At 40.9% G+C, this 72,089-nt stretch overlaps 1 protein-coding gene across 1 annotated transcript; it reads right to left on the bottom strand.

The window, feature by feature from the left end:
• Positions 1-15,933: 15,933 nt before the first annotated feature.
• On the bottom strand, positions 15,934-45,611 carry LOC141113763 (keratin, type I cytoskeletal 19-like). Its single transcript, XM_073607042.1, has 7 exons — positions 45,428-45,611; positions 44,796-45,355; positions 44,379-44,461; positions 28,183-28,339; positions 27,928-28,089; positions 22,423-22,548; positions 15,934-16,772 (listed from the first exon to the last, which is right to left on the bottom strand). The coding sequence occupies exons 1-7, from the start codon at positions 45,609-45,611 to the stop codon at positions 16,548-16,550; spliced, it is 1,497 nt and encodes a 498-aa protein (XP_073463143.1). The 3' UTR covers positions 15,934-16,547.
• Positions 45,612-72,089: the final 26,478 nt, after the last annotated feature.

Below are 72,089 nucleotides of genomic sequence, written 5' to 3'. Positions count from 1 at the left end.
GTGATTACCCATATTACCGAACACTAGGGCGCTTACAAAGATCAGCTCTTATTTATATGGGTTAAATATTTTGTTTTACTGTTCTTTGTAACTGATTTGAAAATAGTAGATGAAGGTATTTTTTCATTTCTCAGTTTTTCACTAAAAAACATGTTCATTTAAGACTACCCTCTCCACAAGTTGACAAAAATACTGTGCGATTTCACTGCTGAACGAACAATGTTGTCACTGTATTACATGAAGTGGTTTAGTTTATTTTTTACTTTAGTGTTAATTCCAGTTTAAGTTTTTATATTTTGGATAACATTAAAGCCTTATTAAAATACAGCTAAAGGCAGCCTATATATTTTTAGTGTAGCTCATGAAAGTGCCACATTTTAATAAATATCCTCAAGAAAATTATAATTACCTCAGCATACATCTGCATTTGTTTTCTCTACCCCCCCCCCATCTGTGTCTCCGCTCCTGGCTCCTGATAGTGATGGTGGGAGGAGTTTTTCAGAGCTAGAATGTCATTGCTTTCCACTATGCTAGCATCTGCATCTCCCACAAGGAACTACAGGTCCCATGATTCAGTGGGCATTTGGCAGTGGCATAGGTGGGACATGGGTTGGGCAAAGACAGAATGAATGTGAGAAGTGCCCAGAGTCTTGGTGTGTCTTAAATGATGATTGACACCCTAGGGCTTCTAAGGAAAGAAAGCAGTGCCCCCCAGTGAGTTCACGGCGCAGCACTGTAGTCCCTTGTATAACGGCAAAAGGGGACAATGGAACTACTTGGAAAATGAGGAAGCTGCATTGTCTCCACAATAAGGGAAGCTGACAAGCTGGAGGGGGAGCAGGTATATTTTTCTATATATTTGTATTTATTTGACAAAGACATATTTTATATTCTACTTAGTTTTATCACATATTGATTTTTAATTTTTGACCTTAGTTCTACTTTAACCTTTTTTTTTGTTTAATTTAAATGTTCCATTTATCCACAATCGAAGGGTACAAACAAAAGGTAAACCAAAATGTAAACCAATGAGACAGAAAAAGTAGAATTTATTAAAGAAATAGTAATACACAACAAAAAATATAAGAATATTGACATAACCGTTCAGTATCCAATATTATGTCACATAAGTGCCATAGAGCTCCATGTCTGGCAGTATCCCACTGGCCACATAGAAATCACAATGGTCATACTAAAAGGGGTAAACACAAATATTATATAATGCTCAGCATTTTGTGCATGGCAGGATTAGTATTCAGCTGTGCCAAGTCATAAGGACTCTTATCATAGCATTGTGAAGACACGGTGAGGATTGAGCATATAGACAATGAGACTTCCTTAAAAATTTTCCCTAAGGGACCTCTTTATGGCAGATTAGCTAAAGTCATTATTGGTGTCTCAAGTGTCAGTGCTATTGTTCTGGTATTCCAGAATGTTTGCCTCTCAACACACTTAGAATAATCTAAGTACCCCAAAATGGAGTGTTAAACCTTCTTTGGGACTTAGATGTTCTACGTGTACCCCGTAGCCACTTCTAAGTGCTATTTGCGTGAGAGGCTTTAAAAAAGTGATCACTACCTGTCTTTTCGAAGGCACACATACAAGCTCCTATTGAATGCTATCCTACAAACCTTTTGAATACCATTCAAAGCCTTATATAGGGTATTGTACAAAGGCACATTGAATGTGCCATGCCCCATTGCTTTGAGTTTCATTTAATGTCATTAGCACTGCATGCGGGGTCTATTGGACCGAGAGGTCCACACAACCTTTCAGCACCATTTGGACATGTTGTACATAAACTCTTAGACTATCACTAAGCATTTTCATCAGAAGCAAGTTAGCTTCTGTGAAACAATATGTAGACTGTATATTCACCATATACTGTAGGTGGGTTACCTAAAACCCACATAGTGTCCGGCATTGCTGTCATAGTCCTGATCAGCTTTGCTTGAACAGTTTAAAATATATATTAGTGAGGGCTTGAGATAGCGACATAACAACAGTCATAGCAGTTTATGAGGACACTGCAGTGACACCCGAAAATAAGAACTCAGTCGCACCATTCCCCTCACTGGATAAAGTAGCAGCCATGACATTTCCATGCTCAGTGTGCAAATAGGAGTCTCAGGGCATCTAATGCTACAGGTGCACTGATAATGTTCCTAAATTCCCAGCTCACCATCATCGGGCAGCCAGAGTATGGGGCCTCTAGCTATGAAACTCTTTTTCTTCAGCAACATTTAGGACATAGAGCTGCTCCGCAGTTAACGTCCAGGAAGCAAGGAGAAAGAAATGTAATTTGACATTACAGGCAAAATTGCCTCTGCTTTCAATAGAGTAGCTATTAGGCCCTGCACATACATACAGTATATAACCCACAAAACTTTTAAAATCTGATACCTATAGAGACGCTCAAAGTTTTTATCTCAAGGTATTATCAAGATTTATTTAAAAACTGCGTGTTTACTTTGACACTAAACATATGTGTTGCCCTTAGACCAATTGACTGTTTATCACATACAATTTCCATCTTCTGCAATATATATGGATAGGAAAGGGGACAAGGAGATTTTATATATATATATATATATATATATATATATATATATATATATATATATATATATATATATATATATATATATATATACATATATATATATATATATATATATATATATATATATATATATATATATATATATATATATATAATATTTGAAAAGCATCTAAAGAAATAACATCAATACAATAATAGAAACTATTGTTTAACTCTTTAAAACTGGTCACCCTAATTGTGGTGGTCGGAAAAGTGATGCCTGTCACCACTGTGTCCTGTCAATTGATTTCCTCCACTCTGGTGACCAGAGGAGTGGTGTTACTCACTCTGGTGACCAGAGGAGTGATTTCCTGCACTTTCGTGACCAGAAGAGTGATGTCCTCCACTCTGGTGACCAGAGGAGTGATGTCCTCCACTCTGGTGACCAGAGGAGTGATGTCCTCCACTCTGGTGACCAGAGGAGTGATGTCCTCCACTCTGGTGAGTAGAAGAGTGATGCTTTCCACTGTGGTGTGAGGAACAATGTCCTCCACTCTGGTGGGAGAAGTGATGCCCTCCCGTAAAGTGACCAGAAAATTGGTGGTCACCATGATGGTGTCCAAACGAGTGGTGTCCTCCATGTTGGTGGCCTGACATGTGATGGCCCACATGATGGTGTCCTGAGTGATGATGCATCATGCTGTGATGATATCCTGAAAAGTCCAAGGCACAAAGAAATGCTGAAGTTATTATATGACACAAAGATGAGTTGTGTAGAAGGCTTAGTGGCCATATGTCTCATTGATCAAAGATTGTGAAATATGAGCTTTCTGTGTTGATAATTAGAACACAAATGTTGGAGAATTTATATCTGAATTTGTATCTGACTGTTTCTCTCCTCTCCCTAGATGAGTCACTTTTCACGCCGGCATCCCTGTGATCCTGAGCACCAGCAGGGATTCACACCTCAGCTTGGAGCAGTGCCACTAAGCATAAATTGACTAATTGTGACTGTTTCTCTGATTCAAAAAAAATAGCCTTTACTTCCGAGTTTTTTTTTTTAAATAAATGAAGCTTGGGGTTATTTAGTGTAACTAAGGGAAAAAAAAAATTTTTCCTAGTTTTGGATTGACTGGAGAGGTATTAGAACATCTATTAGTTTTTTTTGCTGTCTGTGCCCTCATTAGGAACTGTTTCATTTTGTCCTATTTACCATTGTCTTTGAAAGTAAAAGTAAAAGAAAATCCCTAATTGTAGATTGACACTAGGGATGAGCCCGTGGCACGAGTCGAACGTAAGTTCGATTTGAACATCGGGTGTTCGTTTGCTCTAAAATAAACCGAACATATGGGGCGAATGCTGGAAATTCTAGTGCCGCAGAATGCCCCATAATGCACTGCTACATCGCAGTGCATTGCTGTATGATGATTGGCCAAAGCATGCACCTGACCTGCATGTTTTGGCCAATCATAGCGCACTCTGCTGAGAGAGTCACAATTGGCTGTAGGCAGGGTGCCTTTTGCCAATCATGGCTCAAGGAGTCTAAGTCCATGCCCCACACTATATAAGGCTGATGTGACCCCGCCCTTGGCTATATAACAGCTGTCACCGTGAAAAGGCTGCAGTTGGCGGAGTTCTTCCGTTTTTTTTTCCTCTCTGGCGCCATGATTATAGATGGGTGGATATAAACATATATATATATATATATATGTATATATATATATATATATATATATATATATATATATATATATATATATGTATATATATATATATATATATATATATTTTTTTTTTTTTTTTTTATAAAGGCATTGTCAAAAACTGTCTGCTGTCATTTTTATTTTTTTGACACTTTTTTGGTGAATGGGTAGGGGTACAATGTACCCCATACCCATTCACATAGGGGGGACAAGATCTGAGGGCCCCCTTGTTAAAAGGGGCTTCCAGATTCTGATAAGCCCCTCACCCGCAGACCCCCACAACCACCAGGCAAGGGTTGTGGGGATGAGGCCCCCAAAGCACCCTCCCCATGTTGAGGGCATGTGGCCTGGTACAGTTCAGGAGGGGGGGCATGCTCATGTTCCCCCCCTCCTGCGGCCTTCCAGGTTGCATGCTCAGATAAGGGTCTGGTATAGATTTGGGGGGGACCCCCACGCCATTTAAAAAAAAAAAATTGACGTGAAATTCCCCTAATATCTATACCAGACTGATAATGGACTGGGGGGGGGACCCACACCATTGTTTTCAATTATTTTTATGTATATTGCCGGGATCCGACAATACAGTTGCAAGCAATTTTATTTCTTTTAAATTGTATTTTTCCTTTAGAAATTTAATTTTGCTGCAGTACTGTTATAAACATGGGAAAGAGGCTCTACTTTATAGGCAGCCTAAGGGGACCCCCCAGGCACGATGTTTAAAGAATTATTTCATTTTTATTGTTTCACTTCAAGCATTATTAAAATCACTGCTCCTGAAAAAACTACTATTTTAAAAACTTTTTTTTTTTGCATTGATACATGTCCTCTGGGGCAGTACCCGGGTCCCCAAACACTTTTTATGGCAATAACTTGCATATAAGCCTCTAAAAAGAACACTTTTGATTTTTCACATTCATGTCCCATAGACTTTAAAGGTGCTCACGTGTTTGCACAAATTTTTTGTCTGTTCGCCTGTTCTAGTGCGAAACGAAACGGGGGGTGTTCAGCTCATCCTTAATTGACACCAGAACAATAATAGAGGGTAAGTCTTCCAATGGGGACACTAGTTCAATGGGAATACTAGTTTTAGTGACCCTGGAGACACCCCAGGATTCCCTCACATCTCTCACTTCCTGGTTTGTCAACGGGAAAGGAAGGGAAGTGAAATCTCCCCTTTGGGACATATCTATGGCAAAAAAGACAGGAAATATAAACCTTACCTTACTCTATCCAAAATGAAAAAAAAAGTTTTGCCTTTAGTTCTACTTTAATATAGAAAAGACAACAATTTTCACGGTAATACATTTTGACTAAAATCTCTTGTTACTAAGTAAATCATGAAGCTTAGAAAACAATGAAATAAGAGTCCAGCACTGAGGTGATGCTTTTAGTTTACAATATTTTTATTCTAGTGTTTAATGCAATACAACAATTTAGGTCTTACCATGGACACGAGACTAAATATAACAAAAAACATGTCCTGTCTATAGAGCCTTCAAGAACACATTATTGTTTGTGACTAAAATACTGTAATTACTTACTGTAGTACACTAATGGAACCATGTGCAAAACAATTGCAGATGATGAAAATGTTGATATCTTAGCAAAGCAGGACTAATGCCGCGTACACACGAGCGGAATGTCCAACAGAAAAAGTCAGACGGGAGCTTTTCATCGTATATTCCGATCGTGTGTATGCCCATCGGACTTTTAACGTCGAAAATTCTGACGGACCTAGAAAGAGAACATGTTCTGAATTTTTCCGACTGAACCAATTTCTATCGAGAAAATCGCTCGTCTGTATGCTGTTCCGACGTACCAAAAAAGGCGCATGCTATGAAGCAAGTACGAGACGGAAGCTATTGGCAACTGGCTATTGAACTTCTGTTTTCTAGCCCCGGCGTACGTGTTGTACGTCACAGCGTTCTGGATGGTCGGAATTTGGTGCGACTGTGTGTATGCAAGACCGCTTGAGCGGAATTCCGTCGGAAACTCCGTCGGAAAAACCTTCAGAGTTTATTCCGACGGCAAAACCGGTCGTGTATACAGAGCATAACTGGTGCTAAATAGTTTGCTGAATTTCCAAAGAAGGCCAGAAAATCTCAGAAACACTGGACATTACCAGAGGAGATAGATTGCTAGTCATGTTGATCAGTCATAATTTTAGTTAGTCTGATTCAATTGTATAAAATGTATCACATTACCACAGAACTTACCATGTTGACCTTGGGACATGTGATGTTCAGAAACACTGTAAGGGAAACAAAATAGCTAAATCCAGTCTGTAAAATAAAATCTATCTATCTATCTATCTATCTATCTATCTATCTATCTATCTATCTATCTATCTATCTATCTATCTATCTATCTATCTATCTATCTATCTATCTATCTATCTATCTTATAGTTACATTATATTATTGTTTGGAATTATTTGTCTGTCTGCCTGCCTGCCTGTATGTCTGTCTGCCTATTTATCTATCTATAGCAGTGGTTCTCAACCTGGGGGTCGGGACCCCCTCAGGGGTCGAATGACGATTTGCCAGGGGTCACAGAATCCTGGGCTGTTCCTGAAGCCTGCACCGCTCTCCCAGCCTTCTTGCGGCCACCCAGTAGGGCTGTCAATGGAGCATGTGGCCACCCAGCTGGGCTGTTTCTGGAGACCGCGGCCGCCCACTCAGACTTTTTGCAGCCGCCCATTCAGTTCACAGCATGGCAGGGGGCAGAGACTAAAGGTCAGCGTGGTGAGGAATGTGAAGTGGGAGGGGCTGGAGGAGACCCTATCTCCTGATTCTCCAGCAGAAAGAACAAGAAAGAAGGCTAGAGAGAGGGATGGGAAAAAAAAAAGAAATTAGGATAGAGAGAGATAAAAGGGAAAGAAAGGAGAACAAAGAGAAAGAGTGGTACATCCTAAAATGCACCATAAGGGGTTTAATACTGTACGAGTGGAAGGGACTCAGGGAGCACTAAATGTCCATGGGTTAGGGGTGCAAATTACTTGTCTTGCCTTAGGTGCTGACAACCCACACTACATAAATTATTTTACTGTTAGGGGTCCCCACAACTTGGGAAATTTTATCAAGGGGTCACGGCACTGACAGGTTGAGAACCACTGATCTATAGTATAGTTACATTGTTATTTGAAAAAGTGTAGTAATAACCCTTTCTAAGCACAAGGAACCCCATTATTTAATGCTATAACTAAATAATAAGGATAATTTCAGTGAGATGTATATTAAATTATAAATGGTAGCCACCAAGTGTGTATATTTTATATTTTGAGATGGCATCCCCTGTATTTTTTGGCACTCATATGGTGGTGATAACATACTAAGGGTCCCACAAAACCAAGCCCCTCTGGGTAGGGAGACCCCGGGCATTTTGGCGTATGGGGCTAAAGAAGTATGTAAAAAAATTAAGAAAAATTACAAAATCTGACAGATTGGCTTTCTTGATATCAACTTGGTCTCACTCACTTTCTTTGCAAATTTGTCCACTCAGTAATGAACAATAAGTTTAACTTTGTAAGTCAAATATTCCGCGCTTAGGACCAATGACAACAAAGAACTGCAGCCCCCCAAGCAAAATGGAAACACCAAAGTGAAATCCACAAAACCAAAGTGTTCTAATAGGGGAATGGCGCTGTTCACAGATAATGGAAAAATCAGAAAGACACAACCCCAACCCACCAGAAAATGGGAAAAAGGAAAATTGAAATTTAAATAAAAATTTTTTTTGAATAAAAAATATATGAATAAAAAATAAAAATATGAATATAAAAGTGGTAAGCAATAGGTGTGCGGGGTGCACCAAAGTGTGTGAAAATTCTAACTGAAATGCTATGAGTTGATCCCTTAGGTTAAATGACAGAAGGTGTAAATATGCAAATCACTACCAAAAGTAAAAAACACAAAAAACACAAAACCATACCTAGTACAAAGTGGAAAAAATGACAAAAAAATAACATAAAAAGTGATAACAACATTAAAATTCCCACTCATGTGCCAAATATCATCCACAATACATAAAATATACATATAGGTGATTCAAATGAACATCTGTGATCATCCAAATTAAATAAGAAAAGATAAATGAAAAGTGGAAATGTATGTGGAAAGTGAATGGAAAAAATGAGTATATTAATTAATAAATATGTGCCATCAAACAGATATATAAATGAGTAAATAATACACTCAAAAATGTCCAATATGAATTGTCCAATGAAAGTATATCTGACAGGTGTGTGATCGTCAGCAAATTTCAGTGTTAGTGTATCCGTATCTGGCAGGCCCCCTTTTGTGCCCTCACTCACCAGAAAGCCCTACCCCTGCAGGGGTGAAGGGCATGAATCAATCCTGTGGCTGGAATGCTGGAGTCCAGGGATCCCCCTCTCAGGTCCAACAAGCCCCTTCCCACTGGATCCACGTTGTTCTTACATGAGTATCCACCGGAACAAATTATATGTGGAGAAACAGGGAATCCGCATGGTGTAAGTCCGTTAAAAAGAGTTTATTATCAAAACATATATAGAAAAGTTAAAAACGGGAGCTAACAGTGCTCACTAAACAAAAACAGAAAGCGGATGGTGTCTAGGCAGCGAGGTGCCGGCGTGCGTTCCACCGGCCTAGCTGCTGAAACCGGAAGTGCAGAGTCAAAACGTGAAAGCGACGTGTGTGTACCGTATGGCCATGCCTTACGCGTTTCGTCATCAAGACATCATCCGAGGCGCGGCCATCTTGGTACGCCACACGTCTTAAATAGTACAAGGAGGCGCCACAGTGTCCAATCACAGAAAGCTAGTGGTGACGTCCCATCCACCCAGCGGAGAAGCAATGTATTAGCTAAAGGGGGGGAAGGGAACCAGCCCAATGTAGATGAAGAAAGGCATCCCCTGGTGGGGAACGATAAAATGGCAGGATCGGGCGCCTCCGTATAATAATACAATGTAACATAATATAACATAATGGTAAGCCACAATACAGCAAGGGCATACGGTTGAAGTAGGCCCACTCCATGATGCCCACTATATAGCCAATGGCAATATAGGAATATTTTATACCAATGTAAAATGTAAAAAATGACAATTATAAAAAAGACAATTGGAAAAATTAGTAAAAAATAATTAAATTGTTAAGAAATTTTTAAAAACATGGAAAACCTAATATATGAAAAAATCTTTTTTTATAAATAGCACCAAAAATGTGATATCAAATTTTGAAAATAAAATTTGGTAATGGATAAAAAATATCCATCCCAGTTAAGGTCAGGAAACAAATAGTAGCACCTGGAACTATCAACATGGTTTATATATATATATGTGCCCTCATTACCATCGATGTAAAAATAAATACTGTGTTGGTACCAGAGGATGTTATATATCCCTATCACCAAGGTGAATTTCATCAAGGGTTCAGTGTATAAAAAAGGAGTAAGTGTAGAGGGATTAGTCTCATCACTTTGTAAATATATAGATAAGATAAATGAAATCAAGAAAAATCAATAAAATGAGAATAAAAAATTAAATAAAAATAAAAATAAAAATAAAAATACGAGTGAAGATGAAATGTACCAGAATAAAAAATGAGCTAATGTGATGTTTTAGTACTCAAATATTGTATATACAACAAGGGGTAGAAAAAAATCCCATATAAAATCATATAAAGAAAATAAGCACATGTGTTTCAAGGTACATAACTCAGACGAAGGACATCAACATCCCCCATACCAACCGATGTGGGAGGTGGCACAAACCCCCCCCCCCCCGTCCCATGTGGGGACCGTGATCTTTGCTAGGTACAGGGGTTTGTTCATCCCCGGGGGCAAACCACATCTCAATATGAAGGAGAACCCCATTTTTTTATATATAACCAAACCCGGTACCTATTGTAAAAAGGCATACACTAAAGTTCCAAAAAACAAGTAATTAAAAGTTGGATAGAAAACAATTTAAATCAATATCCACATTAAGACCTCTAGGGACCAGGCTATCCAATAAAAATATCCATCTGGTCTCGTTCTGGGATATCAGTTTTTTCCTACTACCTCCCCTCCAATTTTCCTTAATGGTATCAATGCCATAAAAAACCAGGCCCGATGGATTTCTATGGTGGTGTTCATCAAAATGTCTGGAGAGGTTGTGTTTAGGAAACCCCTTCCTAATGTTATTGATGTGTTCTCTGATGCGTACACACAAAGGTCTCGTAGTCCTGCCCACATATTGTAGTCGGCAAGGACATTCAATGACATAGGTCACATGTGTGGTGTTACAAGTAATTAATCCTCTAATATCATATTCCTTGCCATTTCTTGAGTGGAATGAGAGTCTCTTATTCGGTTGTTTCCTGCTGACCCGACAGGCCAGACATTTGCGGCATCTAAAAAAACCTCTCATATCGGAGAATAATTTGATGTTTTTCGGGGGGTCGATCACATTATGGACTAGATGGTTTCTCAAGGTGGGTGCCCTTCTATAGATAAAACGAGGTTTTTTAGTGAGGATTTTACCCAAGGTCCTATCTGATTTTAAAATGGGCCAATATTTCCTCACTATGTGCTCTATAGTCCGATATTGGTTATTAAAGCCGGTGATAAAAGCAACATCACCTGGAGATTGCTTCTTAGTATCGTGATTCCTGATTGTAAATAAGGAATCTCTATCCTTAGTCTGTATCTCCTTTTTTAACTTCAACAAGGTGTCCACATGATAGCCTTTATCCACAAACTTATTAATTACCATATCCGCTTGACTAACATAGTCGTCGGTCTTACGGCAGTTCCTTCTTATTCTCAACAGTTGTCCTTTCGGGATATTTTCTTTCCACTTAGGGTGGTGGCAGCTGGAGGTGGGTATATATCCGTTGCGGTCTGTGGTTTTAAAGTGCGTTTTCGTGAGTAATTCATCTCCTTCTTTGAAGATCTGTAGATCTAGGTATTCTATCGCCTTAGAGTCTGATCTTCCAGTAAAAGAGATCCCATATACATTGTGGTCAGTTCTTGCAAAAAATCCTGGAATGAATCTAAGTTGCCTTCCCACAGTATAATGATATCATCAATGTATCGGCGGTAAAACCTAATTTGAGGACGTCTGGTGCCATATATATAGCGTCCTTCCATCATGTCCATAAATAAATTCGCCACACTTGGGGCATACTTGGCACCCATGGCTACGCCTTTTTTCTGAACGTAAAATTCTTGTTTATACCAGAAATAGTTACTCTCCATAGCCAGCTCTAGCCCTTCCAAAATAAATTTAATTTGTTCATGTCTCAACTTAGATCTGTCAAATAAGGCCTTCTCAACACCTTTTAATCCATCCTTCTGGGAGATGCTCGTATATAACGAGTTTACATCTATTGTTGCTAGTAAACATTGGTCACCACCTGAGACAGCTCTCAACTCCTTAATCAACTGGGCACTGTCCCTAAGATATGATTTACCCTCCACCACTAAGGGTTTCAGAAATTGGTCAATGTACTCTCCTAACCTGGAAAATAATGAATCCATACCACTTATAATTGGCCTGCCCGGTGGTTTATTCAACCGCTTATGTATTTTAGGGAGGTAGTATATGACCGGGGTTTTGGTGGACTCTGGAATTAAATATTGAGCTTCTTTCTTATTTAAAATCCCTACCTCTACCCCTTTTTTGACATATTTTTTCAGTTTCTTCAAATACTGTGCCTTGGGGTTACGTTTCAATTTTATGTAGGTATTCTTGACTTTCAATAGATTCTCCATCTCTTCTTCGTATTCCACTTTGTTCAGTATAACTAATCCTCCACCCTTATCGGCGGGTCTTATCACCACTTGTTTTTTATTTCCAATTTTCTTTATTGCTTTCCAAACGTTTGCGTTTCTTGACTTCTTCTTTTTGATCTTCCTCAAATCATTTTCCACCATACGTTTAAAAGCTCCTATGCACTGGTCCCCTGGAACTTTGGGATTAAAAATCGAATTGTTTCTAAGAGGAAACAATTGGAAATTGGAAATAAAAAACAAGTGGTGATAAGACCCGCCGATAAGGGTGGAGGATTAGTTATACTGAACAAAGTGGAATACGAAGAAGAGATGGAGAATCTATTGAAAGTCGAGAATACCTACATAAAATTGAAACGTAACCCCAAGGCACAGTATTTGAAGAAACTGAAAAAATATGTCAAAAAAGGGGTAGAGGTAGGGATTTTAAATAAGAAAGAAGCTCAATATTTAATTCCAGAGTCCACCAAAACCCCGGTCATATACTACCTCCCTAAAATACATAAGCGGTTGAATAAACCACCGGGCAGGCCAATTATAAGTGGTATGGATTCATTATTTTCCAGGTTAGGAGAGTACATTGACCAATTTCTGAAACCCTTAGTGGTGGAGGGTAAATCATATCTTAGGGACAGTGCCCAGTTGATTAAGGAGTTGAGAGCTGTCTCAGGTGGTGACCAATGTTTACTAGCAACAATAGATGTAAACTCGTTATATACGAGCATCTCCCAGAAGGATGGATTAAAAGGTGTTGAGAAGGCCTTATTTGACAGATCTAAGTTGAGACATGAACAAATTAAATTTATTTTGGAAGGGCTAGAGCTGGCTATGGAGAGTAACTATTTCTGGTATAAACAAGAATTTTACGTTCAGAAAAAAGGCGTAGTCATGGGTGCCAAGTATGCCCCAAGTGTGGCGAATTTATTTATGGACATGATGGAAGAACGCTATATATATGGCACCAGACGTCCTCAAATTAGGTTTTACCGCCGATACATTGATGATATCATTATACTGTGGGAAGGCAACTCAGATTCATTCCAGGATTTTTTGCAAGAACTGAACCACAATGTATATGGGATCTCTTTTACTGGAAAATCAGACTCTAAGGCGATAGAATACCTAGATCTACAGATCTTCAAAGAAGGAGATGAATTACTCACGAAAACGCACTTTAAAACCACAGACCGCAACGGGTATATACCCACCTCCAGCTGCCACCACCCTAAGTGGAAAGAAAATATCCCGAAAGGACAACTGTTGAGAATAAGAAGGAACTGCCGTAAGACCGACGACTATATTAGTCAAGCGGATATGGTAATTAATAAGTTTGTGGATAAAGGCTATCATGTGGACACCTTGTTGAAGTTAAAAAAGGAGATACAGACTAAGGATAGAGATTCCTTATTTACAATCAGGAATCACGATACTAAGAAGCAATCTCCAGGTGATGTTGCTTTTATCACCGGCTTTAATAACCAATATCGGACTATAGAGCACATAGTGAGGAAATATTGGCCCATTTTAAAATCAGAGAGGACCTTGGGTAAAATCCTCACTAAAAAACCTCGTTTTATCTATAGAAGGGCACCCACCTTGAGAAACCATCTAGTCCATAATGTGATCGACCCCCCGAAAAACATCAAATTATTCTCCGATATGAGAGGTTTTTTTTAGATGCCGCAAATGTCTGGCCTGTCGGGTCAGCAGGAAACAACCGAATAAGAGACTCTCATTCCACTCAAGAAATGGCAAGGAATATGATATTAGAGGATTAATTACTTGTAACACCACACATGTGACCTATGTCATTGAATGTCCTTGCCGACTACAATATGTGGGCAGGACTACGAGACCTTTGTGTGTACGCATCAGAGAACACATCAATAACATTAGGAAGGGGTTTCCTAAACACAACCTCTCCAGACATTTTGATGAACACCACCATAGAGATCCATCGGGCCTGGTTTTTTATGGCATTGATACCATTAAGGAAAATTGGAGGGGAGGTAGTAGGAAAAAACTGATATCCCAGAACGAGACCAGATGGATATTTTTATTGGATAGCCTGGTCCCTAGAGGTCTTAATGTGGATATTGATTTAAATTGTTTTCTATCCAACTTTTAATTACTTGTTTTTTTGGAACTTTAGTGTATGCCTTTTTACAATAGGTACCGGGTTTGGTTATATATAAAAAAATGGGGTTCTCCTTCATATTGAGATGTGGTTTGCCCCCGGGGATGAACAAACCCCTGTACCTAGCGAAGATCACGGTCCCCACATGGGACGGGGGGGGTTTGTGCCACCTCCCACATCGGTTGGTATGGGGGATGTTGATGTCCTTCGTCTGAGTTATGTACCTTGAAACACATGTGCTTATTTTCTTCATATGATTTTATATGGGATTTTTTTCTACCCCTTGTTGTATATACAATATTTGAGTACTAAAACATCACATTAGCTCATTTTTTATTCTGGTACATTTCATCTCCACTCGTATTTTTATTTTTATTTAATTTTTTATTCTCATTTTATTGATTTTTCTTGATTTCATTTATCTTATCTATATATTTACAAAGTGATGAGACTAATCCCTCTACACTTACTCCTTTTTTATACACTGAACCCTTGATGAAATTCACCTTGGTGATAGGGATATATAACATCCTCTGGTACCAACACAGTATTTATTGTTACATCGATGGTAATGAGGGCACATATATATATAAACCATGTTGATAGTTCCAGGTGCTACTATTTGTTTCCTGACCTTAACTGGGATGGATATTTTTTATCCATTACCAAATTTTATTTTCAAAATTTGATATCACATTTTTGGTGCTATTTATAAAAAAAGATTTTTTCATATATTAGGTTTTCCATGTTTTTAAAAATTTCTTAACAATTTAATTATTTTTTACTAATTTTTCCAATTGTCTTTTTTATAATTGTCAATTTTTACATTTTACATTGGTATAAAATATTCCTATATTGCCATTGGCTATATAGTGGGCATCATGGAGTGGGCCTACTTTCGCCCGTATGCCCTTGCTGTATTGTGGCTTACCATTATGTTATATTATGTTACATTGTATTATTATACGGAGGCGCCCGATCCTGCCATTTTATCGTTCCCCACCAGGGGATGCCTTTCTTCATCTACATTGGGCTGGTTCCCTTCCCCCCCTTTAGCTAATACATTGCTTCTCCGCTGGGTGGATGGGACGTCACCATTAGCTTTCTGTGATTGGACACTGTGGCGCCTCCTTGTACTATTTAAGACGTGTGGCGTACCAAGATGGCAGCGCCTCGGATGACGTCTTGATGACGAAACGCGTAAGGCGTGGCCATACGGTACACACACGTCGCTTTCACGTTTTGACTCTGCACTTCCGGTTTCGGCAGCTAGGCCGGTGGAACGCACGCCGGCACCTCGCTGCCTAGACACCATCCGCTTTCTGTTTTTGTTTAGTGAGCACTGTTAGCTCCCGTTTTTAACTTTTCTATATATGTTTTGATAATAAACTCTTTTTAACGGACTTACACCATGCGGATTCCCTGTTTCTCCACATATAATTTGTTCCGGTGGATACTCATGTAAGAACAACGTGGATCCAGTGGGAAGGGGCTTGTTGGACCTGAGAGGGGGATCCCTGGACTCCAGCATTCCAGCCACAGGATTGATTCATGCCCTTCACCCCTGCAGGGGTAGGGCTTTCTGGTGAGTGAGGGCACAAAAGGGGGCCTGCCAGATACGGATACACTAACACTGAAATTTGCTGATGATCACACACCTGTCGGATATACTTTCATTGGACAATTCATATTGGACATTTTTGAGTGTATTATTTACTCATTTATATATCTGTTTGATGGCACATATTTATTAATTAATATACTCATTTTTTCCATTCACTTTCCACATACATTTCCACTTTTCATTTATCTTTTCTTATTTAATTTGGATGATCACAGATGTTCATTTGAATCACCTATATGTATATTTTATGTATTGTGGATGATATTTGGCACATGAGTGGGAATTTTAATGTTGTTATCACTTTTTATGTTATTTTTTTGTCATTTTTTCCACTTTGTACTAGGTATGGTTTTGTGTTTTTTGTGTTTTTTACTTTTGGTAGTGATTTGCATATTTACACCTTCTGTCATTTAACCTAAGGGATCAACTCATAGCATTTCAGTTAGAATTTTCACACACTTTGGTGCACCCCGCACACCTATTGCTTACCACTTTTATATTCATATTTTTATTTTTTATTCATATATTTTTTATTCAAAAACATTTTTTATTTAAATTTCAATTTTCCTTTTTCCCATTTTCTGGTGGGTTGGGGTTGTGTCTTTCTGATTTTTCCATTATCTGTGAACAGCGCCATTCCCCTATTAGAACACAATAAGTTTAACTTTGCTATGGTCTTCTTTTTTCATTGCTTTCATAAGGAAGTTTGCATTACCGCTGTATTTGGGAGCTGTAATATCGGTATTTAACTGATGTGCTTTTATTTAATGTACTTGTTTGCCATACTTACTCAATGTCATGTCCATCCAACAAACGTTTGTAGGTGGCTATCTCCATCTCCAAATGGGTCTTCTGGTCCATGAGAGTCGTATACTCCTGGTTCTGACGTTCTAGGTCTGACCGAATCTGTGCCAGATCAGACTCCAAACCATTGATCAGGCACTGCATTTCAGCAAGTTTGGAGCCAAAGGTAGCTTCCATCTCAGCCAAAGTGCCCTCCAGAGCTGATTTCTGGAATAAGAGTCATATAAACCCTGATTAAAATCAACATTAAGTACAGACCTCATAATCAACCTAAATTAGCTTTTTCACGGACCATTTATAAATTTCAACAAAACGGAAATCGTGGGCATTAACTGTTTGGTGTATTGGTATATACTGTATATATATATATATATATATATATATATATATATATATATATATATATATATTTTTTTTTATATTATATATACTATATTACCAAAAGTATTGGGACACCTGCCTTTACACACACACATGAACTTTAATGGCATCCCAGATCCCAGTCTTAGTCTGTAGGGTTCAATATTGAGTTGGCCCACCCTTTGCAGCTATAACAGCTTCAACTCTTCTGGGAAGGCTGTCCACAAGGTTTAGGAGCGTGTCTATCAGAATATTTGACAATTATTACAGAAGCGTATTTGTGAGGTCAGGCAATGATGTGGGCGAGAAGGCCTGGCTCACAGTTTCTGCTCTAATTCATCTCGAAGGTGTTCTATCAGGTTGAGGTCAGGACTCTGTGCAGGCCAGTCAAGTTTCTTCACCCCAAACTCACTCATCCAAAGTTGGGAGCATGAAATTGTCCAAAATATCTTGGTATGCTGACGTCTTAAGAGTTCCCTTCACTGGAACTAAGGGGTAAAACCCAACCCCTGAAAAACAGCCCCACACCATTATCCCCCCTCCACCCAATGATTTGGACCATTGCACAAAGCAAGGTCCATAAAGACATGGATGAGTGAGTTTGGAGTGGAGGAACTTGACTGGCTTGCACAGAGTCCTGACCTCAACCCAACAGAACACCTTTAGGATGAATTAGACCAGAAACTGAGAGTCAGGCCTTCTCGTCCAACATCAATGCCTGACCTGACAAATTCACTTCTGGAAGAATGGTCAAACATTCCCATAGACCCATAGACACACTCCTAAACCTTGTGGTACAGCCTAGCCAAGAGGAGTTGAAGCTGTTATAGTTGCAAAGGATGCAATATAGGAAAGACACATATGGGAGAGATGAAAAGAGCTGCACACCCCGAGAACAGATAATATGGAAAAGTTTTCCCCAGTGGGGCTTTATTACAGCAATATAACAGGGTCAAAGAAATTTTTCTTAATTGATATTTAGAGAGTTGTTTATTTGAAAAATGTTCAATATCATGATATAGTTAAATACAATATGTACAATATAAAATCTGGTCCAATAATACAATACATGTTCCACAATGCAATAAACAAACACATTTGTGCATATCATTACATTACATTATGTTATATGGTATGCTAGCCCCGGCGTGTTTCGACCTATGTACGGTCTCTTCAGGGGGACAATTGGATCTAAAAAATATTACATATATTCAGAATTAAAGAAGCATGTCATCATACATCACATTAAATAAGCCATAGTGGTATATTTACCGCTCAAGAGTGGAATGAGTGTTCTTATAACCAGAGATAGTCGGAGCCGTTGAAGAATCCAGAGGGCTTAGAGGCCACCCCCACCTCCACAGGAGAGAAGAGCTCACCCTGAGGGACGCCTGCAACAAATACCCAATGATAGCCATTTGTTGATTAGTAAAAATTGAATGAGTTAACTCATAGCAGATCCGCCAAAGTAACATTTTTATTATAAATGTTTCTAAATGTATATATGAAGACTGACGGTAAATGTGGGTTGTCGTTGTGTAAATTCATCACGGTATCATTTACGTCCCATAGAGATGACTAACCAATGATAGATAATAATTGATTAAAACAATATGGTGATATAGTAATGTAGAAAGTGTGTTTGTAGTTCATTAGCAGTAATGTTAAATAATAATGTGTATGAAAATTATTTAATACAGTTATTACGAAAAAATGCAATGTGTGTGTGAAAGACTGACAATTAGTACAGTCAAAGCGTGCACTGTATGCAAAATAGTAATGTAGCTTAAATAATTCATTAAGTGATTGAAAATATTAATACAATTCATAACTTGCATAGTGTCTGCTAACCAAATGCTGGCGTGGTGTGATAAAAGCAACAACAACTAGAAAATAAAGACAAACCAAAATGTGTAAAAGTATGTGTCTAGTGGTGTGATATACCTTATACAATAATGTGGTTCGTACAATAGTGTAGTTTACATTATACAGTAGTGTGGTTCGTATAGACTTGTAGGTTGTTTAGGCTTATAGGGCTTGATTGTTATTGAGGACCTGACTGCAGTTTTGCAAGAAAGGTGGGGACTCTGATGCTGAGAGAGGGTGAATGCAGTGCCGTCCATCCTGGCCTGCATGGAATCATACATTTTTAAACATTTTTTGTAATAACTGTATTAAATAATTTTTATACACATTATTATTTAACATTACTGCTAATAAACTACATACACATTTTCTGCATTGCTACATCACCATATTGTTTTAATCAATTATTATTTAACATTGGTTAGTCATCTATGGGACGTAAATGATACAGGGACGAATGTACACATCGACAACCCATATTAACCGTCAGTCTTCATATATACATTTAGAAACGTTTATAATAAAAATGATACTCTGGCGGATCTGCTATGAGTTAACTCATTCAATTTTTCCTAATCAACAAATGGTATTGGGTATTCGTTGCAGGCGTCGGCTCCTCCGTCCCTCTGAGGGCGTTTATAGTGTGGCTCCTTGGAAGTCCCGCGGGGTGGTCTCTTCTCTCCTGGGGAGGTGGGGCCGGCCTCTAAGCCCTCCAGATTCTTCAACGGCTCCTACTATCTCTGGTTATAAGAACACTAATTCGACTCTTGAGCAGTAAATATACCACTATGGCTTATTTAATATGATGTATGATGACATGCTTCTTTAATTCTGAATATATGTAATATTTTTTAGATCCAATTGTCCCCTGAAGAGACCGTACATGGGTTGAAACGCGTCGGAGCTTGCATACCATAAAGCATTATGTAATGTAATGATGTGCACAAATGTGTTTGTTTATTGCATTGTGGAACATGCATTGTATTATTGGACCAGATTTTATATTGTACATATTGTATGTAACTATGATATTGAACATTTTTCAAATAAACAACTCTCTAAATATCAATTAAGAAAAATGTCTTTGACCCTGTTATATTGCTGTTTTAAAGCCCCACTGGGGAAAACTTTTCCATATTATAGTTGCAAAGGGTGGGCCAATTCAATATTGGACCCTATGGACTAAGGCTGATATACCATTTAAGTTCATGTGCGTGTAAAGGCAGGCGCCCCAATTTTATATATATGAATATACATACAATGTCTCACAAAAGTAAGTACACATCTCACATTTTTGTAAATATTTTATTATATCTTTTCATGTGACAACACTGAAGAAATGACACTTTGCTGCAATTTAAAGTGGTGAGTGTACAGCTTGTATAACAGTGTAAATTTGCTGTCCCCTCAAAATAACTCAACACACAGCCATTCATATCTAAACCGCTGGCAACAAAAGTGAGTATACTTCTAAGTGAAAATGTCCAAATTGGGCCCAATTAGTAATTTTCCCTCCCCAGTGTCATGTGACTCATTAGTGTTACAAGGTCTCAGGTGTGAATGGGGAGCAGGTGTGTTAAATTTGGTGTTTTTACTCTCACTCTCTCATACTGGCCACTGGAAGTTCAACATGGCACCTCATGGCAAAGAAATCTCTGAGGATCTGAAAAAAAAGAATTGTTGCTCTACATAAAGATGGCCTAGGCTATAAAAAGATTACCAAGACCCTGAAACTGAGCTGCAGCACAGTGGCCAAGACCATACAGTGGTTTAACAGGACAGGTTCCACTCAGAACAGGCCTCGCCATGGTAGACCAAAAAAGTTGAGTGCTCGTGCTCAGCGTCATATCCAGAGGTTGTCTTTGTGAAATAGACGTATGAGTGCGGCCAGCATTGCTGCATAGGTTGAAGGGGTGGGGGCTCAGCCTTCAGTGCTCAGACCATACGCCACACACTGCATTAAATTGGTCTGTATGGCTGTCATCCCAGAAGTAAGCCTCTTCTAAAGATGATGTACAAGAAAGCCCACAGTTTGCTGAAGACAAGCAGTCTAAGGACACGGATTAGTGGAACCATATCCTGTGGTCTGATGAGATCAAGATAAACTTATTTGGTTCAGATGGTGTCAAGCGTGTGTGGCAGCAACCAGGTGAGGAGTACAAAGACAAGTGTGTTTTGCCTACAGTCAAGCATGTTGATGGGAGTGTCATGGTCTGGGGCTGCATAAGTGCGGCCAGCACTGGGGACATACAGTTCATTGAGGGAACCATGAATGCCAACATTTACTGTGACATACTGAAGCAGAGCATGGTCCCCTCCCTTCAGAGACTTGCCCTCAGGACAGTATTCCAACATAACGACCCCAAACACACCTCCAAGATGACCACTGCTTTGCTAAAGAAGCTGAGGGTAAAGGTAATGGACTAGTCAAGCATGTCTCCAGACCTAAACCCTATTGAGCATCTGTGGGGCATCTTTAAATGGAAGATTGAGGAATGCAAGGTCTCTAACATCCACCAGCTCTGTGATGTCGTCATGGAGGAGTGGAAGAGGACTCCAGTGGCAACCTGTGAAGCTCTGGTGAACTCCATGCCTAAAAGGGTTAAGGCAGTGCTGGAAAATAATGGTGGCCACACAAAATGTAGACACTTTGGGACCAATTTGGAAATTTTCACTTAGGGGTGTACTCACTTTGTTGCCAGCGGTTTTAGAAATTAATGGCTGTGTGTTGAGTTATTTTGAGGGGACAGCAAATTTACATTGTTATACAAGCTGTACACTCACTACTTACATTGTAGCAAAGAGTCATTTCTTCAGTGTTGTCACATGAAAAGATGTAATAAAATAAAATATAAAATAATAAAATAAAATAAAATATTTACAAAAATGTGAGGGGTGTTCTCACTTTTGTGAGATATTGTATACCTGTATATGTGTATATATATATATATATATATATATATATATATATATATATATATATACACAGTATAATATACACCACTGCTGATTTTCTGTATGTTTTTTACATTATCTCAAATCACAAAATTATGTTTACTGTTCTATGCTTTCCCAGTGTAGATTTTTACCATTCTTGAGTAATGGCACACCATCATTACCTACAAACCTTAAAATTGGCCCTGTAATAATATCCCAGTTATGAAGAAAGTCCAAAGTATCTACAAGGGTTTACAATACTTAACACATTGTTAGGTAACTAAACCCGTTAAAGCGTAAGAAAAACTGAAATACTTTAGCCCTAGTAATTGCATAAATGCCACATAATATGTGTGCCGTAACTGACATGTAAAGAAAGAAGTGAATTTTGTTGAAATTGTACTGAAAGGAAGTTTTATGCGATCAAAACAGTTTCAATCTAACATAATTCACATCCTACATTGTGCATCAGACAGCATGTACTTCCATCTCAACCCAACTCAGAATAGGGCATTCTCTTTCCCTCCTTTAACCAACAAGTCTTGTTACTTATGTTTCATTTTTGAAATCCAATGGATAACATCCATGTCAATCCAGGACCTTCATCCACTGTGGTTTTTACTCAGCAAGATGTAGGTTTATATGCAAAAATGTATACGGTATATTAAAGTACTCCTACTTTTTAAGAACATACCAAGCTCAGTTCACTTTGTAACTCAATTTCCAAGGCCTGCATACAGTGCTTCATCTCAATTAGTTCAGTTTCAATAGACTGCAGCTCTTCTGAACCAGATTCCACTTCATGAGTTAACTCCTGACTCTATAGGAATAGAACACACACAAAGAAATTAATGCATATATGATTAGAAATGAATGCATGAAACACATTGGGTTTTATCTACTGGGAGGGGGCTTAAGAATGGGTGGGGAAATGTTTAAGGATATGATATATGGAGCAGGGAGAGGGTGGTCATAGCTTCGGGAAGAGGATGGGGGACTTGTGGGGCATGTCAAACTTTAGTCACAGTATCAGAGGGTCCTCGATGGTGCCAAAAAAATAAGATCATTGGTAATGTTTGGACATGTGGTTTAAAGCACTATTAAACCTAAAAACAAACATTTATTATATTGCAGCTTACCAATTCTTAGGATGCATGTGTTTTCTTTTTAAGGCTTTATTTCCTTTATTTTCCCCTAGTGATCCAGCCAGTAAGTCTGTTGTTTTACAAACTAACACCCCTCCCCCCCATACTGACAGTGCTGCTGTCCAAAGATGCTACTTTATCCAGAGTGGGGGATACTGTAATACAGGAGGTGGGTTACTGGTCAGATCATCAGATAAAAACAGAGGCAAAAAAGGAGCTGCCACATCTAAAAATTAGTAAGCTTGCAATGTGTTACATTTTTGTTTTTGGGTTTAATCCTAGTTTAACTTTAAAGGATAAGTTCACCTTTTGTAACATGTTACATGTTACACCCATATTCAGGGTGTAACGTGTTACAGATGCACCGGCCCCCTAATCCTTCATTTTGACAGCAAGCGGGGATCTTCCTTCACCTTTATTCCAGGTGAATAATAGTGTAAAATTATCTACCCACTGAGCTGGTTGTGAATGACTGATGGCCAGCGCAGGTTTACAATGGAACTTGACATTGGGTGGCACTATCAACGACCTGGCTTTATTGGTTGTATTAGAATTTTTGTATGTTTTTGAAAAATTGTGTCTAAATTATGTTATTGTTATTATCTTACATAGGTACATAGCCCCCATAACGCATGATCTAATTTGCTCCAGCAGGGAAAAAAAATTCCGTCCTGATCCCCCCTTGAGGCAATCAGATATTGCCTGGTCCCCCTGATCAACTACCCCTGATAATATTTAGTTATATTTTGTGCATTTAGGAATGCATCCAGTTCTTTTTTAAAACAAACTACTGATCTTGCCAAAACCAGTTCTTTAGGGAGTCTGTTCCACATTTTCTCAGCTCTTACTGTGAAGAAGCCTTTCTATATGTGACGGTTAAAACACATTTCCTCCAGAAGTAAAGAGTGCCCCCTTGTCCTCTGTGATGACCTGAAAATGAATAACTCAATACCAAGTTCACTATATGGACCACTTATGTATTTGTACATGTTGATCTTATCCCCCCTTATGCCGTGTACACACGACCAGTCTTGCCGTCGGAATAAACTCCGAAGGTTTCTCCGACGGAACTCCAACGGAATTTCACTCAAGCGGTCTTGCATACACACGATCACACCAAAGTCCGACCGTCCAGAACGCGGTGACGTACAACATGTACGACGGGACTAGAAAAAGAAAGTTCAAAAGCCAGTAGCCAATAGCTTCCGTCTCGTACTTGCTTCAGAACATGAGTCGTTGGAACAGCATACAGACGAGCGGTTTTCCCGATAGGAATTGGTTCCGTCGGAAATATTTAGAACATGTTCCATTTCTAGGTCCGTCAGAATTTTCAAAAAAAAAAGTCAGATGAGGCATACACACGATGGGAATAGACGATGAAAAGCTTCCGTCGGACTTTTTCTGTCTGACATTCCGCTCGTGTGTACGCGGCTTAACTCTCCTCTTCTCAAGAGAGAATAAATTGAGTTCCTCTAATCTTTCCTTATAGCTGAGCTCCTCCATGCCTCTTATCAGTTTGGTTGGCCTTCACTGCACATTCTCCAGTTCCGCAATATCCTTTTTGAGAACTGGTGCCCAAAACTGAACTTCATATTCCAGATGATGTCTCACTAATCATTTGTACAGGGGCAAAATGATATCTCTCTCTCAATCCAGTGATACCATGCCAGTCATTAACCACTTAGCGACCGCCCACCGTAGATATACTGCGGCAGGATGGCTGCTCTGTGCCAGATCATGTACCTAGTACATAATTTGTCCCTTCCAGGCCTGGGGCACGTGCGCATTGTCGGCAACTCGCTCCCGCTGTGATTGGACACAGCAGGAGCCAATCAGCCGGTCCGGTGGACGCGACGGCCACTGGGACCCGCCGATCGTTCAGGAGAAAGGCAGATCCCCATTCTGTGAGAGGGGAATGTGCTGATCCTGTGTTAAGCAGGAACACTGATCTTTACATTTCCCCAGTTAAAGCACCCCCCCCCCCACTGTTAGAATTCACTCCCAGAGAACACATTTAACTCTTTGATCGTCCCGGGTGTTAACCCCTTCCCTGCCAGTGTCATTAGTACAGTAACAGTGCATATTTTTTAGTACTGATCACTGTATTAGTGTCACTGGTTCCCAAAAAGTGTCAAAAGCGTCAGTCAGGTCTCCGATTTGTCCACTACAATATCGCAGTCCCGGTATAAGTTGCTAATTGCCACCATAAGTAGTAAAAAGAAAAAATATACCATAGTTTGTAGATGCTGTAACTTTTGCGCAAACCAATCAGTATACACATATTGGGATTTTTTTTTACAAAAAACATATAGCAAAATACATATTGGCCTAAACTGATGAAGAAATTTGATTTAATTTTTTTTTTTTTTATATAGGGAATGTTTTATAGCAGAAAGTAAAAAATAGAGTTATTTTTTTTTCAAAATTGTCAGTCTTTTTTATGTATATAGCGCATAAAATAAAAACCGCAGAGGTGATCAAATACCACCAAAATAAAGCTCTATTTGTGGGAAAAAAAGGTCATGTGCAATTGTCAGTTAAAGTAACGCAGTGCTGAAGGTGTTAAAGAGTCTCTAAAAATTAGAAACAGTGGCTTGTATATAACTGAACTCAGCTCTTTGAGGACCCTTGGGTGTAAGCCATCTGGTCCAGATTCTTTATTCACCTTTATTTCATGTAAATGTCTCTAGACCATGTCCAGAAACATCAACAACTTCTTGTTATTGATTAAAAGCTGTAGCAATAATACTCCAACAAAAAATAATTTGTGTCATATTGTATTTATTATGATGTTTAATGTTTGATGCTTAGTGTCACTCCACCCTCTCATCCCTACCCTGGTCTGTGTGCACTTCAATCATAAAATTATATGCAAAAAAAAAAAAAGCTTGTTTATTAATTTTGTCGGTGCATAATTGGGTTTTGAAAGCGAATGAAGATTTTTTGCTTGTTTATTAAGCTCAAGAAGCACTACTTTAGCAAAGAAGCGTGGAACAGGTAAAATCTCTAAAGTTATTATGCCAAGGCCAGGGAAAACTCTGATTAAAGCATATAATTCGCAATTTGCAAAGATAAAGATTCAACATCAAAGAGCCCAATGGGATTTGATAATTCACATTGACATTCACAATAAAATTAAAATGTATTCTTCTGGAAAGCTTTGTGAGCCCTTATGTGTTTAGCGGGACATAATAAAACTGTCAGACGGTGCATAACAAGCTTTGATGGAAATATGTCCTTAAAGTGGTTGTACACCCTGTACAACCACTTTTACCTACAGGTAAGCCTATATTAAGGCTTCCCTGTAGGCCAGGGATATGCAATTAGCGGACCTCCAGCTGTTGCAGAACTACAACTCCCATGAGGCATAACAAGACTCTGACAGCCACAAGCATGACACCTAGAGGCAGAGGCATAATGGGACTTGTAGTTTTGCGACAGCTGGAGGTCCGCTAATTGCATCTCCCTGCTGTAGGTGCTTGAAATCTCCTAAACCTCCACGGTTTAGGAGATATTTACTAAAAAGACGATCGCCGATGACTACGACGACTACTACGACGTAAGTGTTGATGTCATCGGCGCATGCGCCCTTCAAAAAGGGCACATCATGCTGTTTCCATTAGGGGTCATGCCGTGACCGGCGGCTCCCACGCGCATGCCCGGGAGTGACGTCACGCGACTCCGGCCAGTCACAGAGCCGGAGTTCGCAGCCCCGGAAGAAGGAGGGGTGAAGATGGAAGCTCCCTGCTCGTGGGAACAAGAACAGCAATGGCTTCTGTGTCAGGTAAGTGACACATAATGGGCTACTATGCGATGCATAGTAGCCCATTATGCTTTACCTTTGCAGGGAAATAAAGAGGAAGTAAAACCCACCAAGGTTTACTTCCTCTTTAAAGTGGTTGTAAAGACAGAATTATTTTTATCTCAATGCTTTCTATGCATTAAGATAAAAAGCCTTCTGTGTGCAGCAGCCCCCCTGAGCCCGCCTAATACTTACCTGAGCCCCATCTCGATCCAACGATGTTGAACGAGAGACTCAGCTGTCCGAGACAGCCATTAGCTCCCGCTGCTGTCAATCAAAGTCAGTGAGTCAATGAGGAGACAGAGGGGCAGGGCCAGGCCATGGCTCTATGTCTGAATGGACACATAGAGCTGCAGCTCGGGTGCGTCCATAGCAAGCTGCTTGCTATGGGGGCACTCAACAGGAGGGAGGGGCCAGGAGCACTGAAGAGGGACCCAAGAAGAGGAGGATCTGGGATCTGGGCTGCTCTGAGCAAAACCACAGCACAGAGCAGGTAAGTATGACATGTTTGTTATTTTCAAAGTGTATTTCCATTTTTACAGCCAGATTGGCATAACACCTACTTTCAGTTAGATTCACACTTGTGCAGCTGTGATTTGATCTCATTTTCAGTGCAATTATGTAGTAAAACTTGGATGTGCTTTAGTTTTTGATACTACTTTTCTTTTTGGTAGGAGAAGGAGACTGCATGCTGGGTCTTAAGGAGCCCTAGCAACCTACAAAATATTTCACAAACACATGTGCATGTATTTTTGGTGTATTTCCATTTATCTCTATAGGGCCAAAATCGCACTGCAGTCGCAGCAGTCCATGCTGTGCTGCAAAGAAGTGAATGGGCACCATAGAGAAAAGGTGTATTTTCATCATCATGCAATTCTGTGACTCAAGTCGCATCTGAAATCACACTAGTGTAAACCAGGCCTTATATTTACATTTTTCACTTCTGGTGGGATAGCTTTGGCTGTCCTGCCTGTTAACACCTATGCTCATTGAAGGACACAAGGAACCTGGGCATATATGTTCTATTGGCATTCCTCCCAAATTCTGCCCACAAAAGAATGCCCATGTATGCCCACATATTTAGTTAAATACACTGGGGCAAGTAGCCCAGCAGACTGCAATGACATTGCAGTGCACAAACACTTTTTCCTTTGTATAATACACTCCTGCAGATTAATTTTTCATAAATTGATAATGTTTTGGCCTTTAGCTCAATGCATTCATATTCTTACAGTAAAAAACTTCAGTTTACCCTTTCAATGAACAAACATTCGGTTTCTTTCAGATTTCTTTCCATAAGATTTTCATATTCCTCTCGAATCTCAGACAAGGCTTCATTTAGATCGATGGATGGAGCAGCATCCAGTTCAATGTTGATTCTGGCACCCAGTTGAGAGAGAAGGGATTCTATTTCCTATAGTGGGTCATGCATGAGAATAAAAGATTCAGAAAATGAAGTAACAACATCTGTATAATTTTATAGTTCTACATTTTTATGGTATATTACCGCCTCACTGTTATTTCTCAGACTGTCCATTTCTTCTTGGAGGCTTTCGACCTGCATCCCCAGTTCTGATGCCTCCCCACTAAGTCCTTCCAGCACTCTTCCCAGACTTTTGACATCCATCTCCACATTACTGGCCAGAGCATCTTCCAATTTGGATCTTTGAAAAATATTTAAGATGACCAATCAAACATAATAAAAAACAAGTTCACAGAAAATGTCAATGGGTGAACAACGGTGAGATAAGGCACTCATGGCAATCAATTGGGTCAATATACCCCAGGGACACCGTTGTTGACATCTCCCTCCCTCCCTGAAGTTTAAGTGGGCACTACAGAAGGGAAACATTTTGAACTTAAATGCAGATAATTCATCACTACAGTTCATGAGAAGAAAATGAGTAAGATACAAATGGAAATTTAACCTACTCCCTTGCAGATGGGTACCGTCTGAGTATGTTGAACAGGGGCAGAAAAATTGGGCTTTTGGTGGTGGTGCCACAAAACTGTAAGCCCTCACAGTTACTCTTGGTGGGCACTGGAACGGGCCCTGCTGTGAAATATTAGATCAAACATTGTAGTTACATGCCACTGTTAAACAGGAGCAGAAAAACTGGGCCTTAGGCGGCGGTGGTGCTGGTGCCACAACACTGCAACCCCTCACAGATACTCTAGCTGAGTGCAGGAACGAGCCCTGCTGCAAAATATTACAGCAAAAATTGTAATTACATGCCCGTTAAACAGGGGCAAAAAAATTGGGCTTTAGGCACTGGTGGTGGTGCCCAGAACCAAAATGTTCTTAGAATCTATCAACATGAACATTGAGGAGGAATAGGATAGTCACTCAGCATAACAGGATAGTCACTTCCCTTTTTCTTTCAATGACATTCCCCTACTCCTCATTATTTCTTTGTAGCATACCTTTAAAATCCGTAGATACAAACTAATTAACCATTAAGTAGATTAACTTGCATCAACCATTCACTCTTTCTTGTACTACTTATTTATGTTACCTTCATATTTCTTTTTACTCTCAGGGATCCCTCTCCATATTTGCCTCAGTATATTCCCCTGGCCTGGCCATCCTTGGTGGAGTGCATGAGGGATTCTCCTTCCCCCATTTTTCTATCAGAATTTTCTTCTGCATAAAACATTGGCATATACGCTCGTTTTGATTGACCCACCACCAGTCCGGTAATCTGATGCTATTCCAATTGCAAGGTCCTATGGTAACCAACGAACCATTGTTTAAACATCTCTATCAACCAGTTATATGTGAGTGTTGTAATATGAAACCAAATTTATTCTCTGTTTTTGAATTTCGTGCTCTGGGTTTCTTGAAAACTGTTTTTCTGTATTTCTAATTTTATTTTAGAAAAAGGTTCTCTTAAATCTTCACACCCCTGAAGAAGAATTTGACATGTATATCGAAACGCGTTGGCTGTAGAGAGTACCTAGTATTTATCCTTCATACTACCATACATGTGATGTACAAATAACCTATGCCTTGCTATATGTGTTTTTAAAGTTTTTTCAATAAAATTCTCATTTTTATAGATATTTTTGTACTTGTTTGACCTTTCCAGTGCCTTAAAAGTCCATTTCGGGGAACCTCCTTTTCTCTCTTGAACAGGATAGTCACTCAGCATCAGCACAGGCAGTCTTCAAGAGATCTCACATTCATAAAAAAATTAATTGGTTACATCAGCATCAGGTGCTTGGTAGCTGGTGATCCAAGACTGATTCATTTTTATGAAGGTGAGCCGATCAACCGAGTTTGTGGACAGGCGCACTCTGTGATCGGTTACAAAGCCACCAGCAGCACTGAATGTGCATTCAGATAGAACGCTGGATGCAGGACAGGCCAGTAACTCAATTGCATACTGTGCAAGCTCATGCCAGTGATCCATCGTCAAGACCCAGTAACCCAGTGGATTTTCGGTGGAGAGGTCTCCAAGTCTGATCTTGCCCCAAGGTATTCCTGCACCATGTAAATCAGATGCTGGCGATTGTTGCTGGAACTGATCAGACCTTGGGGCTATGGACTAAAAAATTGTCTGAATGCATCGGTCAGACAGCCACCTTCTCCACCACTCCTTCTGTGACTGACCGAAGCCTCATAAGTTAAGATAAGTTCCGCAACCCTTGTAACGTGGATCAAAAAGGGTTGCCAGCCTGTACTGATCCCTCTCCTTGATACCACAAATCCGAGGGTCCTTTTGCAGGCTTTGCAGGATCAGGGAGGCCATGCTGCGTAGGTTTGCTGAGGCATTTGGTCCGGAGTCCTCTGGGTCACTAAGAACGACATGATCCGCAGCCATCTCCTCCCAGCCACGTACAAGTCCATGGGTTTCTGGGGACTGAAAATGATCCCTTGAAGACTGCTGCTGATGCTGAGTGCCAGGCTCCACCTCCATGCTGACACAATCCTCCTCTTCCTGTTTGATAGGTGGGCCTGCAGGAATACTGTCTAGATAAAGGGAACCTTGAGAGGTAAGGAAGTCCTCCTCTTCCTTCCTCTGTTCTGCCTCAAGTGCCCTGTCCATTATTGCATGCAGCGTGTGCTCCAACAGGAAGACAAGAGGGACAGTATCACTGATGCATGCACTGTCACTGCTCACCATCCTCGTGGTCTCCTCAAATGGTGACAGGACAGTGCATGCATCCTTGATCATTAGCCACTGGCGTGGCGAAAAAAAGCCAAGCTCCCCTGACCCTGTCCTGGTGCCATACTCGCACGGGTACTTATTGATGGCCCTCTGCTGCATGTGCAGCCGCTGCAGCATTGCCAACGTTGAGTTCCACCTGGTGGGCATGTCACAGATGAGGTGATTCTTGGGCAGGTTGCATTCCTTTTGAAGGTCAGCCAGCTGAGCACTGGCATTATATGATCGGCGGAAATGCCCACAGACTTTCCTGGACTCCCTCAGGAGATCCTGTAAGCCCGGGTACCTGCACAAGAACCACTGCACCACCAAATTAAGGACATAAGCCAAACAGGGAACATGGGTCAAGTGTCCCTGTCGGAGGGCGGAGAGGAGGTTGGTGCCATTGTCGCAAACCACCATTCCTGCCTGAAGCTGGCGTGGCGTCAACCACCTCTGTACCTGCCTCTGCAGAGCTGCCAGAATCTCTGCCCCAGTGTGGCTCCTGTCCCCTAAGCAGACCAACTCAAGCACCGCATGGCTTCTTTTTGCCTGAGTGCTTGCGTAGCCCCTAGAATGCCTACGGAGAACCGCTGGTTCCGAGGTCAAATTTGCAGAGGAAGAAGCCATAGAGGAAGAAGAAGAGGAGGGGGTGGAGGAGAGAGGTGTGGCAGAATCACCACTACTAGCATTTTGGAGGCGTGGTGGCGGAAGAAGCAACAACATTACTGCACCCTGTCCTGCATCCTTCCCAGCTGCCAGCAGGGTTACCCAGTGCGCCATGAAAGAAAGGTAACATCCCTGTCCTTGCCTGCTGGACCATGAGTCAGCGGTAATATGCACCTTACTGCTGACCGCCCTGTCTAATGAGGCCAAGACATTGCCTTCCACTTGGCGAAAAAAAAAATGGCGTTTGGGAACCTGCCACTGAGGTGCCGTACATTCCACAAATTCTCGAAAGGGGGCAGAGTCTACCAGCTGAAAAGGCAGCAGTTGGAGTGCTAGCAATTTAGTCAAACTAGCATTCAGCCGCTGAGCATGTGGATGCCTGGGACCGAATTTCTTTTGATGGTTTAGCAATTGGGGTAGGGAAATTTGCCTGCTACAATCGGATTTAGGTGTACCGCTAGCAGATTGCTCACAAGTGCTTGGGACACCTAATTCTACACCTTCATTTCTCTCATTGCAGGTCTCTGAGAGGACTGAAGGTATGATAGGGTTGGAGATCCCAGCTGATGAGGAGCAAGGAGAGGTCCACCTTGTTCTTTGGTGTGGGTCTTTTAAGTACTGTTGCCAAAGGACTGCATAGGAGCTCAACATATGTCTGGTCAAGCATGTGGTGCCCAAGCGGCTGCTGTTTTGGCCACGCTTGGTACGCTTCAGACATATGTTGCAAACAGCAATGGTGTGATCTGCTGCACACTTCTCAAAAAGGCCCACACCAAAGAACTTTTGAAATAACGTGCAGATTCAGCAGCGCCCTGCACATGCGGAGCTCTGCGGCGTGATGCAGTCGGTTAGCTGTCCTTAAGCTAGCCCCTGGAGGGCATCCTGCCTTGTTGGAGATGTGCCTCCTCCTCCTCCTCTATTCTACCAGGCACCCACATAGAGTCAGTGACCTCATCATCCCCTCCCTCCTCGCCACTGGAGCAAACCTGGCAGTATGCGGCAGCTGGGGGAATATGACTGCCAGTTTTTTGTCCTTCTTGGGCACCCCCTCTCTCTGGGCTCACGTTACTGCCTTCATCCTCCACCTGGGTACCATCATCGGAGCCTTCAAAATGCTGCGCATCCTCCTGCAGCATGTACCTGACACTGTGGTTGAACAGTTCCGGAGACTCCTCAGGACATGATGGTGGAATAGGCCGATTTGCCAGCTGCATTGGCAGCCAAACTTGTCTTAGCCTGGGTGACAGAGGATGAGGAGGATGAGGCCGTCTTTGTGATCCACTCTACCAACTCTTCTGCATGTTGTGGCTCAACATGGCCAGCTGTCGAAAAAAAGGGCAAGCGTGCCCCACAGCCACGTACTGAGGATGCACCGTGTCCACGACCAGCACTGTTGGCTGTAGACACAGAGTCTGCTTGCCCTCTTTTAGTGGCCTGTGAGCTTCTGCCTTTCCTTGGTGGCCTTCCAGATATGCTGTAAAATTGGATTAGCAAAACACCGCCTGAAGTTTACTAGAAAAATTTCACCAGGAATGGCCTGCAGTCAAGTATAGGCTTGGCTAGACTAGAATGCAGCGGATATATATGTAGTATGTAGGAGACTGTATATATATATCTTTATGCACTGCAGATTACTGAATCACCGGCCTGCCTGCCTGAAAGTGTCTTTGAAAACGTTCACCAGCAATGGCCTGCAGTCCGATATAGGCTTGGCTAGACTAGAATGCAGTGGATATATATATATGTTGGAGACTGTATATATATTTAATGTACTGCGGATCACTGAATCACTTGCCTGCCTGCCTGCCTGCCTGAAAGTGTATTTGAAAATGTGCACCAGCAATGGCCTGCAGTCAGATATAGGCTTGGCTAGACTAGAATGCAGTGGATATATATGTAGGAGACATTATATATATTTTATGCACTGCGGATCACTGAATCACTTGCCTGCTTGCCTGAAAGTGTATTTGAAAATGTACACCAGCAATGGCCTGCAGTCAGATATAGGCTTGGCTAGACTGGAATGCAGTGGATATGTATATGTTGGAGACTGTATATATATATTTAATGCACTGCGGATCACTGAATCACTTGCCTGCCTGCCTGCCTGCCTGCCTGAAAGCGTATTTGAAAACGTACACCAGCAATGGCCTGCAGTCAGATATAGGCTTGGCTAGACTGGAATGCAGTGGATATATATATGTTGGAGACTGTATATATATTTAATGCACTGCGGATCACTGAATCACTTGCCTGCCTGAAAGTGTATTTGAAAACGTACACCAGCAATGGCCTGCAGTCAGATATAGGCTTGGCTAGACTAGAATGCAGTGGATATATATGTAGGAGACAGTATATATATTTTATGGACTGCGGATCACTGAATCACTTGCCTACCTGCCTGAAAGTGTATTTGAAAACGTACACTAGCAATAGCCTGCAGTCAGATATAGGCTTGGCGAGACTAGAATGCAGTGGATATATATACAGTATGTTGGAGACTGTATATATATTTAATGCACTGTGGATCACTGAATCCCTTGCCTGCCTGCTTGAAAGTGTATTTGAAAACGTACACCAGCAATGGCCTGCAGTAAGATATAGGCTTAGCTAGACTGGAAAGCAGTTGATATATATATGTTGTAGACTGTATATATATTTAATGCACTGCAGATCACTGAATCACTTGCCTGCCTGCCAGTGTATATGAAAACGTACACCAGCAATGGCCTGCAGTCAGATATAGGCTTGGCTAGACTGGAATGCAGTGGATATATATATGTTGGAGACTGTATATACATTTAATGCACTGCGTATCACTGAATCACTTGCCTGCCTGAAAGTGTATTTGAATACGTACACCAGGAACGGTCTGCAGTGAGATCTAGCTAAACTGGATACAGTGTGTATATGTGTATATATATATATGTATATATATATATACACAAAGCCGAGATGTATATATATATATATATATATCTATATATATATATATATATATATATATACACTAAATACACTGCAGCTAACGGAATCAACTGCCTGCCTGAAGTATATTAGAAACAGTACAGCAGGAGCAGTCTGCAGTGAGATCTAGCTAAGCTGGATACAGTGGATATATATATATATATATATATATATATATATATATATATATATATATATATACACACACACAAAGCCGGGATGTATATATATACTAAATACACTGCAGCTAACTGAATCAACTGCCTTCCTGAAGTACCGTATTTATCGGCGTATAACACGCACTTTTTTCCCCTTAAAACCAGGGGAAAATCGCAGGTGCGTGTTATACGCCGATCCCCTGCGATCCTGACCTGTCACATTTTCAAAATCGCCGACCGCGATTTGAAAATGGCACCGCCGGCGCCGAAATACACAGAGCCGGTCCTCGGCTCTTCCCGGCGGCTCTCGTTCATTTTCGGCTCCACTCGTAGTCCCGAGAGGAGCTATCCGAACCTACTCGGCTAGGTTCGGATAGCTCCGCTCGGGACTACGAGTGGAGCCGAAAGTGAATGACAGCCGCCGGAAAGAGCCGAGGACCGGCTCTGTGTATTTCGGCGCCGGCGGCGCCATTTTCAAATCGCGATCGGCGATTTTGAAGCCCAGAATGGCTGGGATCACTGGGGAAGGCTGCACTGGGGAAGTCTGCACCGGGGAAAGCTGCACTGGGAAAGTCTTCACTGGGGAAGTCTGCACTGGGGAAGTCTGCACTGACAAGGCTGCACTGGGGAAGGCTGCACTGGGGAAGTCTGCACTGACAAGGCTGCACTGGGGAAGGCTGCACTGGGGAAGTCTGCACTGACAAGGCTGCACTGGGGAAGTCTGCACTGACAAGGCTGCACTGACATGGCTGCACTGGGGAAGGCTGCACTGGGGAAGTCTGCACTGACAAGGCTGCACTGGGGAAGGCTGCACTGGGGAAGTCTGCACTGACAAGGCTGCACTGGGGAAGTCTGCACTGACAAGGCTGCACTGGGGAAGTCTGCACTGACAAGGCTGCACTGGGGAAGTCTGCACTGACAAGGCTGCACTGGGGAAGGCTGCACTGGGGAAGGCTGCACTGGGGAAGGCTGCACTGACAAGGCTGCACTGACAAGGCTGCAATGATGGGCGTTTAAATGTAAGTTTTTTTTCCCTTCAACTTCCCTCCTAAAAGTTTTTTTTTTCCTTAAAATACCCTCCTAAATTGGGGTGCGTGTTATACGCTGGTGCGTGTTATACGCCGATAAATACGGTATATTAGAAACAGTACAGCAGGAACGGTCTGCAGTGAGATCTAGCTAAAATGTATACAGTGGATATATATATATAAACCAGTCTGACTGTATGTATATATTAAATACACTGCAGGTAACTGAATCAACTGCCTGCCTGAAGTATATTAGAAACAGTACAGCAGGAATGGTCTGCAGTGAGATCTAGCTAACTGAATAAAAAGTAAATTAAATGACACTCTCTCTCTCCCTATCTCTCTCTCCGCCAGCAACACACTACACAAGGCCGACGTGCAGGTGGCCTTATATAGTGTGGGGCATGGACTTAACCCCCTGAGCCATAATTGGCCAAAGGCATCCTGCCTTTGGCCAATCATGGCTCTCTTTGCTGACGGCGCTGAGATCGGCCAAAGCATACGGGTCATAGTGCATGCTTGGCCAATCATCAGCCAGCAATGCACTGCGATGACGCAGTGCATTATAGGGCGTGACGCACTGCTGGAATTTGGCGCGAACGTCCTATAATGTTTGATCTTCGGCGAATGATCAAACAGCCGATGTTCGAGTCGAACTCATGTTCGACTCGAATTTGAAGCTCATACCTAGTTGCCATGCACTGCAGCAAGGGTTTAAAAAAATGGAAAATTTCCTATCAAATACTTACCGTAATATTCCTTTCCTGACAGACTCCATGGCAGCAACGTGTGGGTAGGCTCCGCCTCCATAATTACCCTATAGGACACCTCTCCCATAAATCTTTGCTCAGGACTGCTAACCGTGTTCCGTAACTAGCCTACTCCAGACATTTGGGAGGGAACTCCTGCTGCCATGGAGTCTATCAGGAAAGGAAAATTACGGTAAGTATTTGATAGGAAATTTTCCATTTTCCTGACAGACTCCATGGCAGCAACGTATTGGAAATAACTTGCCAAACATGCCTGGGTGGGCAAAATGTTGAGCAAAGAAAAAACAAAATTTATTTATTTAACACTGTCAACCGACAGGACTTGCAAACCAAAATTAACGGAAGACAATGTGGCAGGTTCAACACAATAGTCAGACACAAATGTGTTAATAGAAGACCAAGAAGCCACTCTGCAGATTATTTCGGGAGCGACATGTCGAGAAGCTGCCCAAGGACTCGAGATACTCCGGGTTAAATGAGCTGTTACTGCCTCTGGAGGAGCCAAGCCCTTTGCCATATAGGCCTTCTGGATGGTCTGTACAATCCAAGCAGCGATGGATCAAACCAAAGCACTCATTCCTTTTTTTTTCCTGTGTAGAAAATTTAAAAGAAACTCTGATTTCCTAAACGGAGCTGTGACCTCCAGGTACTGTTTCAGTGTGTTTCCGACATCAAGAGGATGAACGACCTGATTCTCCGATGACCTAAAAGTGGGAAGCACAAATTCTTGGTTTTCATGAAAACTTCTGGTCACTTTAGGGTTTGAATCCAACATGTGAATCAACACTGCTCTATCCGGAAAAAAGTACGAAAAGGCTCTTTCGAACCCAAGTTTCTGATTTCAGACACTCTTTTAGCTGAGGTAACCGCTACTAGGAATGCTGTCTTTCACTGAGAGAGGTTTGACGGGATCTGATCCAAGACTGGAAAGGAAATCCAGGACAAGAGGGAGGTCCCATTTGGGCAACCTCGGTTTCCTCTGAGGTCTAAACCTGATAGCTCCTTTGAAGAACTAACGAACCAGGGAATGATTTGCCCATGAAACTCCCGTGAATTCAGAGATGGCTGATACTTGCACCCGAAGTGAACTCACTGCTAGGGATAGGTCAAGGCCTGTTTGTAGAAAACTAAGGATGTCTTGCACTGCCAGAGAGACACAAGGATTAGGTCTGGAAGCCATGTGATCTGTCAACCTGGACCATATACGTTCGTAGACCCTGTTGGTACTTTTCCTTCTGGCATTAAGAAGAGTCAAAATAGCTTCTTCTGGACAACCTAGAGCCTCAAGCCTTCCCCTCTCAAGAACCAAGCCCTGAGGTGCAGGTGAGAAGGACAAGGGTGCAGGATTGTGCCTTGAGACAGAAGATACAGCTTGAGAGGCAGGGGAACTGGGTCTTGAAAACTGAGGAGTCTTAGAAAGGGAAACCAAAGCCTGTTGGGCCAGAAAGAAATCACCGCTATGACTTCCACCATCTCTGTTCTGAGCCTCCGAAGGAACTGGAGAATCACCAGTACTGGAGGAAAAGCGTAGGCCTTGCGGAACCTCCACTGGTCCGTGAGGGCATCTATCCTGTATGCTTGAGGATCTCGGAACCTCGAATAGTACTTGGTCAGCTTGTGGTTGCATGGGGATGCAAAGAGATTGACTTCTTGAGACACTCCCAAGGTCAAGAGCCAATTGAACACCTCTTTGTGGAGAGACCATTCGTTGTTGTTCATTTGAACAAGGGAAAGGAAGTCTGCTTGTACATACTGTATCCCTGGAATGTAGACCGCTGAGATGTTGGACAAGTACTTCTGAGCCCAATTCATGATTGGTTCCACCACCTGTAGCAGAGACCAGCTGCGAGTTCTGCCCTGCTTCCTTATGTAGGCCACCGAGGTTGTATTGTCCATCCTAAGCATCACTGAAGAGTTCTCTACTAGATGGCGGAATGAAAGAAGTAGCTGAAAGGCAGCTCGTAGTTCCAGGGTGTTGGACACAACCCCCAGGGAAGGGGAGTTCCATCTGCCCTGAGCAACTTCCGATAGGCAATGAGCACCCCAGCCCCGGTTGCTGGCATCTGAGGTGATCGGGACCCAAGAGATGGGAACGATCGAGTGGCAACTGCAGAGATTTTTGCCCTGGAGCCACCAAAGGAGAGACACTCTCATGGCTGGAGTAAAGTGGATACGCTGGCTTTTGCTGTGGGAATTCCATTGTTGAAGAAAACCTTTTTGGAAAGGCCATGTGTGCCATTGTGCCCACTTCACCATGGGAATGGTGGCTGCCATGGTGCCAATTACCTTCAGACACTGGAGAGGGAAGAGGTGAGACGAAGCGAGGGTTGAGCGATTCTGTTTCTAATTACCACAATCTTCTCCTCGGGAAGAGAAATAGTCCCTTCCACAGTGTTGAAGAGAACACCGAGGAACACAAGAGACTGTGTTGGTTCCAGGTGGCTCTTCTCCAGGTTCAGGAGCCACTCGAATTCTTGAAGGGTGGAGATGACCAGGCTCCTGTGTTCTAAAAGTTTACCTTTGTCCTGGGCTAGGAGAAGTAGGTCGTCTAAGTAGTGGTGAAGACGAACCCCTTTGACTCGAAGCAGAGCAACAACAGCCAACAAGACCTTGGAGAAGACACAAGGTGACGTTGTCAGACCGAAGGAGAGACAGGTGAACTGTAAGTGTTGTTCGCCTACTGCAAAGCAGAGGAATTGTTGAAAGTCCACAGCCACTGGTACGTGGAAATAGGCACCTTTCAGGTCGATTGACATCAACCAGTCTCCTGGATGAACCAACTACTGGATTGTAATTAGGGACTCTATCTTGAATTTTTCTTTCAGGATGAAGAGGTTGAGATGGGTCAAGTCTATGACTGGCCTCCAAGTGCCGTACTTTTTCTGCACCAAGAACAGGGGAGAATACATGCCCTTGCCTCGCTCGTCGTCTGGAACAGGAATGACTGCGCCTGTTGAAGGCCCAGGTGTGACCTGAAGAGACCATTTTGACATCCTGGATTGAGGCCGCCCAGACATGATGAAAGTGGAGAAGACGAGCCCCCACCTGGCATGCCTGAACAGGCCTAATCTCAAAAGGACTTAGTGGAATCCTGATTCCCGGAAGAACCGCTTTTTGTTGGTTTCTTAAATGAAGATTGCCTGTTTTTCCAGGATCTTGAGAATTCCCGACCAGGCCTATAACTGCGTGCCTCTCTGGCTCAGTATTCTGCCTTTTTGGAAAGGAACGTTTCTGGTTCTGTAAACGCTGATCTTGAGGATGGAACCCAAACTTACCACCCGTGGCTCGAGTTATGGCGCTATCAAGCTTGTTGCCAAAAAGAGATGTTCCCTCAAAGGGAATTCGGCACCAAGCTTGCTTGAAATCCGGATCCGCCAACCACGGATGGGGCCATTAGGCTTGACGTTACGAGACAGCTGCCAACGTAACTCGGGCCACCAGATGGATGACAATAATGGAAGCCTCCCCCAAAAAGGTGGAAGCCAGCCTAATCTCCTGAATAGGAGAACCTCTAGCCACATCACTGGGGATGCTTCTTAGAGTCTAATCAACACTGTCTGCCTAGGTCTCCATGGCTTTAGATACTGCAGCTACGGCTAGGATCGGTTTACAGGCCATTCCTGCTGTCAGGTAGATCCTCTTCAAATCAGAGTAGATCCGTCTCTCCAAGGGATCTTTAAAGGCATCGGTGTTTTACAAAGGAAGAGTTACATATCTCACTAATCTCATCAGAGCTGCGTCCACCAAAGGAGCTGACTCAAGATGCTTTTTTTTTTTCAATCCTCTTTATTACAAATTTTGTACAAATTGATACACATAATTTATCAATGTTATTTCTTTATACATTTCTTCATATATTTCATTTACATTCTCTCCTATCAATCACACCATTCTCTCTCCTCCACTCTCTCCATGGCCACTCTATACTTCATTTTCAGGTATTCCTACATCCAGTGTAACACATGATCTATTCCACTTTGCCCATATATTCTCATATTTCTGCAGATTACCCCTTTGTTCATACATTATTCTTTCATATGGTAAAACCTGATTTACTGCCCTCACCCACTGGGTCACTGTCGGTGGGTTTGGCTGAATCCATTTCTCTACTATTTGTTTTCTTGCGAGAAATAATGCTTCCTGCAGGAACATCCTATTATATTTACTACTACCTCTCTTCTCCCTTCTTATTCCCATCAAACAGAGTTCAATTGTGGCCATAATTGGTTCATTTAGCACTTTTCCTATTTTTCTAATCACCTGTTGCCAGTATCTTTCTATGATAACACAATGCCACATCATGTGGAGAAAGTCCGCCCCTTCCTGTCCACATCTTGTGCACTTTGATTCACTCATTCTCCCCATTTTATACAACCTATTTGGGGCCAAATAGGTCTGATATACAATGTTTAACTGAATTATCTTGTTATTTGTTGCTGGGGATACTTTCAAATGGGAGGAGCATACTTCGTTCCATTCCTGTTCACTCATATCTGGTATAGCTACTTGCCATTTATTCCTTATTTCCATTGGTTCCCCCCCTATTTTACTCTGCAGCAGATGTGAATAAAGTTTGGCTACTAACCCCTTTGGTCCCTGTGATCTCAAAATGCCTATAAGAGGGTATTTAGATATTTTTAATTCCTTTCCTCTAAACTGTATCTGTAAGACTTGTCTAAGCTGAAGGTATCTAAAAAATTGTTTACTTGATAAATTATATAGTTTACATAACTTTTCGTATGGTACTATTATGTTTCTTTCATACACCTGTCCAATGCTTATCACCTCTTTCTGTTTCCAGAATTTACTACCCTCAAATTTTTCCAAATGCTCAAATGCTGGATTATTCCACAAAGCGGTCTCTGGTGGGATATCAGAGAAGCCCGTTAGCCTCCTTGCCTCCCGCCAGACTGCTCTGGCTAGTTTTAGCAGGGGAATTCTTACTCCCACCCTCCTCAGATCTTTTATCTCTAATCCTACCATGAGATCTTCTACTTGCATCCTGCTTAGTAAGTACTCCTCAATTCCTGTTTTTTTCTCCTGTCCAACCCAGGATCTCAGATGTTTCAGTTGCCCAGCCAGATAATATAAATATAAATCTGGCAGGGCCAACCCCGCTGCATTTTTCGGTCTTTGTAGCTTTTTAAGTTTTAGCTTGCTTCTACCATACGCCCAAATGAATCTGGTTATCTGTGAGTTCAGATCTTTAAATATCTGTTTTGGTATTTTTACCGGGGAGTGTGCAAATAGATATAAGCATTTAGGGAGTATAATAGATTTAATCAGCTGGATTCTACCCGCCATTGATATTGGTAATTTTATCCATATTGCCAGTTTTTTCTTAACAAATTCTACCAGGGGGATTATATTAACTTTCAGAGCTTCCTCAGGATCTAACGTAATATTTATTCCTAAGTATTTAAATGCTTCGACTATTTTTAATGGGGTCTGGGCGCTCATTACATTCCCTGTTCCAAGCAGCATCAGTGCAGATTTCTGCCAATTTATTTTGAGTCCTGAAAATATTCCGTATGTTTCTATTATTTTCATCGCCTCCTGCAATGAGGTATACCCATCCCCCATGTATAGTATGATATCATCGGCATATAAGCCTATATGTTCTACTTTTTCCCCCACTTTAATCCCTTTATACTTTTTTGATTGCCTAAATCTATTTGCCAATGCTTCAATTACCAAGGCAAATAGCTGGGGGGACAATGGGCATCCCTGCCTCATTCCCCTATATAATTTTATTGTAGTCGATAGTGTCCCATTTATTAGTAGGCTTGAGCATGGTTGTTTGTAAATTATTTTTACCCATTTTCTAAATTTTTCCCCGAATCCATTTTTTTTCAATACTGTCTGCAAGAATTCCCATTCTACGGAGTCAAATGCCCTGGCCGTATCCAGCGAGGCCTGACTCAAGATGCTTGACCTCTTCTTCCTTGAAAGGATACAGTTTCTGGATCTTTGACTGCATGGAATTTTTCTTATTCATCTTGCCCCATTCATCAGAGATGATGTCACCCAATTCAGAAAGAAAAGGAAAAAAAAGAAGCTCTTTATGGAGCCATTTGAAAAATTTTCTCTGTTTTGGAGAAGTTACAGGGTCTTCCTAATTCAAAGCTTCCCTTACAGCTTTCACCAGAGAGGGAACCAAGGCGTATTTAAAGCCTATTCCTAGATCTTCTACGTCCGACTCACTGTCAGAAGGAGGTGCGGATGGGCGGCTCGGCTGGGAGGATTCCCATTTTTCATGGACCTGCCCTTCTCCTGATGGAGAGCATAGTGGCACTGGTGGAGAGTCACAAGGCTGACGAGCCTCCCTTTCTTGCAGAGACTCCCTAACGACCCGCTTCATCAAGGATTCCAGACGTTGGTCTGCACCCTCCCTTTCATCTGCTGCTTTAGAGAAACAGTGGTCACAGAGGGATTTCCAGACAGGAACAGGAGTCCTGCACCCCCAGCATGATTTTTCTGGCCCTTTACTAGAGCGAGATGAGTGGGTGTGAGGAGGATCCCTACTATGCTGTCTGGATCTGGGGGGAGATTCGTGATACCTGGACCTGGAGCAAGAGTGCCGGTGGTGCGATTTTGAGGACCCACTTCCCTTACGGGAGCTACATTGTGGATCAGACCTAGAAGGGCTGTGAAAAACAAAGGAAAGAACAGAGAGAAAAGACAGGTATATTAAGCTAGTGCCCTATACCCAACTCTCTCCCCTCCCCAGCAGGCAGAACACAGGAAAAACCTTAGACATACCTGCTATGAGAGGGCTGGCCACCAGGAGGCAGTGAAGGATTCACCTTGTCAGAGAAGGATACTGCAGGGAGAGATACAGAGTCAGTTGCCAGGCAGGGAACCCACTCAGACCAGAGGAGTAATGCTTACCAGGAAGAGCCAATACAGGAGCCCAGCGAAGTCGCTGCAACGCCCACGATCATTCCCGAGCTCTAAAGGCTCTCTTCCTGGTTTTTAAAAGTGGCGCCATATGACGTCACTGACAGTGTCAAACCCAAGGCGTTTGTGCGCATGCATAAACCAAACCTCGTTCTCATTCCGGGCCGCGCATGCGCAGAATGCACGCCGAACCCAGAAGAGAGAGTGGCGGCTGGAACAAAGGAAGAACCAGCCGCAATACACAGGGCAAAAGGCACACAGCAAAGAAAGAAAAAAAATCAGAGGTACAAACAAACAGATACAAACAATGCTGCCATGAATGCTTAAAGAACGAATTTACCACTCCACCTACGATCGACTGCGCCGAGGTAACACACACACCGGACTTCGCAGTAGTTAATGGCCGCCTACAATCAGCTAGGCAAACAGGCCAAGCGCGCTAACCTGTTGGTGACCAGGTTTCTAGCTCTTCCGCGCTACTGAGCATATACACTCAATACCCTGCTTAACAGACAAGGCCTATCGGAGGGACGTGCCATCTGGCGCTCGGCCAATCCTGATTGTAGGGAGATCATCTTCAGGTAAGAGAACCAAAAACTTGGTCCTACGGAGGAGGACAAAAAAGGAACACGGTTAGCAGTCCAGAGCAAAGATTTATGGGAGAGGTGTCCTATAGGGTAATTATGGAGGCAGAGCCTACCCACATGTTGCTGCCATGGAGTCTGTCAGGAAATACTTTTTCCTGAAAACACTTTGGAGAGTCACACTGTGGCCATACTGTGGCCTGGTTCTCTTGAGATCTGATATCCCCCCCATGGTACACTGCTCTAATTGACAGAGTTCTCGCTCCTTGAGCAGCGTTGTTGGGTAAAACAGTGTGCAGAGAGTCATATAGCTGGGTATTTTTTAACCATTGCTGTAACACATACCAACTAAATAAAATACCTAAAAAAGCAGCATATTTGGTACTGTAAAGGCAGCCTGACTACATTACAGTATTAAATAAAGAGGGTTCAACTGAGCTTTAAGCCTGTGTACAAATCATACCATTGTCAACACTTACTTGTTGTTGTAATCGTCAGCAGCCAGCCTGGCATTATCAGTCTCAAGAAGAATCCTTGCATTTTCTATAGCAAGTTCAGCAATCTATCCAACAAATTTCAAAATATGTCAAAATACAGTATATATATATTTAATAGTTAAAATATATGTGATCAGTTTAAGTGTTTTAGACAAACAAGTTAACCTAACCAGTTTATTTTAATAATGTTAATAATCTTACCAGTATGCATTACTATTTGTAAAACCTAATATTAACCCTATTTCTAATTATATGTTGGCCTTCCAGTTTCCAAATAGATTTAGTTTATTTAGTGTATGCACATATAGTAGGTTCTCTGATAAACTATGATTCCTGTCATATACTTTAATGACTTTCTTTTCATGAAATTTGTAATTATTGGAGTGAACTATGAGTTACCTGGTTTTGGAGCTCATCGATGAGTCTGAAGTAATGAGTGCCATCGGGAGGTGTTTTTGGTTGGTGGTTTGCATACCATTCACAAATCTTTCTCTCCAGCTGGGTATTTTCTATTTCAAGAGAGCGGACCTTGTTGAGGTAGGATGACAAGCGCTCATTCAAAAGCTGCATGGTCTCTTTCCCATTAACACCAAATAGGCTATCACTCCAGCCATCATGACCTCCAAGGGTGCTATGATGACCCTCATGACCATGGCTAACATGTTTTGAGAAAGACACTTCTTTTTTGTGGTGGCTTCCATGATGGGACACATGGTTACCTCCATGATGGGACATGTGGTTGCCTCCATGATGGGACGCGTGGTGGCCTTCATGGTGGGACATATGAGGACCTCCATGACTTGACATGTGGGAGCCTCCATGGTGGGACATATGGTGACCTCCATGACTTGACATGTGGGAGCCTCCATGGTGGGACATTTGGGAACCTCCATTAAGTGACTTGTGATGGCTTCCATGATGTGAAATGTGAGAGCCTCCATGATGGGTCATTGGGTGACCTCCACTATGTAACATATGGGAGCCTCCATGGTGGGACACATGGTGGCCTCCATGGTGGGACATATGAGGACCTCCATGACTTGACATGTGGGAGCCTCCATGGTGGGACATTTGGGAACCTCCATGATGTGATTTGTGATGGCTTCCATGATGTGACATGTGAGAGCCTCCATGATGGGTCATTGGGTGACCTCCACTATGTGACATGTGGGAGCCTCCATGGTGGGACATATAGTGACCTCCATGACTTGACATAGGGGAACCTCCACAGTGAGACATGTGGTGACCTCCTTGACGTGGCATGTGATGACCCACGTGATGTGACTTGTGTGAGCCTCCATGATGTGATATGTGGGAGCCTTCATGATGGGACATATGGTGACCTCCATGACTTGACATGTGCGAGCCTCCATGGTGGAAATTGTTGTGACCTCCATGATGTGATGTATGAGGTCCTCCATGGTGGGACATGCTAGATCCTCCATGATGTGACATGTGTGACCCTCCATGGTGGGAAGTTAGTTGACCTGAATGATATCCACCAGTATGGTGGCTTCCCATATGAGATCCAGCGGAAAAATGGCAGTGCTTAGCGTTGTGGCTCATGGTGTCTTCAGAGTTGGATCCCCAGCAGAGCCACAATTCTAACTACGAACAACAATATCAAATGTTTTCTTACTATTGATTCTGCTTTTATAAGAAGAGAACTGGGTGGTATAGGTAAATGAGTAATATGTATGGGCATTTTACAAGCATCCAATAGCATTTCCATCTAGCATTATGTTGTCTATTTAATATGCTTTTAATCAGTATTAACAGTCTTCCCACATAATTTGTTTGTAAAACTCAACTACAAAGGAATGAACTGACAAAACCTTATTGCTGACCCATACAACAAAGGCAAATATTGAATACATTTAAGGAATGTCAAACAGGCTCGATGTGTAAGCATTTTAACTTGTTTTGTGTGTTGAGTTATTGGTAACACCCCTAAATGACATATTTATTATTATGTCTGAATAACATAAGTATGTACAGTATCTCACAAAAGTGAGTACACCCCTCACATTTGTGTAAATATTTTATTATATCTTTTCATGTGACAACACTGAAGAATTGACACTTTGCTACAATGTAAAGTAGTGAGTGTACAGCTTGTATAAAAGTGCAAATTTGCTGTCCCATAAAAATAACTCAACACACAGTCATGAATGTCTAAAACACTGGCAACAAAAGTGAGTACACCCCTAAGTGAAAATGTCCAGATTGGGCCCAAAGAGTCAATATTTTGTATGGCCACCATTATTTTCCAGCACTGCCTTAACCCTCTTGGGCATGGAGTTCACCAGAGCTTCACAGGTTGCCACTGGAGTCCTCTTCCACTCCTCCATGATGACATCACAGAGCTGGTGGATGTTAGAGACCTTGTGCTCCTCCACCTTCCATTTGAGGATGCCCCACAGATACTCAATAGGGTTTAGGTCTGGAGACATGCTTGGCCAGTCCATCACCTTTACCCTAAACTTCTTTAACAAGGCAGTGGTGGTCTTGGAGGTGTGTTTGGGGTCGTTATCATGTTGGAATACTGCCCTGTGGCCCAGTCTCCGAAGGGAGGGGATCATGCTCTGCTTCAGTATGTCACAGTAAATGTTGGCATTCATGGTTCCCTCAATGAACTGTAGCTCCCCAGCGCCAGCAGCACTCATGCAGCCCAGACCATGACACTCCCACCACCATGCTTGTAGGCAAGACACACTTTTCTTTGTACTCCTTACCTGGTTGCCGCCACACTTGCTTGACACCATCTGAACCAAATAAGTTTATCTCATCAGACCACAGGACATGGTTCCAGTAATCCATGTCCTTAGTCTGCTTGTCTTCAGCAAACTGTTGGCAGGCTTTCTTGTGCATCATCTTTAGAAGAGGCTTCCTTCTGGGACGACAGCCATGCAGACCAATTTGATGCAGTGTACGGCACTTGGTCTGAGCACTGATAGGCTGACCCCCTACCCCTTCAACCTCTGCAGCAATGCTGGCAGCACTCATACATATATTTCCCAAAGATAACCTCTGGACATGATGCTGAGCATGTGCACTCAACTTCTTTGGTCGACCATGGCGAGGCCTGTTCTGAGTGGAACCTGTCCTGGTAAATCACTGTATGGTTTTGGCCAACATGCTGCAGCTCAGTTTCAGGGTTTTGGATATCTTCTTATAGCCTAGGCCATCTTTATGTACAATAACAATTCTTTTTTTCAGATCCTCAGAGAGTTCTTTGCCATGAGGTGCCATGTTGAACTTCCAGTGACCAGTATGAGAGTGAGAGCGATAACACCAAATTTACCACACCTACTTCCCATTTACGCCTGAGATCTTGTAACACTAACGAGTCACATGACACTGGGGAGGGAAAATGGCTAATTGGGCCCAATTTGGACATTTTCACTTTGGGGTGTACTCACTTTTGTTGCCAGCGGTTTAAACATTAATGGCTGTGTGTTGAGTTATTTTGAGGGGACAGCAAATTTACACTGTTATACAAGCTGTACATTCACTACTTTACATTGTAGCAAAGTGTCATATCTTCAGTGTTGTCACGTGAAAAGATATAATAAAATATTTACAAAAATGTGAGGGGTGTACTCACTTTTGTGAGATACTGTATGTATGTGTTGAAAGCTAGTAAAATTATTTATACAACTTGACTACAAAGAAAAAAATAGAATTATTGTCACAACTACAATTAGACTTTAAAAGCTACAATAAGGAGGTTGGAAACCTAATTACAATTTTGCGCCAGCAAACTAAAAATGTTTAGTGATTCTTTTATAATACAAGCTACTATGAATCCAGATTTATTAAAACCAGATTCAGCCCTCCGCCAACCCAAAGGGTCATTACCCCCCCAACCTGTTTGTTTAGTAATGAATGCTCCTCAGTGATGCATGGAGCATTGCTAGCTTAATTATGAAACATTCACGACGAATTAATTATTAATGATTTAACTGAATTAATAGCATTTTGAAAAATGAATGACATTTAAGAAAATTGATAAAAATTATTTTATACATTTATTTTGTTTAAGAATTTTGATTTTAAAATTGTATTTTCAATTGTATTATTTATTAATTTATATTTATTTTTTATCTTTATTTATACTTTTATATTATATGTATAATTTTTTACATTTTAAAAGGATTAAAAAGGATTAGATTTAACCACATATGTACTGTGGCGGGTTGGCTCTATTGCATGAAAAGACGTACCTGTATATCATTTCGTGCAATAGACACTGGGGGGCGTGCGTGCTCCGCCAGAGGCACAATCGCACGCTGATTGGACCCGTTGTCCGTCGTCCATCCGCGATCGTTCCCAGGAGAGGCAGAACGGTGATCTGCCTACGTAAACAAGGCAGATTGCCATTCTGACAGGGGAGAAGATAGAGATCTTGTGTTCTTGCCAAGTAGGATCTCTGTCTTCACCCAGTCAGGACAACACCCCAACAGTTAGTAAGCATCCCCTAGGGACACATTTGACCCTTTGATCGCCCCTGATGTTAACCCCTTCCCAACCAGTACAGTGACAGTGCATATTTTTAGCACTGATCACTGTATTAGTGTTACTGGTCCCCAAAAAAGTGTCAAAAGTGTCAGTTAGGTGTCTGATTTGTCCGACGCAATGGCGCAGTCCCGCTATAAGTTGTTGATCGCTGCCATTACTAGTAAAAAAATAAATAAATACAAATTCCATAAAAATATCCCATCGTTTGTAGACGCTATAACATTTGTGCAAACCAATCAATATACGCTTATTGGGATGTTTTAACAAAAATATGTAGCAGAATACATATTGGCCTGAATTGAAGAAGAAATTAGATTTTTGAAATTTTTTATTGGATATGTATTATAGCAAAAAGAAAAAAATATAGTTTTTTTTTCAAAATTGTCAATCTTTTTTTGTTGATAGCGCAAAAAAATAAAACTGCAGAGGGGACATCACAAGGGGCGGGCTATCCGGGTGACATCATCAGATGGCCATGCCCGATGGCTATATAAGAGATGCCAGACAGCGGGCGACAACACAATGGAGGAATACAGCCACAAAAGAAGAGCTGCAGGAGAAGACAGCACTGAGAGAAGACGGCAGCAGGAAAGACAGAATCAGGAGAAGATGGCAGCGGGAGAAGACGGCAGCGGGAGAAGATGGCTCAGGGAGAAGACGGCTTGGAGCTATTTTTTTTAAAAAGGCTCTTTTTTGTTACATTACACTGACAGCTGATGACTCATCGGTTGTTAAGGATGCGGCGGCCATTTTCCCAACCCCTCCTTAGCTGCCAGCTATATACAGTGTGTTAAACAGAAAAATAAAAACCGCAAAATGCAAAAAAACACATCAATCGCATCACAAACACAACAATTACCATTCTGGTGTGATTCCATTGAAGTTTATTACACGCAAAACACCGAAAAAAAGTCCCTGACCGTTTTCAAAAATGCACTGGCCGCAAAACGCATAGATGTGAACGTGTACCATAGAAAACCATGTTAAATGGACTGCAGTGCGTTTCTGCAAAACACACTAAAAATTGCATGAGTGTGTGAGTGTGAACCTAAGGTAAAAGAGTATGCATTGCAGGCTGATACAGCTGCTGCTGCTTGCAAGGTGAGGAGCTTGCAGTGTCAGCCTGCAACTAGAGGTAAGCAACTTTGCAGCATATTCACAAAAGATGATCTGCATTAAAAAAAAATGTAACCTAAATCTTTCAATATCTGCAAGCGACCCTTTCGGTATGTGTTCGTTGTCCAATACTGTCAGAACCTTGTAGTTCTTATCATGGAACATGGAGAAATGACGCGATACACTTTATTCACCTCAACCTTTTATGATGGGCCTATGATGTTCACCATCTCTGATACGTAACGTACGTATCGTTCGACCCACATAAAGTAGATTGCAAGGACATTTTAAAACATATAAATCGAGGGGGACGGAGCTTGGCCGCACAACAAAATGGCCGCTTAGATCACCACCTCCGACAGCATGGGGAACAATTTAACTCACTGTACCTGCTACAGCCACGATTGCCGCTCACTGATTTCTTCAGTGACACCCGCTCTGGACACAGCCAAAATGGTGCCAGTTCACCTCACGGAGCAGCAGCCCATGCCTCATGGAGCAGCAGCCCATGCCTCACAGCGTGTCACTCACAAAGCAGCAGCAGAAGACATGGATTGCTCTGCCACAAAAGGGAACAACCCCAGAGACAACACTAAGAGAGCAGCCTCATACCCTCATACCTCACCATCTCAGCGTGGACGAGTAAGCAAGAAACATCTCACATATCACCAGCCTGCAGATGATGATGCTGATGATGACACTGATCTTGAACAAGAACAGTCAGTCACCCTTGCAGCCTTACCAACAACTGATAACCCTGTCTCTGAGAAAATGCTCAAAGACATGTTTCTCTCATTACAAAAAGATCTCAGAAAAGACATAAATAAGTCCATTTCTCGCATGCAATCTTGATGCATGCGAGAAATGATTGATGGATCATTGATGGATCATCTAAAACACCAGTTGAGTAACTATGCCACAGCATACATTGAATTGGTTGACGCTCATCAACACCAAGCAGAAGAGATGCAACTCATTACTGCCAAAATGGCAGATTTAGAGGACCGATCTCGTAGGAATAATCTCAAAATTAGAGGCATTCCTGAGACGGTTCCCCCTGCAGAGCTGTCCTCTTACCTGCAACAGTTTTTCAAACTGCTGGTTCCTTCCCTAACTACCCTAGATTTCACTATCCATAGAGCACACAGAATTTTCAAACCTGCACATATTCCAGCATAAAAACCTTGCAACATATTAGCGCAAATCCATTTCTTTCAAGCTAATCAACGAATACTACCTATCTGCCAAAATATTTCCACATTTCCAGAACCATACTCAGCCTTAACACTCTACGGAGATTTTTCTGCAATCACAGCCCAAAATTGCAAAGAGCTTGCACCTATTACGGCCACACTGACGGAACATAGCATTACAAATGGGGATTCCTTACCAAGCTTATTGTCACATTCCAGGGCAAATCAGTAACCATCTATCACCTAAAAACAAGGCTTAAAACAACTCCAAAATTGGGGATTATCCTCCCCGCAACTGGATACCCCATCTAATGCTGCAATCCCGCAACGCATTTCGGATGCATGGCAACAAGCTGATAGCACCTCAATCTGCCATATCCAATGACCATCACAGCCTTTGTAGCCTTCTCAGCTTCTAATATAGTTTCCCTGTGTTGGATCCTCATGTTCTATCTAACAGTTGTTTGATTCCTTTTGTTATCTCCTGTTTGTACCTGTTAGATTACATTTGTTGCCCTCCACCCCGGAGTATTGGTGTGCCATGCACATAATCTTGTACACCTTCTCCCTTCTCTATTTACCTCTTTCACCTTTTCCCATGGACTGGTATGGTTTTCTTATTGTATTATGTTTAATATATCGTCATGTAATGCTGGTATATTAACTCTTACTTGCCTAGCAGCATCATTGAGGGTCAATTCTTACCCATTGCCAATGTTAACATCTGACATATTTACAATCCCTCATATATAGTTATGTCTTTAAAAATTCTGAATGCCAAAGGGCTTAACAGCCCCTTTAAGAGATCACGCTTGTAGAAAGAAGCCCTCTAAGCCAAATGTGATGTATTATGCTTCCAAGAGACACACTTCACAGCTTCAAATCCACCTAAATGCTCTCACTCAAAATTCCCTTATATATTTTTTGCCAATGCCGACTCCAAAGGAAAAGGAGTCTTGATTGCTGTTAGTGATTCTGCTTCCTTCCTCCTCCACTCCTTAGATATCGATCCCAATAGTCGATTCCTCATTATTACAGCAACAATTAACAATTTTCGGGCAACCATAGTAAACCTATGTGCCCCTAATACTCACCAAAAGTCATTTTTTAGATCACGTTTTTCCAAACTTCAACCCTTCAAACCCAATCCCATAGTAATATGTGGAAACTTCAATGAAGTTCTCAACCCCTCGATGGATTCCACTAACCCTACTAACAAAACATCCTCCTCCTTACATTCCCTTATATCCCAAGAAGATATCTTCGACCCGTGGAGATGCATACATGGCAACGAGAAAGATTTCACCTTTTATTCCTCTGCTCACAAAGTTTACTCCAGACTCGATCTTTTCCTGGTAGACAAATTTACTCTACAACGAGTTTCCTCAGCCTTCATCGGATTGATCACTTGGTCCGACCACGCCCCTATATCTTTGGAAATTTTCATTTCAACAAACAACACCACCCCCTCTCTATGGAGACTCAACTCTTTACTCCTTACTAAACCTGAATATCAGAAACAGATCGACTCTGCCCTGGAAAACTTATTTGCAACTAATTATTGCAACTAATTATGGCTCAGTTTCTGATCCTGCAATTTTATTTTATTTTAATTTCACAAAGCCTTCATTACCCTGTTTCCCCGAAAATAAGACCTAGCGTGATTGTCAGTGATGGCTGCAATATAAGCCCTACCCCCCAAATAAGCCCTACCCTGTTTCCCCGAAAATAAGCCCTACCCTGAAAATAGGACCTACAAGGACTTTAATTAGGGCTTATTTGGGGGGTGGGGCTTATATTGCAGCCATCACCGACAATCATGCTAGGTCTTATTTTCGGGGAAACAGGGTAGGGGAATACTCATCAAAATTTCAGCCCACGAGAAACGTCAACGTCTTCTCTCCATTACACAACTCACCTCCCAAATACATCTTCTAGAATCCCAAAATAAACAAAAAACTGACCCTTACCACCACTGCCAAACTGAAAGACCTACGTTCTCTACTTTGTAACCTTTTTCATCTGTCCTTCGAATACTTCGTCTTTTCTTCTATGCACTAAATCTCATCACCATTCACTCCAGTAGAAAAATCCAAAGCTCCAGTCCACCACCCCTCCCCTGTTAAACCCTGTGATGAATCTAGCACTTCGTTTGGAAGGGGTATTTCTGAGCCTATTGGTGGAATGGTTCTCCAAACCAGATTCAAGAGCCTCCGTGAGAAGGTCCTTAGGGTACCTTTTCCTTAAATTTGTCAATCAATGATTGTGTAATCCTGAGTATTAGAACAATTCCTCTTTAGTCTCAGGAACTGGCCTTTGGGTATATTATTTTTACAGGTTGGATGGTGGCAACTATCAAAATGGAGATGAAAGTTGCCACCAACAGGTTTAATGTGGCTCCTAGTGAAAAAAGAATCAGCATCATGCAGTAACTCAAGGTCCAAGAAAACCAAACTGTCAGGGTCTATCACATGAGTAAAACACAGACCCGGATCATTGCCATTGCAATGAGCAACAAAAGACATGAACAAATGTTTGACTCCATTCCATATCAGAAGCACATCATCAATATACCTCCCATAATAGATGATGTGTCTGAGAAAGGGATTGTTGTTCCAAAGAAAAAATTCCTCCCACAACCCCATAGTGATGTTCGCATAACACGGGGTGAATCTACCTCCCATCGCCGTACCCCTAGTTTGTAAATATAATTCATCCTGAAAAATAAAATAGTTGTGTTCTAAACAAAATTTTGTAATTTCCACCAAAAATTGGCCCTTTCAGGAATTGATTTGTGACCCGTACACAAAAAGTGTAAGGTGAGCACACATCGAGCGATGCCCACATGTAATCACTCTCCCACATGTAATCCCAAAGTACCTCTAGAACGTGACCTGAGTTCCTAATGTAAGAGGGGAGCTGTTGGACAATGGGCTGTAAGAAACAATCAATGTATTTAGATAATTTGTTAGTGAAACTAAGGGTACCTGCCACAATGGGTCTCCCGGGTGGGTTGTGGAGAGATTTATACACTTTGGGTAAGTAAGGGGTACTGCAAGTGATAGGTAGGAGAAAAAGTCGCTCCCTCTTATTAAGTACCCCCTCTTTGCTGACCTCATTCACTAGATCCCTAAGATCAAGTTGGAATTCCGGGAGGGGATCTTTGGGCAACACCTTATAAGTGTTATAAGAGCCTATATGATTCCTCAAGATAGTCTTTACGATCCTGTATAACGAGGCTGCCACCCTTGTCCGCTTGCTTAATTGTAATGCTGGGAAGATTCTCCAACGAGCGTAGGGCCTGATGTTTAGCGTAAGTTAAATTACGTTTCAGACGGGGTTGGCTTTCACACATATGGATCAAATCCCTATAAACAACCTGATAATATGTGTCTATGTAAGGACCTTTAGACTGTAATGGATAAAAAATAGAGGTGGGACATAAATGGGTGTGTTCTATTGGTGAATCAAAACAAGCCTCTAGGGGTTGGCTCTCGTCGATGTGCCCCTCCTTCCAGAATCCACAAAGGTTCTGGAGGGTAAGGGCATAATCGACAGTCCCCAGATCTGACTCAGGAGGTGGTTCAACCTGTGTAGGCAATTCTGTGTTGGTATTTTTGGCATAATGACATTTAACAGTTAAGTTCCTAATGAACCGATTTAGTACTCTGAGAGGGGTCTAACTGTATTCTTTCCTGTCTTTCTTTTTGATCCTGATGTTGTCTTCCCCCATCTACCTTTGTATGTTTTCTTTTTCCTTCTAGAGGAGTAGTGGGGGACTTCTCTAAAAAAGAAGGATCCTCAATAATAGGATCAGGATCCTGAACCAATTCACCAGGAGATGGGGATGGTGTAAAATCCACTAAAGTAGTCACTGATATTGGACCATCCGAAATCAGGGTCAGGGGACTGAACCTATTTATAGTAGGGATAGAAAAGGAGACCACATCAGTATTGGATGTACCTGAACATCCAGATTTTGAGGAATTCAGCAGACCGTGACATATGTCAGGTTCCATGGAGGTAAAAGGACTATCTGTGTCATCCTAGTATGGATTTAATTGTGTTGTGTCAGAATTGAACTTAGCCAGAGACCTGGATGTGGGACAGTTATTCTGAGAGTCAACTATGACCAGAGTCGGGTCGGTATTGATATCCTTGGGCTGGATAGTATTCTGAGAGTTTAAAGAGGAAAGGGGAATTTAATTATTATACCTGTCATTTGTTTTGTTATTATTGTTATTATTACTATGCTTATTTGACTGTTTTATATCCTTAGTGTTACTAATATTTTTATTTCCTCCTATTATTAATTCTAGGGCGACATACCCCAGAGATTGCTTCCAGTGGAAGATATTACCCTCTTTGTAATCTCTCAGGTCACTCGCAAACTTGCCAAGTTTTTGTGCACTAACAAGTCCTCAAAGAACAATGGATGGTGACACGGACTTGGTGGAAGGAGACACCCAACCCCCACATCCCTGTGTTCATATACAAATAGAAAAAGTTTTTTTCCTCTTAGTTGGGATTTTAAAGGGGGGAGGTCTCCAGAAAATATAACAAAAAGTATATAAAAAAACATCCAATTTTTATTGTATCAAAAGATTAAAATCATAGCACATACTAAATAGGGATCACAAATACCGACAAATATTGTGGATGCCAGAATGTACAAATAACAATAATACAATCAAAGGTATACAAAACAGGTTGACGGAACTACACTTAACCCTTGGAGGCTGTTTGAGCAAGGAGCTATTGACAGTGCAGGTCCAACGCGTTTCGAGGTATTTTATAATTATTGCAACCTCTTCTTCAGGGGCTGGGGGTGAGGTGTATATCCGTCATAATGTTATAGGGTCAACATCACATGGCATCCGATTTAGGAAAGGGGGAAGGATAAAATAGTTAGCCACCGGGGTCCAGAACCGAATATCGGCGCCACCACCACGAGACCGAGATCGTCAGCAGATCGAGACCGGACACAAAGGGCGTCACGTCCGTCAGCTATTGTTTTATGAAGAATAGAGTTCTCTACTCTGGCTCCAACGGATGGATAACCATCAGCTGGTAGCAACCCGGGTAATTGAAGTTATAAAGATGTTATGAGACTATAGTATTGTCTATGATAGCTAATGAGCCGTAATCCAAGATTAAACAGCCTCCAAGGGTTAAGTGTAGTTCCGTCAACCTGTTTTGTATACCTTTGATTGTATTATTGTTATTTGTACATTCTGGCATCCACAATATTTGTCGGTATTTGTGATCCCTATTTAGTATGTGCTATGATTTTAATCTTTTGAGACCTCCCCCCCTTTAAAATCCCAACTAAGAGGAAAAAAACTTTTTCTATTTGAACAAGTCCTCAAATGTCTTAATATTCTCATCAAGGACTTGGTGCTATTTGTCAAAGAGGCAGGAAGTGGCAAAGTGTCGAATGGACTTCTTACAAACGCCTATTTTCTTGGCTTTTTCCAACTTCCTGTCTTTCTGCTTGATGATAAGCTGTATCCATTTATTGGTGCAAAATTCAGAGAAGAAACACCAGTCTCTTCTAAGATCTGCATGCTGTCATGTTGTTTATGCCAAATTCTGAGCCTACCATCTGAATGTTGCAGCTGAAATTGAGACTCATCAGACCAGGCAGCATTTTTCCACAATTTTTATGTCCAATTTTGGTGAGCTTGTGCGAATTGTAGCCTCAGTTTCCAGTTCTTAGCTGACAGGAGTGGCACCCAGTGTAGTCTTCTGCTGCTGTAGCCCATCTGCTTCAAGGTTCGATGTGTTGTGAGAGATGGTATTCTGCACACCTTGGTTGTAACGAGTGGTTATTTGAGTTACTGTTGCCTTTCTATCATCTCTAACCAGTCTGCCCAATGCATTACTTTAACTGACAATTGCGCAGCCGTGCGACGCTGTACCCAAATAAAATTGATGTCGCTTTCTTTTGCTAGTATGTGATCACCTCTTTGGTATTTATCTTTTGCTCTATAAACAAAAAAGGAGCGACGATTTTGAAAAAAAAAACAATATTTCTTACTTTCTGCTATAAAACATATCCAATAAAAACATGTAAAAAATCGAATTTATTCATCAATTTAGGCCAATATGTATTCAGATACATATTTTTGGTAAAAAAAAAATCACAATAAGCGTATATTGATTGGTTTGTGGAAAAGTTATAGCATCTACAAACTATGGGATAATTTTATGGAATTTTTATTTATTTATTTTTTCACGCGATCAGCGTTTTTTTTGTGTGGGACTGTGACTTTGCGGGGGACAAACCAGACACCTAAATTACACTTTTGACACTGATACAGTGATCAGTGCTAAAAATATGCACTGTTACTGTACTAAGGAGACTGGCAGGGAAGGGGTTAACACCAGGGGCGACCAAAGGGTTAAGTATGTCCCTTTCCAACTGTGTGGGGGATGGTTTTACTGGGAAAAGGAGATCCGTGTTCCTGCTTAGCAGAAACACAAGATCTCTCTCTTTCCCTCTGACAGAACGGCGATCTGTATTGTTTACATTCCTCTTTCGGGAACGATCGCTGTTGGCCGGCAGACATTGGGTCTGCCGGACCCACTGATTGGATCCCCCTCTGGCCAATCAGCGCATGATCGCGCCTCCAGCTACTGCATAGCTACTGCGTGAAACGACATACAGGTATATCGTTTCAGGCAGCTGTGCCACCTTGCCACAGTAAATGTGCAGAAGGCGGTCCGGAACCAATTCAACTATTGTCCCAAACAACGCAGCCAGGTACCATACAGAAAGGTCACTGGTGGCCCCAATCAAAACGTTGCTATGGGCAAAACTGAAATATGTCATAACGATACTTCAGAATAGATATTAAAGGAAAACACACTATAGGTTCTTTTTTCTTAAAGGTACCCTGTCAGGCACTCAACATTTAAAGATGTTTTGAATGATGGGTAGCACTCGAGCAGAGGAAAGATCGGAGAAAGGGACTGCCAGTGAGATGGCAGCTTTTTTTCTTTGACACCATGATATTACTCCATTATTGCAAAATAAAACAAACACATTTAGTGGATAGAGAATGAGTTCTTTATTTCGGCTTATGCATTATGACATCAAAGTGTGAAGAAGATAATTGCATTCAGAAAGTGTACTACTGAGAATTATGTGTGCAATTACCAGTTGCAGAAAGAATACTATTAAAAGACTTCACAAAATATCACACAAATCAGAAAACATCCTGAACACTTCTTTTCTTGTCTCTGAAATTGCCAGGGCATGATCCTAGTAGTTGCATGCAGTCGCAGTGATTACAAAACATAGGTTAAAAAATTCTTTCCCAATGTGTAAAAAACAGTCTGCCTTCTAGTAACTATATCTGGCAATCACTGGTTCTCACCTACATAGAATGAATTCAACCATTTTGCAATGCTTAAACTCCAGCCAAATAGTTAATTTACTGCTGAAAATGTGTTAATGTGACCCTGTCACCACATTGTACATGCCACTCGCCTTAGCACCAAGTTGGTGGAAGATCCTTAGCCCATAACTCCCAACTGTCCCTGATTTCGAGGGACTGTCCCTGATTTGGAGCAATGTCCCTCTGTCCCTCTTTCCTCCTCATTTGTCTCTCATTTTGGTCTGATCTATATAGTTGTATATAAAATGCACTTTTTATCTTTCAAAAAGTGTTTCCTAGTGCTAAAACCTTTCATCCAGTTTCTAAATTGCTGCATTTGTACATTTTAAAAGCAAATATAAAGGAATAGTATTGGTTAAAAAAGAAAAAGCACTTTTTTTTGTTAATTCTCCTTTAAGGGGGTGTGGCAGGGGGCGTGTCCTATGCCTGCATACATTTGCTAGTAAGTGTCCCTCATTCCCATCTCAAAATGTTGGGAGGTATGTTAGCCTTGTGTAATCTCGGCCCCGATGTTGGATCCAAGCTATCTCAATTCTTTAACCAGAGCTTTAGCACATGAAAGGCTGCCCTGAGCACATTGAAGAAGGGGCACATGACAAGGTGGGCTAGAAGGCAGGAAAAGGGTTAAGAATGGGTGGGGAATGGATAAAGGATATGATGTAGGGAGCAGAAAGGTGGTCTGTTCTTCCTCAAGGTCTAAGGGAGACCTTGAGGAAGAACAGACAGCGAGGTGAGCAATCTGACCCGCTCACCCTCTTAGTAACAGTGTGGATATGGCTATGATTAGGACTCAGAGTTCATATGTTTGGGGAATTTAGGTATGGGAAGAGGATGGAGGACTCTTGGGGTGGACCCAAGTTGGTAAAAGTTGGTAATGCTTGGATGGGTGGTTTAAACTTAATAGTCATAAATATGTATGATTATTTTCATGAAGGAAGTAATTACTAAGGTTTATTCCAGGTGAACAAAGGTGTAAAAAGATTGGTGCATGCCTACCAAGCTAGTTGTGTTCAATTTAAAGTGTTTGTAAAGTCACAGTGTGACTTTGCTGGCATCTACTCTGATTTATAGTTACTCACTACATTGTGTGTGTTTTTTGCGGGAGGGGAGGGGAGGAGATCGGTTCTCACACTGACAGGCAGGAAGGGAGAGGGGAGAAACTCAGAGCAGAGAGCCGGATGACGATGACATGTAAACAGTCTATGGTATCATGGCTCAACAGCCATGATTACCATGGACAGCACACACAGGGGGGCACAGGAACAGGCAGGATCAACCAGGTATATTACAACATAGAAAAAGAACCAGATGGCTAATGTTGCGCTTAAAAACAATATGTGAAAAAAAAGGAAAAAATTTAAATAAATCAAATAAATAAAGCTGCCAGCACCAGCTCTATATACAAACTCAAATCTGTGAAAAATGTAAGGTGGGTGCAGCGCTAATAATACTGTGAGAAAAACACAAAAATTTGAAGTTTGTGTCAAATATTCAAAAATTTTAAAAAACCTGAGTTAATGAAAAAGGAAAACTAAAGCAGAGTCCTAATATAAAATATGATGCAATATTACATAAATAGGACAATATAAACTCTATAAATGGCAAATGACATGTACAAGTACCAGATATTATATTAAATAGTCCAAAAAGTATAAATGGTGAAGTCCACAAACATAGTACAAATTAATAAAAACAAGAATTCGTGAAACATCACATAAACTTGACAGTGAAATAACACAATCAGAAAATGGTGAAAGGAATATATAAAATGATTGAAACTTAACCAAAGTCCCAATTGTAATAGACAGTGATTTAAGAGATATCCATGTGGGTATGAAGATATATTGTAGGCGTGAAGCTGTGAAGAAAGACCCTTCCTCCAAACCGACTTGTACACCCAAAGTGAGTATGTAGTCTCCTTACCCGCAAAAATGACCACAACAGCGGTCTCAGCAAGCACATGGAATTCGGTCTCCCAAAAACCTAATAATGGATGTCCCCAACTCCTGGATCTTTATCACACGAAGACATAAACAAAAATTGTGCCCATAGTGCAGTATTTAAAATAATAATTTATTGAACTCTGTCCTCCCTGAACTGGGAAGCCCAGTGTGCTGCTTCTTCTCCTCCCCTAGCTCAAATGCAGCTGAGAACAGAGGGAATATGATCACTTAAAAAAAGAGAAAAAAGATATTTATAGGTTATCATTTTTCTTTTTTTTTCATATCTATACACGTTTTGCCTTTTATTTCTATTTTAAACTGAATGGGTTGTTTTATAAGGGTTTAAAGGAATTTAGAATCACATTTTATGTGAAACCTATTGAGTTGGTTCTGCTCCTTAGCCCTATTCTCTATCACAGAGCGGTTGCTGTTTTTTTACACATTCACATTACATTCATGTTTCTACACCATCATGCCAATAAGGCCAGTTGCTTCTTTGCTACATTATATATGTGCTACATAACTCACCTTGTCATGTGTTACATGGTTTGCATTAGACATGTGCAATTGGTTTTGCTCCAAATTTGTTTTTTACCAATTTTCAACAAACCCATAAATATCCGAATTTACGAAAACCCGTTTAATAAATTTTTCCGAATATTAATAAATTTAAATATTTGAAAATTCAAAATTTACGAATTTACAAATTAACGAATTTTCAAAATTTCAAATTTTCAAATTTACAAATTTATGAATTTCCACAATTCGAAAATGCCGTATAATGAATAGCGAATGCCATATCTAAATGGATTGAGCATAATTAATTAAAATTAATAAATAGCAATAATAATAAAAATGTTTCATTATTATTATTATTAATTATTAATTCATTCCATTCCATTTGTTTAGATGCGACATTCGTTACTTCGGATAATTCATAACTTCGGATAAATTTGTATTTGTTATGTTCACTAACAGCCAAATTTGAAAGGAAATTCCAATACCTATAATTTAATAGTTAGTTATTGTTAGTTAGTTTATTAGTTAATTAGTTATTACTTTGAATTTCCGTATTTCGGATTTTCAAATTTTCGAATTTCCAAATTTTCAAATTTTCCGGATTTCAGATTTTCTAATTTTCGCATTTTCAAATTTACAAATTTTTGAATTTTTAAATTTCCAAGTTTACGAATATTCAAATTTTCAGGTTTCGGATTTTCGAATTTACGAGTTTAGAATTTTCAAATTCTTGAATTTACAATTTACAAATTTGCGAATTTCGATTCTAACGAATGACTAAAAAAAATTAAATGAAAATGAACACATTTTTTGGCAGTGCACATGTCTACTTTGCAGCATGTCTATATGAGGATTGAAAATTATATGTATGTACCTTTCATGTGATGTTTTTGTCATCCATATTACAATAAACTTATTAATTTCCTCAAAATTGATTTTTTTTTTAGCCTTACACATATGCCTCATTTAAAGTCCCAATCCCTTTCCTAATTACGTCATATAGGGATGGAGGTGTATTACTCATGTACCTCATCTAAAGTCCCAAACTTTCTTTTTTAACTGAATCAGGGATGGAGGCTTTATGACTGGCTAATATGAAATTTTCGACCCTCTGCTGTTTCACATTTCACAACAGACTGACAACTGGCTTGTCTGTATTTTAATTATGATATGCCCAAGTAGGCGGCTCATGCCGCACCGGCGAGGTCGCCCCTCTGTCGTGCCGTAAGCGTGACGCTGGTGCGGGTCATGCTGGGATCAGCTGGGAGCATTTAACTTTAACAGTCCCCTGTGCTGCAAATTTAGCATTCACATGCACTTGGCTAATGGATCACATCCTTTTGCAATCTCAAGGTAAATTACCCTGGGAACTCTTTTACTCTCTCCATGGTGTTTTGAGCACCCCACAGTTTCAGGGGTCTGTCTTTCACCTCATCACCTTCACTGATATTCATTTTAATACTTTTTAGGGCTCCTTTCTTTTGGGATTTTAATTTACCAATTATGTCTTCTATATATCACATATTGATTATATAATTTTCACCTACATCCACAGTTGTGGAGCCCATACTCACTGCCACTCAGATACAGTTTTTTGGTATTCCACCTATGCTCCTGGCTGCTCCCGTGTGCTTCAGCTCACCTCAGCTCCCTTGCCAGACACCCTCTATGATCTTGGTCCTCCTGCCTTGTGCACATAGCATATGTGAGTACTTTAAGGGACAATAAGTTTGTCCCTTTATCCATCACATTTTTGTTCCATCATTATGTAGAATAGACCCTTGGTTATGTTTTCTCTTTCCAGAGTATCATTGCATCTGCCCCTAAAATGTTGTTAATACCCAACGAAACGCATTGGGCCTAAATTTGATGCATTATGTTTACATTGATGGCTCATAAGCCCTTTACTTTATTACATTCAAGTTTCTACATTATGCAAATAAGGCCAGTTGCTTCTTTGCAACATTGTATATGTGCTACATAACTTACCTTGTCATGTGTTACATGGTTTGTAGCATGTCTATATGAGGATTGAAATTATATGTATGTACCTTTCATGTGATGTTTTTTGTCATCCATGGTACAATAAACATATTTATTTCCCCAACATTGAACATTTTTTTGGCCTTACATATATGCCTCATTTAAAGTCCCAACCCCTTTCCTAATTGCTGTTTTTTTGACTGGAGTCCTTCTGCTTTCAAGTAAATGACAGGCTACATACACTGATCCATAGTCTCTGGCTACAAGACAACTGTTTTAGCTGTGTATGAGAGTACTTATACAAAATCCATCTCTATGTGAAATGTACACTGAGATAGATAAACCAAGCCTTTATTATCCATATGTGCACATCTACATAACCCATGTCCAACTTCATGCTTTAGCCATAAAATAGCAAACTGATGCTATTGACACAAGCCTGTCAACATAGGTGTAAAACAACACATGCAACTCATTCCGGTAACCAATTTCCAAATGGTTATAAACATTTCTCCTTCAGTTTTACAGAAAGTTGACTGTATCTGAATTATGACTGCTGGAGAGCTGAGTCAATGGGCAGCATTATATAGGCAATGGCATGTCCACCCAACCTACAGTACAAATGTATATCCAACCCAGAAGTCATGACTATGAATTGCAATTATCCCAGGGCCATTTTAAGGAAGAGGGATAGCAAGGGAGCTAGTACCTGTTACACCAGAGGGGGGAGCACCTTAGTAGAATTTTATGGTAAAGGATCTCCAATTTGTTCACAATGCCAGTCACATCCTATGGTTATCTTTATAAAGAAAGTCATTCTGGTCCTTAGGTGTGACCCTGACCAGGATTATATTTAAAACCAGGTACTGATGTTGGACAAGAAGGCCTGGCTCGCAGTCTCTGCTATAATCCATCCCAATAGGGTTCTATCGGGTTGAGGTCAGGACTTTGTGCAGGTCAGTCAAGTTCCTCCACCCCAAACTCGCTCATCCATGTCTTTATGGACCTTGCTTTGTGCACCGGTTCAAATTTGGTGGAGTGCGAATTATGGTGTGGGGTCGTTTTTCACAGGTTGGGCTTGGGCCCAAAGTTCCAGTGAAAGGAACACTTAAAACGTCAGGATACCCAGACATTTTGGACAATTTCATGCTTCCAGCTTTGTGGGAACAGTTTGGGGATGGCCCCTTCCTGTTCCAACATGACTGTGCACCAGTGCAGAAAGCAACCCAGCTAGCTTTTTTTTTAACAAATCTGAGCTCTACATTAATAGAAATACATTTTTGCTACTTAAAATAAAGTATTACGCTAAATAAATTCTGTTTGCAGCTATAATGTAGTTGCTGTGCATCTCTGTTGAGAAACTTGTCACATTTATCTAGTGGGATGCCAACTTTACATGAATTTTTAATGGCCCACTGATTTTATGATTGAGCCAAGGAATCCTTGTGGCTTTAATAACCTTGATCTATTTGCTAATTGCTCATAAATTTCCATATGTCATGTTCGTCCACATAGACTAACCATCATTTTAGAACTAAAAATTTGGACATTGTTTAAACCAACTTTGAAACTCTGCCCTAAGTGCCGGTTCACATAGGGGCGACTTGTCAGGCGACCTAGTCGCCTGACAAGTCGCCTCCCGTTCTGTGCTACGGAACCGTTCTAATAGGAGCGACGCAAGTCGCTCCGACTTAGAAAAAGGTTCCTGTACTACTTTGGGGGCGACTTGGGGCGACTTGCATAGACTTCTATACAGAAGTCGTTTTGCAAGTCGCCTCAGAAGTCGTTTGCAGGTCGCCTCGCTGAGGCGACCTGCAAGTCGTGCCGCCCCTGTGTGAACCGGCACTAAAGCTTCTAAATGTTTGCAATATCAGTGCTATGAAACCTCCAGGAGTCAGGCATCAATAAAGATAAAAGTGTAGCAACCAACAGCTGTCATTTTTCTAGTGCTGATTGAAAAATACGAGCAAACTGTTGGGTTGCAATGTACAAAGCCTTGACTTTTTCTTTTCTAAATAAGACAATTTGACCTTTTTTGGATCCTTTACCAGGCCTGAACTGCGCTGAGCAAGTAGGAACGTGGTTCCTTAACTACGAAGTGGATCAAGCAAGCCCACTACTAAAATTATCACATACTAGGTGCCATCTTTGCAAAAAATAAAGATAGGAAAGGATAATGAAGAGGAAAGTTGGTTTGCCAGTTCATTTTAGTTTGTATGTGTCTGAAAAGGGTTTGATGTAGTTGAATGGATGATGAATTCCTTGATAAGTTCCCTTGTTTTAATCTTCTGGATTTTGTTTGTCTTTCTCTTCATCATTGGAATTCTGATCTGCGAAACAGAAGATATATATTTGCTTTTTTTTGTTTTGCTTTGCTGTTTCAAAAGCAGATTCTTAACAAAGTAGCCTAAGAATCATAAATAAGAGCTAAGCAACATACAGTTTATAGGCTGCTTTTGCTAAGTCACTCTTACATACCAATGTGCTTTGTTGAGGGAGGATGTCCAGTTACACTGCAAGTTCAAAATGCACAAATTATTATCATTGTTACATACCACTAATTACATTATACTGCAGTCATAATCCTTTTATCCACTTCAGCCCCGGAAGATTTTACCCCCCTTCCTGACCAGAGCACTTTTTACAATTTGGCACTGCGTCGCTTTAACGGACAATTGCAATGCTGTACCCAAACTAAATTTGCATCCTTTTTTCCCACAAATAGAGCTTTCTTTTGGTGGTATTTAATCACCTCTGCCTTTTTAAATTTTTGCACTATAAACAAAAAAAGAGGGACAATTTTGAAAAAAAAAACAATATTTTTTACTTTTTGCTATAATAAATATCCCCAAAAATGTTTTTAAAAAACAAATTTCTTCATCAGTTTAGGCCAATATATAGTCTTATACATATTTTTGGTAAAAAAAATCACAATAAGCATATATTGATTGGTTTGCTCAAAAGTTATAGCATCTACAAACTATGGGAAAGATTTAAGGCATTTTTAACATTTATTTATTTTTGTTACTAGTAGTCGCGGTGATCTGCGATTTTTAGCGGTACTGCCACATTGTGACAGACAAATCGGACACATTTGACACATTTTTGGGACCACTGACATTTATACAGCGATCAGTGCTATAAATATGCACTGATTATTGTGTAAATGTCACTGGTAGGGGTTAACAATAGGGGGCGATCAAGGGGTTAAATGTGTATTCCCTAGATGTGTTCTAATTGTATGGGGATAGGACTGACTGGGGGAGGAGATATATTGTTGTTCCTACTTAGTAGGAACAAACGATATGTCTCCTCTCCCCTGACAGAACAGGGATTTGTGTGTTTACGATCACGCCCGCTAGCCACACGCATCGGGTCCCCCGCTGTGCAGCGCCCGCGCATGCCCTCTGATGGCTCTTAAAGGGGGAGATGTACCGGAACGGGGTTTCGCCCAACCGTCCCATTGTGCCGATGTATATCGGCCTGATGGCTGCACTTCCAATAATCCTTTTATTGAAGCTTCATATGACAAGTGTTTTTTTTTCCTCTTAGCTAGTTTCCTGCAGTCTATTAGCACCTATTTCTCTCCTACATTTTTTTTTTTCTTTTCCTCTTAGCTAGTTTCATGCAGTCTATTAGCACCTAAGTAAACAAAAGTAAATTATATATCACAACAACAAACCATGTACAGCTGCTGATATAAGTGAGATACACCCAATGGATGAAGTTTCAGTGGGAAGGAGAAGCTAGGATGAAGACCTGCTGCTGCTCTGCACCTGGCTGTGCTCAGGTTTTATATGACGGCATGTCGGAGGTCTCTGGCCCGAGAGAGTTAGCTGATCATTCCTATCATCTGATGAACGCTGAATTTCCCTGAGACACCCACTCTGTCCCTAAGACCAGTTTGGCACTCAGAGTTACCTGCCTGCCTTGGGATAAAGGCCCTGGCCAGGTTTAAGGTCACAAGCTCCCTTTGCTTGCTGTTTGGTAAGCCTGCATTTCTTATGGTGGTCACTTCTTGGATGCGGTGGTGGATTTGTCACGGAATTACTTCCATCATATTTGAACTTTATACTTTTGCACAATTTTGAATATTTTTTTGATTATCCTATATTTAATACCTATTTAATAATTAATCCTTCAATTTATTTGTACCCCTAGGGGTAAGGTTTTTCACAATATAGATATTGTTAACTATTAATTGAGTGATTCATATATTAACGTTTAACATTGATGCTCACTAATTATTTTATTCACACTCTTATCAATCTTAGCGCTGCTATTGTTTCTTTTTTCTTTAGTCTATTAGCACCTATTTCTCTCCTATATATTTTTTATTTTTTTGCCATCAACGTTCATTCAAGATGCACATACTTTGGGACTATGCCAGTATCGGTCCCCATGATGTTCTAACACTTTGCTTTTGAAATCATTTGTTCTCAACATCAACTTCATTGTGTGTATACATATATACATGTTTTCTATTATTTTGTGTATGTTGTTGTAACTATACAATGATTTTGGCTGATGTGTTGAGTTTTCTCCAAGTTCAATTGGTTTATCAGATTTTTCTGGCAGTGAATTTGAACCAAACTCTTTACATCAGATTTGAGTGTAAGTACCATGTATTCTATTCTGGGTTTTCTTTGTAACACCAGCTGAGTACTAATTTTAATTGGTTAGTTCACCTGTAACCTAATGATGACACATTAGAGCAGTAAATAGGTGATTGTGGTGACTAGTTCCAATAGGTAATGACTAAGCGCTAACATTTGCGCCAAACACGTCTACCTCTTTGTCTCCTGCTCCATCTGTCAACCACTTGTCATATAAAGCTTCAATAAAATAATTTTTGGAAGTGCAGCCATCCGTAAATATTTCCTTATATTACACAGCATGCGAGCTGCGCTAGCACCTGACTAGTGTGTGTGGGGATTAACCAGAGACTCACCTGGAGTGGCTTTTCTTGTTTCATTGTATATCAGGCTGAGCAAGGTCGGCAAGTGGTTAATTTGACAAGAGAAGACAAAGTCTTGTGAATGTTGGTATTTAATGGACTCTCACTACAGTTGATTTAGTTGAAGAAGTATTATTATTATACAGGTAGAGATGGGCCGAACGACCCTCTGTTCAGTTTGCACCAGAACTCTCGAACATCGAGAAAGTTCAGAGCCAAATAACGGATAATTGAAGTCTATAGGACCCAAACTATAAAAATCAAAAGTGTCCATTTTGAAGGCTTAGATGCAAGTTATTGGGCATGCAAAGAGTATAGGGGTCTGGGTACTGCCCTGGAGGACATGTATCAATGAAAAAAAAACCTTGTAAAAAACCTAATTTTTAAATGAGCAGTGATTTACTGATGCTTTTTTTTCCCCTCTTCCTCTCCCCCGATTGGTCATATTTTTTTATGCAGAACCAGTTCTGGGGGAAATATTTGTTTTGTAGGGCATTTTGGAAGCTGTTGAAGTTTGAATGGGCAGGTACGAATCTATTAAGGCCATTAGTTAGTGGAAAGAGATGGGTAGTAAAACTAAGGTGATATTGTGGAATGTAAGAGGACTGGGGGATAGGGGGAAAAGACAAGCGGTTTTTGAAGAATTAGAATTTTATAAACCAGTAATGGTATTTTTTCAGGAGACCCATTTGGAGCGAGAGGACTCACTTGTTGACAGATCTAGATTTCCTTATCAATTCCACTCCACTTACTCCACATATGCACAGGGTGTTAGTGTTTTGGTCGCTCGCTCCATACAGTTCTCATGCAAACAGAACTTTAAAGACCCTGAAGGTCATTATATTATGTTATTATATACATATATATATACATTATATACATTAAATGAGGAAAATGTTTTGCTAGAGAATCTGTATGTACCCCCTTTCTATAAAGAGGAAGTGTTGAAAATTGTGTTTAAAAATATGATACAATGGTCGGATCTAACAACTTTATTGATGGGAGATTTTAATAATATATTAAATGAGGAGGAGGACAGATTTAACACTTCAAAGGTTAAAGGGAAAGTGAATAAAACAAGGTTTCCTAGACAAATTCAGGAGATGGGCTTAGTGGATGTATGGAGACTTAGATATCCATTGGTGAGAGAATACTCATGCTGCTCAAGCTCAAAAATAGATCTGGCCCTCGGAAATGATTACTTTCTCCCATGGCTAGATTTCATTCAGTATGGCCCTAGAGACCTCTCAGCTCATACTCCTCTAGTATTGACTATGGAGATGGGGGGGGGGGGCAATTATTGCCTCTATTATGGAAAGTTAACCCTTAGTGGTTGCCTTTAATGCCGGAGGGGAACCCAATAGAATCATCACTAATTTAATTCTTTAAAAAAAATAAGGGCTCTGCTTCTCTGTTAGTGGCTTGGGACGTTATGAAGGCTTATTTACTAGGTATGATGATTAAAGAAATCTCTAAAATCAAGAGCTCATCAAAAAAATGGGAGGAGGAAGTACTGCAGATGATGAATCAGGCAGATCAGGATTTTATCAGGGACCCCACTGGAGATAGGCGATTAGCCTAGCAAAAGGCTCAGGAAATATATAGTACCTTATCGTTAACCAAAGCAGAAAATAGCAGATCAAGAACAGTACGAAGTAGGGGAAAAAGTAGGGCGTATGTTGGCAGTAATAGCTCGGGCTCAAGAGGGTCCATCAACTATTGCAGCTGTTAAAAACAGAAGGGGGGAGATAGCATATGATAGAAACAGTATTCAGAGTATATTTGTTAACTTTTATTCCACACTCTATGAGTCCAAGATGCCAGAAGCAACAAGTCAAATTAAACAGTTTTTAGATGAACTTTGTATCCCTAAACTTAAACCAACAGAAAGAGAATTCTTAGATAGTCCTATATCCTTGGAAGAGTTAAAACAAGCTGTTTCTCAGACTCATAATAATAAAGCCCAAGGGCAAGATGGACTGCCTATGAAAATGTATAAAAAATATGGACAGATGCTACTACCCGAACAGAAAGACTTCCAGATTCAATGCAGGAAACAATAATAATAGTGATTCCAAAACAGGGTAGAGATCCATTAATGCCAGAATCTTACTGACCTGTATGTATATACCTCTCCTAATGTCAGATCATGTGAAGATCTTAGCAAGGGTGCTTGCAAATAGGTTATCTAGCAATGTTAATACTATAATTCATGGTGATCAAATGGGCTTTATTCCTTCAAGAGCAGCATCAAAAAATATCTGTAGACTTTTTTTAAAATATGCAATTACCTATGGATAAGGTAGGCACAAGAGCAATACTGTCTGGATGCACAGAAAGCTTTTGATATGGTGGAGTGGGAGTATTTATGGGCTGTACTAGCTGCCTTTGGTATAGGTCCCGACTTCTTAACATGGTTGAGAATGCTGTATAGTGAACCTAAAGCGAGGTTAATAATTAATAACACATTACCCTCCTCCTTTTCACTGTCGAGAGGAACTAGACAAGGCTGCCCCCTGTCTCCACTTTTGTTTGTCATGGCTATAGAGCCTTTGGCTCTTGTTATTAGACAATCAGCTGGAATTATTTCGGTTTTGCCGAGCAGGTAGTTGTAGAGGACAAAATAGCCCTATATGCAGATGATGCCCTTATTTTCTTGGGGGATACCTCAAATTCACTAATAGAACTTATCTGCCTCATTTCTGCATTTGGGCTAATCTCTGGCTTTCAGGTAAATTGGGAGAAATCGATATTGCTTCCACTAGATGATCTAAAAGCACCCTTGCCAGATATAGCTTCACAAATTCAAATTACGCATACAGTGAAATATTTGGGTATAGAGGTATCCCGAAATGTAAATGAGTATATTAATTTGAACCTTAAACCATTGTTAATTAAATTTGCTGATAAATGTCAGAGTTGGTATAAGCTTCCATTGACAGTGATTGGCAGAGCCAATCTTATTAAAATGATATGGACCCTGCAACTGCTTTACGTACTCCATAATGCTCCCATATGGATTACATAATTTTGGTTTAGGAGGATAGATTTTCTCTTTTGAGAACTTATCTGGTGGAAAAAACAGCCCCGTATTAAACTGACTACATTAGTCAAAAGAGGCAGGGGGGCTTGCTATCCCCCATGTGAAAAGTTATTTTTCAGCATCGCATCTACAGCATTTTGCTGGATGGTCAGAAATACCGGACTCTGATCCTATACAGGTTCTGTTATTATCCACATTTGAAGGACATCCACTAATATCTTTGGAAATGAGAAATCAGCTATGTGATAAAATCTTCTTAACAGGTAAATTATATGATAAAACATGGCAGGAAATTAAAAATATTACAAGGATTAAGGGTTATACGCTATATACTCCATAATGAAATAACTTCAGTTATGGGGAATTAAATAAACTGGAAGGATTTGATTTATGGAAGACTAAAGGGTTGAGGTATATAGCCCAACTATTTCATAATGATGTCCTAAAAACCTTTACTCAATTAAGTAAGGAATATGGGATCCCAAATCAAAGATTCTTTCAAATTCTCCAGCTTAGACATGCTATATAGGCGCAGGCCCGCTCTCACAAAATGATACTTAATACATCTACAATCATTTCACCGCTGTCTAAGGGGGGAGGTAAAGAAAGGGTTAATATCACAACTATATGGTGTACTTTATAATAAGCTCCAAGAAATGGTGGATATACCAGCAAGAGCCCAATGGGAACAAGATTTGAGGACGGTATCGGATGATAAATGGGAGGCTGCATTGTGTGCAGTGCCCAGGGTCTCCTTATCTTCTACACAAAAATTAACCCAAATATTCATCCTGCATAGGACTTATCATACACCAGAGAAGTTATTTAACCACTTCAGCCCTGGAAGGTTTTACCCCCTTAATGACCAAGCCATTTTTTTGCGATACGGCACTGCGTTATTTTAACTGACAATTGCGCAGTCGTGCAACGCTGTACCCAAACAACATTGATGTCATTTTCTTCCCACAAACAGTGCTTTCTTTTTGTGGTATTTGATCACCTGTGTGGTTTTTAT

The sequence above is a fragment of the Aquarana catesbeiana genome, linkage group LG12 (genome assembly GCF_042186555.1).
Source record: "Aquarana catesbeiana isolate 2022-GZ linkage group LG12, ASM4218655v1, whole genome shotgun sequence".
Classification (NCBI taxonomy): domain Eukaryota; kingdom Metazoa; phylum Chordata; class Amphibia; order Anura; family Ranidae; genus Aquarana; species Aquarana catesbeiana.
Note: the sequence above shows the minus strand (reverse complement) of the source record. Positions and strands in the feature narration are given on the sequence as shown.

Coding starts and splice junctions, on each gene's coding strand:
- LOC141113763 (XM_073607042.1), bottom strand. CDS start 45,611: ATGTCAAGTCATGGAGGTCACTATATGTCCCACCATGGAGGCTCCCAC. Junction 28,090..28,182: donor TGAGAAATAACAGTGAGGCG/GTAATATACCAT, acceptor GACCCACTATAG/GAAATAGAATCCCTTCTCTC. Junction 22,549..27,927: donor AATGTTTGTTCATTGAAAGG/GTAAACTGAAGT, acceptor CTATTCCTATAG/AGTCAGGAGTTAACTCATGA.